We start from the raw sequence: 72,089 nt of genomic DNA on the forward strand, positions 1-72,089 counted from the left end.
TACCTTTTGGAACAATTCCAATTTAAATAACCTAGTGTTTTTTATGTAAAGGTCCATCTAACTCTAAGTGTGAATTTTATAGCTATTTAGCTTTTGAAAATGCAATCTCAAGTGTTTCATACATTTTTTAGTTTTCACAGGACTCTGATTGTATGTAACTGGCTAACAGCTTAAATAGAGAGCTACGGAAAAGCAGAATGGAATAAAAGTTTAGTGAAAAAAAAAAAAAGGAGTGGCTGAGAGCAAGTTACCTGGAGAGCCTGCACACCCAGGGGCAAAGGTTTTCTTCCTTGTGCTATCATTCCAACAAGCTGACACGTAGTTTACACAGAAGGATCATCCTTTGTGTCCTTTTCTTATATTAAGCAAGAACCATCCAAAGGAATATATTGTGCAGATGCTTATGTAAAATTTGAATCCAAATAAAGGTGTGGCAATCGTTTGTCCAGGCTGGACCCCCCAGCACATCTGTTGACCATTCAGCATCTTTGAAATACAAGATTGACACAGTCATCTCTGTTTTCTTCAATACTTAATTGTGGATGAGTTAGGAAAAGTAATTGGATTGAAGTGTTTTCAGCACTCCGTGTGGATGATGTAACTGTAGATTCTAATTAGAGGGACAGGAGATGGATTTGCTTACACCATGGTACAATGTTAATGATTTCAACCGAAGCAGCCCACAAGGCAGAGACGTTTCCAAGGAATCAGAAGAGCTGTTCACTCCCATTTACAAAATGAACTTGAAAATGCATCGCTTGACCTCTCTGCACGAGTTGATAAATTCTGTTGTATTTGGAAAGAGCCTGAGGGAAATGAGGCATTACCAGAGTACTGGCAATGTTTACAAGGTCTGAAACAGCAGGGCAAATGCTTTCATTGTGTGCAGGGTCTGGATTGTGTCAGGGTATAATTAGGCGTGGTGTGTTTCACTTTCAGTTAAGGTGGTCAACTTAATTCACGTCTCTTCCAGCTACTATCGAGGCAAATTTCATAATTCAGGCCTAATAGGAGTGCATATTGTCTCTTGTAACTCTTTAGGATGTAATGTTTTCTCTCCTGGTTTACTAAATGAGAAGTTGCTTTTTTCTTACTGTAGATAAACAACCATGTTGTAACGCCCAGCCTTTATTAGAGCTTATTATTATTATTGGTCAGGAAAAGAGAAAATGCAAGCGGAAATATATGAGCTAATATGTTGGTTTTGTAATACGAAGTTCATAGTGGCAACATGATCACTTAATAGATGCAGAAGATGAGAAGTTTAGGACACTTGGAGACAGATTACCGGCAACCCATTGATCTGGGAGACTGTAGCTTCATTTTTTCTTTTAGGTATTAGCTAGAACCTGGTTTATAATCTAATGAGAAACAAGGGCTTTATAAAGTCATTCTTAGCCTCTTTGTGCTGTTCCACAATACATGTGCCTGGGTGATTTCTGAGAAGTAGAAGGTTATTTTGCTTAGGGTTCTGGAACTGCAGCTGCATCTGAGTGGGACATTGTTGTCACACCATCAGCTCACAAGGGTGTTCTCAAAATGATGACAGAAAGCAAGAGAGGGTCAAGTCCACTTTGTAAAAAAAAATCACTCTTATAACCTATTCCCAGAAAAACATTAATTCATTTCTTAGGGATCACTGTTTCACTGCTCCCAACTTCCCACGTTGTTGTCTCGGAGTCAAGTTACCGGCACATCACCATTGGAGGGCAGTAGATACAAAGTACAACATTCCAGCACGTGGCCATTGAGCTCAGATCCTTCTTACATTGCATTCTTTTCAGCATACTATTTCCGCATAACTTCACTCCTTCTAGAATCAACTCAAAGTCCCAAGGTCTAAGTTCTTGCCTAAGTGAGATATGGATGAGCCTCAAGCTGCTGTTTGACTTGAAGCATTTTCCCCTCCAGCTTGTGCCTTTGTAATCACCACATGAGGTGCTTCCAGATACAGTGATGGACAGACACATCCACAAAGAGAGCAACAGGCGAGAAGAGAGGGGTAACTGTTGACAAGCCAGTCTAAGACTCAACAGAGGAAGCAACACAAGCTCTTAGAGCTGGAGAATAATCTCCTTGGAGTCCGTGATCTGCGCCCCAGAATGCTGGGGCAGAATGCTGTCCCAGTGGATCCAGCAGCTCTGCATAGGCTTCTTTCAGTCAGTAGCTCTTGCTGGTTGTGCATGGTTGGCTATATCACGCTGGTTGGGGCTGCATGCTGGAGAATCTGTAGTCTGAGAGCTGGGGTTGCAGCACCAATGCAACAGCTCCATTAGGCGTGGCTCTAGTGTGTACCCCCTGTATTCCAGGGCCACAGCAATGTAATAATTCAGAGCCTGAGATCCTCCTTGAAGCTGAGACATCCTTTGAAGGCCAAACAGAGCCTTCTCTGCTCTCATAGTTCTCATATCTAGCCTCCAAATTAGAATCCTGTGCATGCTGTCAGGATTCATAGCTTGTACTTTTGCAGTAGAAGTCAAGGTGCACCCAAGTCAGCTCAGTTCATAGCCAGGGTAGCCAGGTGCATACCACTGGAACTTGGGGAACAGGGTTTCAAATCATCACAGGGAAGCAAGTGCCAAGATCTTGCAGGTAACTCGACAGTTTGCACTCTGCCTCCTTCTTCGGGCCTATGATACGAAGCACAGCTGCAAAGATCTTGAAGTTGCTTGGGGAGCTTCCTGTTATGGTCTTGACCAGTAGTGCCCATGGTTACTCCTTCTCAAAGGGCTTCCTTGTCTATGCCTGTAGCTTGCGCCTATAAAAACATTTGTCTCCATTGTTTCCACACTAATATCATTATTTTTCCCCAATGCTCTTACCTACTTTCCTGTAGCCCTTGACCCTTTGTAACCTAATCAACTATGTGACATTATCAAAATAAATAAATAAATAAAGATAACCCAAATGAAGCTAAAACAAACAAGCAAACAAACAAACAAAAAACATTTGTTTCATGGTTTACATGTACAGGCTGCAAGCTTTTTCACTCAGCCTCTCTTTTAATATCAATTCCACATGTGAATCATTTCTGGCTTTTTGCATGTGATGCTGGATGGTCAAATACGGTCTTGCACTCCTTTGACATCTTGCTTACAAATTTCCTCCACCCTAGCTCCTAACTCCTGAACACTGCCTTCCACGAAGCACTTGGGCATAGAAACAATCCAGTCATTTCTGCTCCGTGACCATATCAGAATGACCTTGGGATTCAGAGTTCAGTCCACATTCCGATAGTGTCACTGCTGACCCCTGAGAAGATCAGATACTTCTTGAAGAAGACTCAGAATTGTGTTGCTTTTTTTCTGAGCCATTCACAGAATTCTCCTTGGCATGACCAGCTTCGTCAGGAGGCATCACATTGTGCCAGCCTGCTAGGGAGTGTGTGAAAAGGCAATAGAAGGCCAAATTTATTTTTCTGACAAACCAGCTCTTATGATGATTAATCTGCTTTGATGATAATAAAATTAATGCACAAATACAGACAGAGATCTCAAGACCTCATCATTTATTGCCAGGGCCCATTTTCCATCAGGATTCCACTGAAATTAAGTTTCTAGCACTCGAACTTTCTTTTTTCAAGATTTATTTATTTTTATTGCAAAGTCAGATATACAGAGAGAGGAGGAGAGACAGAGAGGAAGATCTTCTGTCCCAATGATTCACTCCCCAAGCGGCCACCATGGTCGGTGCTATGCCGATCCAGCTCTTCCAGGTCTCCCACACAGATGCAGGGTCCCAGTGCTTTGGGCCGTCCTTGACTGCTTTCCCAGGCCACAAGCAGGGAGCTGGGTGGGAAGTGGGGCTGCTGGGATTGGTTGGTAAGAAATTACCATCTGTCCCTGATAAAGAATACTTGATGAGTATATTTATAAGTACTATACATGTGATATTTATACCACCAAGAAGAATAATTAATCCAAGTTTCATTGGAATATTTGCATAGCAGGCCTGGTTCAAGAGCCTAGTGGCTAAATCCTAGCTTTGCATCCACCAGGACTCCATGTGGGTGCTGCTTGTCCCAGCTGCAACAGTTCCCATCTGGCTCCTTGTTTGTGGCCTGGGAAAGCCGTAGAGAATGGCCCAAATCCTGGGGACTCTACACCCACGTGGGAGACCCGGAAGAGGTTCCTGGCTCTAGGCTTTGGATCCAGTTAGCTGTGAATGTTGCGGCCCTTTGGGGAGTGAACCAGGAGAGAGAAGATTTTTTTTCTATCTTCCTTCTCTCTCTAAATCTGCCTATCTAATAAAAAAATTAAATCTTTTTTTTTAATCTTGAACAAAAGAACAGAAAACAACCCAGGGGACACACAAGGTCTCTTGAATAAATGCTGTCGGGATCATTGTGTAGCAGCCTGCAGAACTAACAAGCAAGATCCCCACTTCTCACCATACACAAAGATAAAATCTAAATGGATAAAGGATCTCAACCTACATCAGGGAACCATCAGACTTTTAGAAGAAGATGCAGGAAATACTCTACAAGATATAGGCATAGGCAAAGACTTCCTAGAAAAATCACCAAAAGCAAAGGAAGTTAAGACTGAAATAAACAAACAGGACTACATCAAATTAAGAAGCTTCTGTACAGCAAAGGAAACAATCAACAAAGGGGAAAAAAAAACAAAAGAATGAATGGGAGAAAATCTTTGCACACTATATAGGAGACAAGGGGCTAATATCCAGAATATACAAAGAACTCCCCATAACCATAATAGCAAAAGAAACAAACCTGTTAAGAAATGGGCAATGGGAATGAGCAGACACTTTGCAAAAGAACAAATCCAAATGGCTAACAGACATATGAAAAAATGCTCAAACCCCCTAGCAGTAAGGGAAATTCAAATAAAATCAACCCGCATGTTGCACTTACCTCCAGTATGACTGGACCACATAGAGAAAACTACACACAATGCCTGCTGGCAAAGATGTGGGGAAAAGGGAACCCTACTCCACTGCTGGTGGGAAGGCAGGCTGGTGCAGCTACTGTGGAAGTCAGTATGGAGAATACTCAGGTAACTGAAAATTCATCTACCATATGCCAGCAATTACATTCTTTGAAATATATCCAAAGGAACTAACACATGAGAAAGCAATGTGTATCCCTGTATTCATTGCATCACAATCAGTATTTGCAAAAACTTGGAAACAACCTAAACACCCATTGACAGAGGACTGGATAAAGAAACTGTGGTTCATCTATTCCATGATGTACTAGTCAGTTATTGAAAAGAATGAAATACAATCGTTTGCAGCCAAATGGGCTGAATTGGAGAACATTATGCTAAGGGAAATGAGCCAATTCCAAGATATAATATAAGATAACTTCTAATGTAAGATAACTTCCATCAAAAATCTCAATGCTGATATAGCTAGGGGTTGCCTTGCTTATCTTCTTATGGAATGTTTTTTCAATTTGCAGTTTTGTAGTGTCAAATCTAGTAATTTTTGCTGTAAATCTTTTATTTTTTCACTTCCTAGTTGTTTGCATCTTTCCCAATAAGTTTTTGTGATTGATTGATTGATCATCCATAAGAGCTGGATTGCTCATAAACACTTGAGATTGTAAATGTCCATTTCACACTGTTTTGCTGCCTGTCATGAGTAATGAAGTTCTAGTTTTTAATTGTAATTATTTAATTGTAATCACCGCAATTACAGAGTTGAAACTATCCAGACAGTAAGATGATGGAATCTCTGACGTTGTCCATACCTACATTGTCAGGAGACCCTTCGAAATAACAGCATGATGGACTTGTGACTGTTCATGCAAGACAACCATTGTATAATTATAGGGGAAATCAACAGGGGAAGGGATCTTAGGGAGGGGCACGGGTAACCCCAGAGCCTACAGAACGGTATCATAAAACAAAATACACTTAAAAAAGAATATCTGCATAGTGTGGGCATAAACGAAGCTGCACATAAATTTGAAAAGTGTTGACATCACTCAGGACAGTTGTTAAGTAGTGATGAAGCAAAGCACAGAAATACGCATTTATCAACCTTCCTAGGATTACAGCTGCCTTAAATGATTATGTTTGTGTAGGGAACTGAAAAATACTTACTCAGACATTCTATAAAATGAAAATATATATGCACCAAAGAAACTTGGCTATCACAGAAGTTATATATAGAGCTAAGCACATAGACATAAGTACATTAATCATTGAAAGATGAAAGGAAAATATATGGGCTAAACATTTAATCTTAGAAATTATGAAACCGATGTATTTGTGCATGCACATAGAGCAAAAGAAGGAAAGAATGATCACCAAAGCCGTGTTTTATGATATCCAGCCTACTAGACAAACAATCAAATGCAGAATAAAGAAACAAACAAGGAATAACAATTATTGGTATATCATACATAAAAATCAATGAACTGTTTTTCCTGAACTGGGGTGAGAATACTTGAAGTTGAACGATTTAAATTCAATTGTTCCAAGCTTTGTTGCAGAGAGAGTGCAATGTGATATCCCGTCTGTTGGTCAGTTCCTGATCCTGAACAGTCACATGTAGACAGAAGTTATTCTTTCAGATTCAGGGCTCACTTCAATTCAAAACAGTAACTTATTCTAATGCGATTAAGTCAAACAGCCCTACCCCAGTCATCAGTTTCCTTGTGCCACTTAGGGGTACTTCTGCTATCTTCCTAGAGCTGCAGGAGAGTATGTGTTTTATAGTTATCCCTGTGAGCTAGCGTGTGAAATGCTTTTCCTTCTAAAAATTGACCATCGGCTCACTTCTTTTACTAGAAGTTTCTCATGTCTTCTCTGTCTTTATTCTATCAACAATAACTTCTTTCTTTGCATCTTCAGCTTTGTCCTTTTCCCTGCTTTCTTCTCCATGCAGCATCAGATTTCCTCTGTTCTTCAAAAACATTTTTTAACTCTGTCACCCACTTTCTTTCTTCCAAGGGAAGAGTGTGCCCAATGTCTCCCATTGCTTATTCTCTGTCATCTTGAACCCCTTTGTAATTCGGATCCACACAGAGACGACAGACAAAGGTACAAGTATTGTTCTTTACCAAAAACATATACATATTTCCTTATCTTTTAATTTTAGAGATACAGAGAGCTCTATTATTAGGAAGAATCAAGTAGTTCTAATTAGATGTCTAACACAGTTAAGTCTAGAGAAATTAATATTCTTATTGTTCGACTCTGGTAATAAGATATCTATTTTATCTACTTAATATATTTGAAAATTCTGTACAACGGCAGTATCATTTCTTTAAATGCTGAGTTTCAGGTACGTTTCAAAACTCTCTTTAATTTCCTTTGGAATCATTCAAGAAATGGCAGGTCTGTGATGTTGTATTACTGTGTCTCTATCAAAGTACAATAGATAGATCAGTTTTCTGTAGTTATGGAAGTCCCCTTATGGCTCAATTTTTTTTTTACTTTAAATTATATGAATTATTGAGTATGGATGGCTCTCTATTCTGATATCCTAAATACAAAATGTGGACTTACCTGAGGTCTTTTTAGTTTTATCAGGGTTATTTGTTATTTTAACATTTATTTATTGTGGCTTCTAAATTATTCGTTTATTTAAGAGGCAGAGAGACAAATACACACAAAGACAAAGAGCACCTGTCATTGGGGAGTACTCCAAAGCACACCAGGGGGCCCGGTGCAATAGCATAGGGGATAAAGTCCTTACCTTGAACGTGCCAGGATCCCATATGGATGCTGCTTCTAATCCTGACAGCCTCGATTCCCATCTAGCTCCTTGCTTGTGGCCTGGGAAAGCAGTCAAGGATGACCCAAAGCTTTGGGACCCTGCGTCTGCGTGGGAGACCCAAAAGATGCTTCTGGCCCCTGGTTTCGAACTGGCTCAGCTCCAGCTCTGTGACCACTTGGGGAGTGAACCGTCGGATGGAAGATCTTCCTCTCTGTCTTTTCTGTCTCTCCTCTTCTCTGTATACCTGAGTTTCTAATAAAAACAAAACAAAACAAAAACCCAACAAAACAAACACACAAAAAGAGCCCATCACGTACCACGACCAGTTTTCTGCCAAGTGAGACTCAGGGTCTGGAAGTCAAGTCATATCAACCCCTTGGGTGGTGGGATCACAATCCCTCAGCAATCACCAAGGCCTCCTGTGTTCTGTGCCATCAGAGAACTGCAGTGAGCCGTTCCAACTGATGTGGGCTGTAGGCACCCCTGACCCGCCACTCTGCTGTTCTGTCACTTGTCTGACCCCTGGTTTGCTAGTTTGATTGATAACGTCTATGGCTTGGCAGTTTGCAGGGCGTGTCTGTAGTTTTTGCTCATCAGCACCAGGGAGAGCCAACTGTGGACGTTTGGAGTTGTCCTTTTTGAATAGATGCATATGGTAAAACTTCAAGAGTTAAAGACCTGGTGTGTAGGCTGCAATGAGGATTTCTGTTGTGTGTGACAGTTATTTCATTGTATGAATATAGACAGGAGTCTTCTCAGCTTTTCCTCTATTATGAGCTCCTCTGGTATGAAAGTGTGGAAGGATTGTTGGATCAAATCCCAGTTCGTCTGTCTAGAATGTTTATTTTTAAAATAAGACTGGGAATTGGTATTGGACAGAGGAGATCGGCGGTGTTGGCCCTGATAACTTGTTGCATTTGACAAGACTGCACCTGCATGAAAAATAAATGAACTTAGATCAATAATGAGCTGAGCATCTAGTGCTACAAAATGCCAGTTTAGACACACATGTTAATATGAATTGGGATGCATGTAACATGTATCAATTGTAACCCAGACAAGCATGTGAAATTCCTGTAGGATTGCTGTAACAGGGAGGTTCTGGGGATTTTCACAGGTCTAGAGAAAAGACAAAGGAACAATCTTGGCTGAGACGAGTAACTTTAAAGATGAGAATGTTTCCCTACAATGCAAGCAGTGTCTGTTGCTGGAAATTCCTTTGCATGCCTGCTTTATGCTGCCTTCTTCTCGTGGTCACAATTCGCCTGCACACATCACATTCTCCCAACAGGTGCAAAGACAGAAGCAGAAGAGGTGATGTGAACTAGGCTTTCCTTGTGCATCTGGCATTTTCATAGAGGAACCAGGGTTTGAGTCATCTCTTGCTATGAATCACACTCAACAGTTCCTACCTGGAAGAGGGTGCAGGATATCAACAAGAATGTTTTTCCTTGGTAGATTCCCTATAATGTCTCAAACAAAGTTAACAAGAATCAGTGAGAAACGACAAAAATCTACAATTGTCTCTGACAAACGTATAACCTGAAAAAAATGAGCTATTGTGTATAGTTTCCAAATATTGAAAGCATATATCTTGACTCCAAAAAGCACATTGTCAGGAAAAAAAAGTGTGCCGCCCTGGAAAAAAGTATTTGAATCATATTGAATGCAGTTTAGAACACCCTAAAAATGTACATGATGGTTGCTTTGCAACTAAGCATCTCTTCATTTTCAGAAGGAAAAAAATGGTGTTTTCTTTCTGTTGGTATCGACATTTGCAAAGAAGCAAAGGGAAGCATGTTTGCTGTCCCTTGGATGGACCCCAGCATGTTTTACACGCTGAGGGTCCCTTGAGGATGCAGGCTCAGAGCTGCGCTTGGCAAGCATATAGACTGAGCGTCAGCAGTCAGCATGGAGACTATCAGAAATGCTTTTTCAATTTGCTGGAGACAGATGTCTAATTCAAGATGTCAAGTGATTTTTTTTAATGAGATGTTTCCATTTGGTGGTGACAAGGCAGGTCTCTGATTCCTCTTATTGACATGCGTATTCCTGGATATCTAAATTTAATAATTACAGCATGGTTTGATAAAAATGGAATTAAGAAGGCAAATAGACTGGAGTGATTGTACGACTGTTTCCAGGCCAGCAGAGTTTGGTCAGGCTTATTGTTGTCTGCTGGAATGCTCATCTTAAAGGTTCTGAGTGGTGGGGAGCACAGATGACCTACAGGAGTCTTCAGACTCACTGTTCCCACAATCTGTTCCAGTTGTGACCACCCCCCTCTCCGCTGCCACGTGTTGTTTCCTTGGCTGGGTTAGCATCATTCCCAAGATAAATGAACACGTTTCCTGTTGCGAGCACACACCACGCTCCTTCTCCTTTGTCTGTCTCAATTGCTTTAAATTTCTGATTTTCATCATGTGCTTGTAGAAAACCTTATTTTACTCCTCTCGTAGGTCTATGTGAGAAAAATCGGCTAGTGTTTGTTCTTACGGAAACAAGGTGAGATTGGTCACGAGTGCATAAAACGGAATGATGACTGTGAACCAGAACCAGCACAAGTAACTTTGATTTGAAGACAGGTAATGTAAACAACAGATAGGTCCTCAAAAATGCAACTGTTTCCTTCTATTTCAAATGCAGAACTGGGAGGGTTAAGTAAGCAGTTAGTGCATTTTTCTGTTGTCAGAGAAGACAGATCAGGGCATGTGGATAGAAGGCATGAGCAGCAGGCCATAGAATTTAACCTCAATTTCTCATTAAGTTACCACCAAAGTTACCATATTGATTTTAATTTTTGGTGATTCATTTAATGAACTAGCCAATGGGTATAACAAGATTGTTCCCAGAATTTAGTCTCTTGAAGTTGTGAGTTGGTGAAGGCAAAAAAAAAAAAAAAAAATCCTAAATCATTATGCAAATTACACTTCACTATTCCTAAAAGAAAGAAAAAAAAATATGAATCATATGGCTTTTAACAAAGGGCGTGGCAACAGAAGAGGCTGTGTTTGTTCTGTTAGTGCAGCTTTTATCATCTCCATGCGCTCAAGGAGCAAACATTTGTGTGGTGGCAACTGGGGCCGGCCTCTACAAGATGGGATCACCCAGGAGAAGAGACTTCTCAGCCTCTTGGGCTTGTGTGGTTGACAACCTGGTCACCATCACCTCCAGTGGTCCTAGTGGACCACACTGCCCCATCTCACACCATTTCCTGCACTTGAGTAGGAGGACCAGAGAGGGAGGCTCCAGTGACACAAAAGCACCACCACCGATCCATCTATTGCCATCTTTTCCAGTCCTAAGCACTTCTTTGCCATTTCCTGGACAATACTGAATCTAAGAGACGGGAATGTATATAGGAGACAGTAAAAAGAACTGAAGTTGGGCAAGTATGGTGGAGATACATATTTCAAACTTCGCTAGTTTTCAGTACTGGAAGTCAGTGTTGGGAAAGAGACTTAGAAATGGACAACCAGATAGACTTGACTTTGTCCTTGGCTCCGTGTACTTCATCAGGACTGCAGTGCTGGCGTTGAAGTGACCAGCTTCCTTTCTTGTTCTTTTAGATGCTTTTTGTTTAATGATCCAGATAATTTTGCTGCTGATATAAATAGGAGTGTGGTTTCTACTATGGTATGTTGCATTTTCTGTTAGTATATTTACAGCCTGGGTAAATGTAACAGACTGTCTGAAGGGAACGTGTCTACGTATTGATTTTCTCTCACGAATTCTGTCTCAAGCCATCTTGCCCACAATGTGACCAGCTCTCACAAAGTTCTCATATTAAAGATAAGAAAATAGAGGGCATATGGTTGCCTGGGGTCAGTACTTGATGAGAACCATGGATGTGACTAGAATCAGACATCGTCACCGTAAAATCTTCTATCTTCCTTTTCTTCCCGTTTTTTAATTTAAGAAATTTATTAACACATTGGAGTCTCAGGGTTGCAGCAAGTGCATAATTACAACAAAATTCACATCAATTCTCATGTTAATGTGTTAATATTAAGAGAACAGATTCAAAGAAGTTCATAAATACAGGTCCAACAACACGATGAACCTCCCATCCTCTCTCCTTTTCCCTTTCTCCCTCCCTTCGTTTCTCCTTCAATCAACTCACTCCACTGAACAGTTCAACAAGTAAAAACTACACCTGCTGTAGTCGTAACACCATCGCATCATTCCACTCACCTTAGAGTGTGAGTGGCGGGGTCAAGCTTACTGATACATTGCTGGTAGAGTCTCCTCACAGGATGGTGCTACAAACACCAAGGGATGTTGATTACAGCCAGTTTTTATCGCTGTAGGAAACCCGGGGCGTACAGATTCTCCCGACTTTGCTAGCAGAGGGCTGAAGCATCTCCAGCAGGTGTGCTGGGATGCTGTCACTCATGAAGAGCTCTCCTGGTAACAGGCCAACTGTGTGTCAGTGCGCTCTGCTTTCAACTCCATCCTGAGAACATGTGTCTCTTCAATTGAAAAATAATAGAGAGGCATCTGTATTGTGTCTGTATTTCCTACCAGGGAAAGCTTAGGAGTTACTTTCCACATAGAACACTGTTTTCACTTTACACAGGATAAAAATCAGAGGAGGAAGCAAGGCAAACTGAACAGGGCGGGTGAGGAAACAAGAGGCATAAAGCATCTGTTAGTCTATCAAATCAGGAGAAGCATGCAACCCAAAACAAAAAGGCTTATGAGATGTGTGTGAGATCCTGGAACATAAAAGAGCACATTGCTACCTATTGCATTGTGTAACTCTTCCTAAAATGTATGTGCATTATTTATCCGAAAGACATACATAAACATGCTCTCTCTCTCTCTCTCTCTCTCTCTCTCTCTCTCTCTCTCTCTCAGAGGCACAGATTGATATAATACACACAGGCGCTCAGAGACACACAGATACATACGCAGGTTCATACACATAGACACACACACATACATAGACACGCACAGAGATGCTTGCAGGCACAGACACAAAGACATACACACTGACACAAATACACGTACACACAGACACACCCATAGACATGCAGACAGACACAGGTGCACACACAGGCTCACACACAGAGATACACACGAGCACACACACACACACAGAAGCAATCTTTTGCTGTCTTGTTATTAAAATTCCCACTGTCAGGACCAGGCTGGCAGAAATTGAGACCCTGGGGCTCAGTCTGGTTCTTTCACATGGGTGGCAGGGTCGCATTCATTGAGACCTGCTGCCCCCTGGGGTGTACAATAGCAAGCAGTTTTAAGTGGGATGGGAGCCAGGACTGCAAAGCAGTAATTTGATTGAGAATGGAGGTATGTCAAGTCACATCTTCTCCTTCTGAGTCAGATGCCTAACCTCACTGCACAGTGTTTGCAAATCTTTGCTAACCCTGAATTATCAGTTGAGTGAAAGTCACGCATAGATTTTTTGCAACAGTTTTTAGATTGGCTGTTGTAAAAATCATGTGGAGCCATCTTAGATTCTCAAGAATAAAGAATGTAATAAAATATTTTGGACTTGATTCTGTTGTCATATTTATAATGATTGCTACTATTGTGAATGGAAGGAAAGTCTGAATGGATGCTGAGTAGTAGCAACTTAGTCCGTTGGATTATTGTAGTAGTAGTTCATTATTTCAATATATCAAACACATCAATATGTCAAAAGTGAAAATGTAAAATTAGTGAGTTTATTTTTAGAATAACATCGTGGTCCTTAAAATTACCTCTTTTTTTTAAAGAAAAATAATTACCATTGTCTCCATTTGAAGAAGTTTGTGGATCTAGAAATGTGGGCGTCCGTCTACAATCAGCTATGGACTATTTGTTTCCATCATCAGACATCCTGTTGTCATTCCACTATTGACCACCATTCTCTTATTGGCACGTAAGGCCTTATCCAGGAAATTTAACAATAAATTTGTCATTTATGAATTAGAATTAGTGCTTACACAAAATGGTATCAGAATGCATTTTTTAAATCCATGGGAGATGGTTTAGTTCTATGTTGTGTTTCTCAAGAATGCTGCTTCATCAGGCTAGAAAAGCCCAGGAGGAAATCATAACCACCAACTGGAAATGAATGTTCTGTGGCGACTCTCCTGCTTACTAATGCAAACCACCGCGACCTCCACCTCTGCTTAGGCGTCTACAAGAACCACCTCAAGAGCGTTTATTAGGAAGAATCCAGAATTCAGGAGAATTCCCCTGGTATTCACTTCCCAGAAGTTACCCAAAGCTGACTTATTTTGGTGATCAGGCAGCTTCTATTGCCTAACCTTAAGATGAGAGAGAATTTCTTTGAAAATTGTGAATTAATATTCCAAATTGTATAGTTAATTCCAGAATCATGTATTATACATCACACTACATCTTTAAGTGTAAACATTTCTTTTAAAGCTTAAGTTTTTAAAGCAAACAGATATGATTCAATACATGGTTTACGCTCTTTTTCATTCTCTATTTTCTGTATATCGCTTACATCAGAGATATGAGCCATATTGATTTTTCAAGTGGACACAGAGGATGTGTATGGGATGCAGTGTGATATTTCAATAGTATGCACACTGTGTAATGATTACTAAAGGGACATTGGCATATTTATTACCTCAGACATAGAAAATGTATTTGCATTTGGGAACGTGCAAAATATTTTCTGCTGTTAATTCTGTAATAGTCAATTACACCTTTTTTTTCTTTTAAGATTTATTTTATTTTTGTTGGAAAGGTGGATATACAGAGAGGAGAGACAGAGAGGAAGATCTTCCGTCCGATGATTCACTCCCCAAGTGAGCGCAACAGCCGATGCTATGTCGATCCGAAGCCAGGAGCCTCTTCCGGGTCTCCCACGCGGGTGCAGGTTCCCAAAGCTTTGGGCCGTCCTCGACTGCCTTCCCAGGCCACAGGCAGGGAGCTGGATGGGAAGCGGGGCAGCTGGGATTAGAACCGGCGCCCATATGGGATCCCAGGCTTGCAAGGTGAGGACCTTAACCACTGTGCCACCACGCTGGGCCCAGATTCCTTTCTTTTTAATCAAAAAATGTCAGGAGGAGCGATCCAAGATGACTGCATTGGTAACAAACAAACGAAACAAGGTAATTTTAACCATGGCAAGATACAAAAGAAGGTGCAATGCCAAGAGACATGAAGAGAAGCTTTCATGGAAAGTTTGCAGAGTGAAGAAGAGACTGCCTGAAGCTGTGAAGGCTGCACGATCACACATTTGAGACCCCTTTGGTCCCTGGGTCTGATGTTTTCTCAAACTGAGGTGAGAAGAATTTGCAGCAGCCAATGGCTCAATGTTAACCTTCTAGGAGAGAGAGTCTTGTAGTCTCAACTCGTTGAGTCTGGCCTGAGGAGCTGCTGGGGGCAACATGCCCACTTAACCTTCGAAAGGAAGCCGTGCTGCTCCCTCTCCTCACCTGATCGACCTTTGCCAGGGGTGAAGCTGGCTTTAGGAAGTGCATGGATCTCTGCACGTGTGGGGCGGCTCACAATGCAGGGAAGGATTTTCTACACCCTGTGACTGCGGGAACCACGTGACTGCACAATAGGCCAGGGAAGTGAGAGGAGTAGAGGATGTGCCTGGGTTTGGAATCTCAGAGCTTGCCACCTGCGTGCTGAAGAAGGTCATTGCAGAGAACTCTGCTCACACTATGGTGCACTTACGTCTTTAGAGTAGTTTGTGCGCCGGAGTGAGTGGGCGGTCCAGGTACTGAGGGCTCACTTTGTCAGAGAGGGGTTGGTGTTGTAAGCATGACCCCAGCTGATGACAGAGATCCTCCACACCCATGTCAGGTGCTCTGTGCTCCACACTCTCACGTTCCAGCCTGGGCTTCTTGAACCTACGCACTCATTTCCGGATATCACACTGCGCTACAGGGACACATCCCAAAGAACAAAACCTTCATGGGAATATCAACAACAACAACACTAAACATGCTGGAAATACAAGAGCCATGATCAAGGAAAACAATATGTGGTCTCCAAAGCAAGACATCGATATTCAACATGAAACTGTGAAGATGATTATATTCATGAAGAGGAATGCAAAACAAGCTCAAAGAATTTCAAAAAATCAGTGAGAAGCAAATACCTGACTTAAAAAATTTTGACGTGATCTTAAATGATCTATTTCTTCGAAAAATAAAGGAAAAGTCAAACTGAAGTATTGGAAGTAAAGAACTTGATGTGGCAAATAAAAACATAGTAGAAAGCCCTGACTAGGATATGATCCTGAGATGCATTTTCAGATTCTGGGAAATTTCCATTCTGTCTTCCATAATTGTTTCAGTAGCCTACATTCCCTCCAACAGTGTATTAAGATATCTTTTCTCCATTTCCTTACATGCATTTTGTTCTTTTTTATTTTTTCCATGATAACAACACTTACTGGGGTGAAATAAAACCTGACTGTGGCTTTTATTTTAATTTTCCCGAATTCTAGTGACTGAGCAGGTGCCTCTTCATATCCTTACTGCATTTCCTAACTGAATTGCATTTGATTTTCTTGAGCTTTTTATGTACTCTGGATATTAATTCTTTATGTGATGGATAGTTTTCAAATGCTATCTCTCATTCTATTATCTTCCCCCTTTGTTTAGTGTGTCCTTTGCTGTGCAAAAGATACTTAGCTTGATGTATTTTCATTATTTTATTTTGCTTTCATTATCCATGTTTCTGAAAACTTATCAAAAAAAAGATATTTTTTTTTGCCAAAAAAATGTCTTGCAGTGTTTATCCTATGTTTTGCTGATTTAAGGTCTTAGGTTTATATTCCTGATGCATTATGAATTGTTTTTTGTACAGGGCTTCTTATTTCGTACTTCTGCTTGTGTAGACCCAATTTTTCCAACACTACTTGTTGATGGTCCGTTCTCCAGAGTGATTTCCAACTCATCTATCAGAATCAGTTGACTGTTAAAAAAAAAAAAAAAGAGCAGCAAAATGCATTCTTTCTTTTAAGGAGATTCCCTGCTGGGTCAGTTGGGTATGTTTCACTGACTTTTTTTCTGGGGGACCCCCATGAGTCTATGCTGACAATGATTATGGCTGTCTGAATGGTCTATACTGCTGGTTCAGGTTCCGAACCATCACATGAGCATGTAGCATCCTAAAGTGCTCACGCTGGTGTTGGATAGAGTGTCTGCTGGTGGCAGTGGGGTTAAGAGTAGGAGCCAGGCCACACTGCTGGGGCCAGAAGGTGGTTTGATCAGAGTCTTGAAGTTTCATAAGTGTCTTTGTATAACCTCTAGGGGCCAGTGTTCTCAGGAAGTTCATTTCAGCTGCTTCTTCAAGTTAAAGCTGCCTGAGTGGGCTGAGCAGGGCGTCTCCAGGCCTCAGCAGGCTGGGTGTCAGAACAGGCCCCTCAGTTGCTTTGTACATCCCTAGGAGTATGACAGGGGCAGCTCAGTTGCTTCTTGCGAGCCTCTGTGGACCAAGCCACTCAACAATATCAGTTTGACTCTTCATAGAGGAGTGCCCAAGGCCACTTCTCTGCTCTCATGAACCCCTGTGAGATACAGTACTCAAGTCAGCTGCCAGCTACTTTGGGAGGTTAAGTGTATCTGAGTAGCACCATCTGAGTCTTTCCTGGGGCAGTAAAATAGGACCACTTGGCTGCTTCTTAGGACCCTTGATGGGTAGAGCCACTTTGGGATGATTGCCTAGTTGCTTCACATGCCACTGGATCATATGCAGGGATACCTGCTTGGCACATCCGGCTGGGGCAGCAGAGCAGTAGAGCAGATGCCAGGTGGCTTCACAAGCTATCCTGCGTTATAGCACATCAGGCTGCACGCTGCTTCAGTTAATACTTACACACCTATGAGAGTACCAGTACTATTCTGATTTAATAAATGAAAAGAAGCTCCAAAAGGTTAATTAATCTGACCAAAAATCACACAGCAAAGAAGTGGTTTGCCCAATACTGATTGTGTGACTGTTGGCTGCATGATTCCAATCCCAAAGGACTTCCTATAACAACACCACATTCCCTGGAAAATATACATTTTGTTTATTCTTTTTTAAAAAATACTTTTTGATTTATCTTTAACAATTTATTTGGAAGGTTGAGGGGAACAGAGAGATGAACAGAGTGGCTGCAAATGGATGTCTTGGTGGTTTGGACTGCAGGTCTGGGCTCCATGCAATGATGGAGTAGGCCAGGGCGGTGCTGAGAGCTAAAAACAAGACATAGGTTTTACAAAGTAGTAGGACCCAGCCTGGAGCCGTCGACTCTGCCTCTCAGGGTACAAATGGCAGAAAGCGGCAGTTTGTAGCAGAGCTGGGATTTACCGCTGTTTCCTCCCAAGCGATGTGTTCACTAGAGGGCAAGTGCCTTGTCCCTCTTTAGTATTTTGAAGGTATACACGAGGAACATATCAATTATGCCGGAATGTGTTGTCTTCTATGCCTCGTAAGTGTGATGACAAGCTATAAATATTTAAAAGCATATCTGTCTGATAGCTTTTTCTTGTTAATTAATTAATAATTTATTTATTTATTTTGTTTTATGACACCATTTAATAGGCACTGGGGTCCCACTTACCTATCCCCAGTATCCCTCCCCGCCCCCCCTTCTCCCTGCAGTCTTACGATGGCTGTCTTTCGTGAACTTTCACAGTCCGTCATGCTGTCACTGCGGTGTCTCCCGACAGTGTGGGAGACCATCAGCCGCATCGCTGGGAGTCCGTTCTTGTACTGTGTGCGTGAGGACACACTTCTCTCTGTCCCACCTACGTGTGAGTCCGTTCTTGTACTGTGTGCGTGAGGACACACTTCTCTCTGTCCCACCTACGTGTGAGTCCGTTCTTGTACTGTATGCGTGTATACTCTGTTCCCACCTATGTGCATATTGATTTCTGCTACACTTTCATTATTCATCCCTTTGAGTACAGCCCACCACAGGGAGAAAAAAATATAAAAGAAAATAAAAAATGTAGTGCTCCTCCATATGAGGTTGACAAGCATATAACAAAAGTATTATTGTGACATTAGGGTGGTAAGCAAGAGTGTCCAGTATCTGCACTTAGAAATAAATGCCAGTGTGTGTCCCTAAAAAACAAAAAAGGTTTATTTGTTTCTATTGGAAGGGCAGATTTTAAACAGATAAGAATAGATGGAAAGAAAGATCTTCCATCCACTGATTGACTCCCCAAGTGGCCTCAAATGCCAGAGCAGAGCTGATTCAAAGCCATCACCCAGGAATTTCCTCGGGGTCGCCCATGTGGGTGCAGGGTCCCAAGGCTTTGGACCTTTCTCCATTGTTTCCTCAGGCCACAAACAGGGAGCCTGGAGGGAAGTGGAGCAGTGGGGACATGAACCAGAGCCTAAAGAAATTTTCTATTCTCTGATTCTCTCCCCAAATGGTTGAAAGAAAGTGGAGCATGCTGAATTTAACTGTGCTCATCAGAGGTTCCTGCTGCCCCACTACACCAACCCCAGTTCAGCAGTTTAACTGTACATGGTCTTTTCAATAGGGATTCTAAGAATCAGCTAAATAAAGCACCATTGTTGTGTGTCTGTGTTCTTTATTACAAAATGAATGAGAGATGGTTAGGCTAAGCTTCAATATTTGTCTGTGTGAACAAACACTTTTCCATTGTGTTACCCATGCACTCTTCCCTTTGTGGTGTTTATCTCTCAGGTTGCAACTCTTCCAAACAGGAAGTTTGCAATGTCAGGTTGGTTTACAAACACATCTTTTCCATTTTAAAAGCATATGTAGAACACCGCAAGTAATCAACCCAGACAACTAAAATGTTTTCAGATTTGAGCCTTCTGTGCTGCTCCAATTAAGGTGGATCTTTCTCAGCACCATGGGAATTGTATAACTGATTACCAAGCACATCATGTAAACGGCCCTTAGAAACTGCAAACAGCCCATTATGGAGAATGCACCTTATTAGCAAAGGTCATATTAGAATCTTGCCCTGGTAACTAATCGCATCAAATGTACAGTGCATCAATAGGCTCTGAGTCTAGGAAGTGGCATTTTCCAATTAAATGAATCAGTTTGACCTTCTGAACTATAAATAAACTGTAGCAGCAGCTCCTGATTAGGCTTAAGGAGCCTGACTTCCATTGCAAACAAATTCCTCAGAACTCAAGCATACTTAGAAAGTTAATCCGTGAAGAGTCAATGAACAGATTTAAAGTTTCAGCATTAATGCCCAGGCCCTACGTTACCTCCAACTTCTGCAGTGCTGGCAGAATGGGAATGCATCCCGCTGAATAGATAAACATGCTCTGAATTAGTGTTTGCCCTCCCTCAGGATACCTAATTTAACAGGAGCAAACCCATTTTCAGAATAGAGTAAAATATTTGCTTCCCTGAGAAATCACAGGGCCTTCTTGTACTATTGCAGCTACATGAACAGGTGCAATTAACTATTCTCAGTGGAAACCTAACGTACTTGTTAAAAACAAATTCTAACCCCTATTTATATTTATTTGACGTCTACTCTAGAACTGGTTCAAAACCCATTCATTCGATTTCGATCTGAGGCTGAAATCTCACCCCGTTCATTTATTCAATAATGATATACGTTGTACAAACATGTGATGCTGTGTGCCCATCTTCAAAGGAGAATACGTGGACTCCTCTTTGTGTTAGCAACGGTGTTTACACCTTTATAGGTCTCATTGAGTGACAGATGCAACAAGGCAGAATCTATGATTCTCTAAAAGCTCCTGTGTCTTGCAGGTACAGAAAGTGGGGTGTAGTGTTGCTATCCTAAACAGAAATTAGTAATTTTCAGTAGCATTCACTGCCACATTTTTGGCCATAATTTATGGGATAGAAGTAATTACAGTTTGAATTCTTACCCGTCCAAAAAATCAATGGCTGATATGTTTTTTTCTTTCCTGGTAGCAAGACAAAGATTTAAAATTAGAGATATATGCTCACTTTTCACAAATGTTTCAACATTCACGTATGAGACAGCCCATTCTTGAAAACATCTTAGAAAAACTATGTCGATTATTTCACTTTGTATAAAAATTGCAACCGAAGCTGGGAGCTGACAGAGACTACGTTTAACCACTGCCAGCATCTATACTTTCTGCTATCAATTGTGTAGCATCACTGGAACCACACGGTGCCTTTGAACTCTGCAGAGCCAAATTAAGCCTTTAAAAGGATGCTTTAATCCCTAACTGGATTTAACATCTATAACTACTGCAAGGCAGGACAAAGGGGAAGAAAAAAATATTTACGTGTTCCAAGATAACAAGAATATTGTACTAGTTTTCAGAAAAAAAGGAATGTGAAGTTAACAGACCTTAACATATGTGGGTTTTTGTGCGACCAACGTAAGGGCACATAAGCCACTGCCGATGACACTGGCATCCCATATAAGTGCAGGTGTTTTAGTCCAGGATGTTCCACTTTCAATCCAGCTTCCTAGTAATGTCCCAGGACAGCAGCAGAAGGTAATGCAAACTCTTGGGCCCTTCCATTCCTGTAGGATGCCTGGATGGGATCCATGGCTTCTGGTTGGGCCCTTCCATTTCTGTAGGGTGTCTGGAGGGGATCCATGGCTTCTGGTTTCAGCCAGGTCCAGCCCAGTGGTTACAGCCATTTGTGAAGAAACCAGAGGATGCCCTTTCTAGCTCTAGAACTTCACCTTTGAATGTACTATTTTTTTTTAAAAAAAGTTATGTCAGTTTTTGGGTAATCAACATTAGTCTCCATCATAGGCAATTACAAATTCAAGATTTTATTTGACTAGTGTGATGTTTTGACAATGAGTTTATGGTCTCATTTTCTAGTGTGAAATCTTGGCTTTCAATATTTTCAATATTTTCTTGGGATTTTTGTATAACGGTACAGAAGCCTTGACATGATTCGTACGTGTCTTAAGTGAAGTGGAGAAGCAAAAATTATCACTTTGCTTTGCCCTTCTTTATGAAGTCTTCTGAATTGATGCAGGCTCCAATAGACTCTTCACCTCATTTACAGGCATCTGAGAAGCAGGTGCAAGCAGAGTCTTTTGTTACTTTATCATTCATTCCAGAAGAGTTAATATATTGCAAAGTGAATTAAGGAGCAAGTCAAATGATTGAGTCTGTTTTAATATTGTGCTGTCTGAATGGAGAAGCTGTTTCTAATGAAAAGGATCTGTTTTCTTCTGTAAACCAACAGGCATTGTTTTTCCTCACAGTGCGGGGCGAAGATGTGAAGGAAGTGTCAGCTAAGAAGGATGGGTCGTCTGTCTACTCTCCTTTATTATTTCCCAGCACCTAGATCAGTGCCCAACATAGAGTAGGCTTTCAATTAATATACACTGCATAAAAATCTTCTTTTTCTCTTATTGTCAAATTGCACACATGTCAACTCAGACAGGTCCTGATGACACCTATTCTAGTTGCAGCTCAGTATGCATCAGGGACTGGTTCCAGGAATCAGTGGATACTAAAATCTGCATCTGTTTATATCCCTTATATAAAATGCATAGCAGGTTAAGATGTCCATCTGGATACTCCCATGCTGTTTTGGCATAACTAGCTTGAGTCTCAGCAAGCCAGCTTTCAGTTTGGCTTCCTGCTAAGGTGCCTGGAAGGCTACATGATGCCCGAAATAGTTAGATCCTTACCACTCAAGAAGGACACCTGAATGGAGGTCCTGGTTCCTGTGGCTGTGGGAATTTGAGGAATGAATCAATGATGAAAGATATTCTTCCCTCTGTGTGTGTCACACTCTGTCACTTTACTTTCCAAGTAGATTTAAATAAGCAAACTGAAAAAAATACAATGACATAATATTTGCATATTATCTGTGAAACATATTCTAGAAGCTTTAGATCAAATCCAGGACATCCAATAAAATGAAGTGATATATAAATACTTGTTATACTGACAAGTTAAAAGTGTACATGCTCAGCACAGATGCAAGTTTTTCTAAATTATTTTAATCCTCATTTGATTACATGCATAGATGTCGGCCCTGCATTCCCACCTTTGAGGGAATGCAGACTGCAAAGAAAGGAAAAGAGGTTAGAGTTGGGAAGAGACTTCCAGGAGTTTATTGAAATGATTTTTCTTGTGTTTGAGTAGACAGCAAGAGCCCATTCCTCACCTCCTCTACATTATGTGTGGCCCTGGGATTGGATTTCAGTCACTTGAACTAGACTGTGACTTTGGCTAGTACCGTGCTAGCTCGTCTACACCTCATGTGTGATGCCTTGAGTTTCCACTTGCCCTATCAGCCAGCTGGAAGGAGACCTTCAAAAACACAGCAAGTCCCAAAAGAAGCTGGTACCTGAATGCTGAACCTGTCATGCGAAAGTCATGTCATGCTGAACATGAACATGAGTTGAGTTTTGTTTGAGGAGACAGAGAGAGAGAGAGAAAGAGAGAGAGAGAGAGAATCTTCCATCCATTGGTTCACTTCCATAAATGCCTTCAGTAGCCATTATTAGTCAAGCTGAAAATGTGAGCTGAAAATTTAATACAGATATCTCCTGTGAGTGAGAGGATCCCATTTACTTGAAGTGTTGCTTGCTGCCTTCTGGGCTCTACAGTGATGAGAAGTGGAGTCAGGAGCTGCAGTGGAGTATCAAACCAAAGGAGACCATTGTTGTACACAGGTTTCTTAACTGTTAGACTAGATATGTGCTCAGATTATCACTTCAAACTACAAAAGGAAGTGGGGAGGGCCATTCAGGTGATATAGAAATGGTTGAGCCAGATGAGGTAACAGGAGCTCTGGCAGAAGGACTTTTATTAAAAGGTGTTTGGAAACACTGGCTCATGGTGTTTGTGCAAAGCAGCTGAATAAATGGTTAGAAATCAGAGTTTGGTGTTAGGAAGCAAGTGGGTCAGCCAACAAGAGACAAGCAATTGGAGTCCCCAGCTGAAAACTCTGCTGCTATTTGGCCATCTGCGTAACCAGGCTGGAGTCCTCATTTGCTGTTAATAGGTACTGTATAGGCACAGTGCTATTACGGTTATTTGTCATTCTATGAAATGAAATTCAAGATTACATGGCTCAAGTGCTCGAAAGGTTGTCTTCCAGTAGATCAAAGCTGCTTTAGACTCCTCCTTCCAGGTAACACCGAACAGTGTTCCTCCCATCTATCATAATTTTAATTAACACTTACTTCGCCCTTAAACCTTTCATAGCCAAGGAAAATATATTTTCAATAAGCTGCTAATTTCTTCAAGTCTGCACCTGGTGCATATAATTTATCTGGTTGATGTGTTCCTGGAACAATAAAAAAAAATACTAGTGCTTTAGTTCTTCTGCCAAATTTCCTCAATGCTGCTATTCGATCCCTTGCAGCCTCTGTTGAAATAATTACCCGATTGTTTTCATTTTTTTTAAATTTGAATGACATATACATAAACACACACTAACAGAAAAGAGGGAGACAAAGGCAGAAGGATATACTCAGAAATGGATATCTTCTGTCTTTTAATTCACTCCCCAAATAACCACAATAGTGAGTGCTGGGCCAGGTCAAAGCCTGAACCAGCAGCTCCACCCAGGGCTTACAGGTGCATGGCTTCCCAGACTGTGTAGATGTAGGAAGCTGGATGGACAATGGAGTAGCTAGCGTCTGATTCGGGCCTCTGGTACGAGATGTGGGCATCCCAAGCAGTGACTCTTGAAACAAACATACCTAAATTTATCTCTCTTTGTAGCAATAAGACATATCTTTGAATTTATGTCTTATTTCTACATTGTCTCCAAAGTATACATCCCTAAAAATATTGCTGAAAAAAGGATCAGCTGGCTAGATAAATCTTGCTAGTGCATGGTATTATTGGAATTCATAAGGCTTGTCTTGTGTAATTTCAGGAACGTAAAATATGGGTTGTTGTGATAGTGATAAATGGACAGAGGTGCATTAAAGTTGGTAATGTATGATTTGTACGTGGCAGTGCATTCAGTGCGCTAATGTTAACGGTATGACTAAGTAAGGTTTGGCATATATTCAGTCATTAGCCTCTCTGCATAACCTGTACTCCCAGGAGTTCCTTCCCATAGTCTTCTAGTCAGTATCAATTCTCATATCTTTCCAAAACAACCACTATTCACAAATCTGCCCCACACATATATATGTATATATGTGTATATATGTATATATGCATATGTATATGTAGACATATATATATATATATATAAACTATACTGCACTCACAACCAAATATTTTGTTGTTGAAATAAAATATTGTGACATAGTCAGTTTTTGAAGAACTGACCTACAAAACCAGTTGCAACTCATGCCCCCAAACATCTTCTGGGGGTAATTTAGTAAAAGGTAGACTCAAAAAACAGGATACGATATGTGACAAGCAAACTACTGAAAAACAGATATAATGTCATTTGGGATAAAAAAAATGTCCCTCTACTCACACACACGTGTCATTTAACACTGTGGCAGCAATCACAGAAGGCTGTCAACAGCTGGTGCCCCTAAAGCCCTAACAGCACGCTTTTCAGCAGTGTTATTGTAAAGCAGTAGGACAGATGTCTGATGGGAAAGGCTAATGGTGACCTGACACAGGTCTCGGAAAAATCAGAATTTGATCCTTATACCCCAAGTTCTTCTTCTCCCTGTGAAAAAGCATGAAAGATAGGACGCAATGTGTGCGATGAGCTGTCAAGTCCAGTTAGAAATGGACCATTTCCAACTTGTTTTTTTCTTTTTAAAATTGGAAATGTAGAAGTGAGAATTGTAGCAGAGTGAATTAAGCTGCTGTCTCCAACCACTATAAGAGTACTGGGACTGAGCCGTGTCTTAGGCTCCAATTCAATTTCCTCTGCATGCAGCTGAAAGGCAGCAGATCTGGTTCACATACTTGGATTTCTGCCACACACGTGGGAGACTGGGTGGAGATCCCGACTCCTGGCTTTCACCTGGCTCAGGCTAGGGAGATAGATGCTTCCAGTGTACCGAAAGATTCTCTCCTTTGCTCTCTTTCTCTTGCTCTCAGTCTCCATCTTGGTGTCGCTCTCTCTCCTACTTATGTTCTGCCTTACAAATAAACAAAAATAAAATAAATTTAAAAAGTGAGATTTAATGGGCCCAGTGTAATGGCTCAGCGGCCAAATTCTTTCCTTGCGTGCTCTGGGATCCTATATGGGCATCTGTTCAGCTGCTCCACTTTCCACACAGCTCCCTGCTTTGTGCTTGGGAAAGCAGTAGAAGATGACCCCAAACCTTGGGAACCTGTACACACGTGGGAGACCTGGAAGAGGTTCCTGGCTCCTGGCACTTGACTTCAGATCAGATCAGCTCTGGCCGCTGCAGCGACTTGGAGAGTGAACCAATGGATAGATCTTCTTTCTGTCTCTCCTTCTCTCTGTAAATCTGCGTTTAAATAAAAATGATATATATATCTCATTTATATATATATATATATATATATATATATATATATGTATTTAAATACTGAAGCCTTCACCACTTTTTGATTAACAAGACCACTGGTGATGTAGAGAACACTTGAATTTCTCAGTATTCTTGGGAAATACTTCTGAAGAAGCAATTATAGCAGAATTCTTTATTTGTTATTCGGATTTGTTATCTGGGGACAGAATCCAGGAGTACATGGCCACACTACAAGATGCCTGAAGAACTTGAGCAGTGCACACAGGTGCACACATCTCTGCTCCTGAGGTCAAGTCTCACATGGGTGCCCATGGAGGGACTCCGTCACTGCCAAGGGCGTTTCTTTCCTGAGGATTTTGGAGTCTGTGGCATGTTCAGGTACAAGGTGGAACGTTTCTCAGAATAGAAGAGGAAATTGCTCTAACTCCCTCTGCCTTTGAGGCAAATGTTTCCTGAAGAACAGCCATTAGTTAACCTGGGGACAATAAAACCCTTTTGTTGTCTTTTCTCTGGTTAATAATGCATGACCAAATGCAATCCTACACTGTAAATCAGGGCAAACAAAATATACTGAAAATTTATTTCCTTCTCAAGTCCCATAGTTTCATATATGTGTTGTTTTAATATTCCCACTTGGGGCTGCACATCTAATGTTATCTTTGAAAATGTGCTAACAAGCTGGAAAGTATTGGAGCTTTTTTTTATTGGAGCTTTTTAATACATTGTTATTACAACTGAGAATTTTGGAAAATGAAAGCAGATGTTTCTTACTCAGAACCTAATATGAAACCAAAATCAGAAATAAGAAGGTGGCAAAAATTTTATACTATATGGTAGGATTGTCTTAATTAATTCCTTATCTGGGTTTGAATGCATTTTTCCTTTACTTACGACATAACTGTTTTTATGTTTTTAGTACATTTTTACATTTGTTTTCCAGAGATCTTGTATACTCAAGAGGATCTCTAGAAAGGGAAGAGGGGAGCTTGGGTGGTTCTTTAATAATGTGTGAGCTCTATTATTTCCTTACAGAATGTATCAGGCCATTAGCAATAAAATGGAAATATGCTCAAAAATTCTAAAGGTATTTTGGACCTCTATGGAGAATTACTGGTTCAAACAAAATTGACTCCATAACACATCAGCATTCTATTAACTCATAAGTTATAAATTCAGTAATTTACCATGGCATTGAATATTCAACTTCAGAATTGTCTAACTAAGGCAGAGAGAAGTAGCAGTGGACAGAGAGACAGAGTGGGCCTGCAGGAGACCAACATGCAAATCCAAGTTGTGCTGAATCAAACAGGTACTTCCTGTAACAAAAATGGTTGGGCTCTCTACAGCAAACTGAGACGGAGAAGAACAGGAAGCAGCACTGGGTTCTGTAGGGGGAGTGAGTGGCATGTCTCACATGGCAGAAGCATTGGCAGTGCTGCTTTGGAAAGCAACGGGTGATATTGGGGAGTGTGGCTTTGCTGGTGGATGTTCCAAGGCTGGGGCAGCTCTTAACTTGGTTTGGAAGTGGTGACATCTGCAACAATGGAATCTTAGCTGGTGGGACTACCTCTACACCAATTAAGGGATAGGAAAAATAGAAAAAGGCAACGATTCTCTACCTGCTTCCACTGAAATGCAATAAGCCCTGAAGTATTGTGGCATTCCACTGGACTTAAGACAGTGAGGCTGAATACCTCATCACAGCACTTAGCCACAATCAAAAAGCTAACTACAATGCAGTGCTGGTGGAGTGTCACCAAACTCTCTGAGTGCCTGATGCTATTCTGAAATCTTTAAGACAACACAGTTTAATCAAACTTTACAGGCTACACCTGAAACTTAGTTGCACATTAAAAATGATCTCGTTTGCAGTGGTTTTATTTGTCTTCCTCCGGAAATACAGCCCACGACAAAGGTTTGTAAAAAGTTACCATGTAGATTCCTAGCCACACTAGCTTGTGACTCACAGTATTAAAATGAAAGGGGCTGGAGTTCTATTTCTAATTATGGTGAATGAACTAACATCTGAACAGCATTCATACCATAAAAAATCCCAAACCTGACACTGTGTAGAGAGGAATGGATTTCAGCCCTTGAATGGATGGCTAATCTGTGAAAGAAGAGATCTTGCAAAGGAAGTCTCAAGGCTTTGTGCTCCCAGAAAACAGTTTCCCAAGTTGGAATCCAGAGAGCTTCTCAGACTGGCTGGAGTGCAGGGGCAAAGGTCAAAGTTCAGGGATGATGTTGTGACTAGAACGTTACACTGGTCATTCCGTAGCATGCTATTTAAGTTCATGTTGCTGTAAATTATTGGTTTTTCTTTCTGTTGTTGATTCTGTTTTAACAAAGTGTAAAGTAATTGTGTAATAGGGACTGTCATATCCAGATGTGAAGATATAATGCAATACGCATATCTATTTCCAAATCCAAGATGGACTCCCAGTGAAACTATTACATATATGTGCAATGTTATATATATATATATATATATATATCACATATATTCTATGATAACAACAAAATATATAATATATGTTACATAATACACAATACATACTATATAATATATAATACACAAATTATATATATATATATATAATAGAATGATTGTCCATACCTACAATGCCAGAATACACCTAAAGAGTACAATGACAGATTTAGGACTTTTTATGAAAGATTATACTACTGTAAGAATATAGGGTGATCAGTTGGAGGGGATGGAACTTAGGGAGGGGAGAAGGGAAGTCACGGAGTCTATGGAACTATATCATAAAATAACATACAATACCTCCAAAAGAATAAAGCAACAAAAAGGAAGCACTTTGGGGAAGAGGGGACTCTGCAGGCAGAGGTGAGGTGAAACGCCACTGTGTTGGGCATAGCACGGTAGCCTAGAAGCTGAAATCCGTGCTTTGAATGCGCTGGGATCCCATGTGGGCAGCAGTTCATGTCCTTGCTGCTCCACTTCCATTCCAGCTCCCTGCTTGTGACCTGGAAAAGCAGTAAAGGTTGGACCAAAATCTTGGGATCCTGCACCTGCATGGGAGACCTGGAAGGGGCTCCTGGTTTCAGATTGGCACAACTCCGGCCATTGTGGCTGCTTGGACAGTGAATCAGCCAGTGGAGGGTCTTTGTCTTTGTCTCTCCCTCTCTGTGTAAATCTGCTTTTTCAATAATAATAATAAGTCTTTAAAAAACCACTATGTGCCATTTTGTAACCTGTTTTGTGTGTATGGACCTGATAATGCAAAAAGCAAGAGCATCCAATGTTTGAAAGAGAGTGCTGTGAGTGAGGAAAAAAACAACAGCTCACACTGAACAGTGCACACGATGTCAAAGACTGGCTCGGCCTAAAGGACAAAGAACATGAACACCATGGGTTTCCTTATGTAGACAAGCCGCATATGCAGTTAAGTCTTCCTGGTGCAAATGAATCTAATTCAGCAGAAGAAATAAGCCCGGTAATGATGAATGCGGGTTTATTATCACCACCATAAAGGTTTAGGTTTTAAAATTAGTTTAAACGATAGCTCAGAAAAATTCAATATGTTCAGAGGGGCCAAAAGGAAATGAATCTACCCTAGACTCGGAGAATGTTTATTATAGAAAGGTATTTGTGAAGGCCTTGGCTAAAAATGGAAATAATTAAATATGAACATAATATTGGCACAGAGCTCTAAGTATAAGTTGGGAGGAATAATCCATCAGTGAAATCTAAACAAAGAAAAGAGAAATAATAAAACGGTGAGGCACAACCGGAAATCTGAGCACCTGCTTGGGTACAATGTCGCTTCCATTCAGTCAAACACATCCGTTTCATGGAGCATATGAGTCTTAGGGAAGGAGAAACACAAAGGCATGATTCATATTTGGGTTTTCAAAGTAGGAGTCTGATTCCCATGCTATGTCAGTGTTGAAACTTAGAATTCACAGAAAGTGCCGAAGTTATTTTGAAAGTTCCTGTTCTATTAGTCCAGTTAGCTTGAACTTGACACAAAGTTATCTTTCATGGTTCTGAAACCATTTTAAAAGTTGCTTCACCTACTTGAAAGGTAGAATGACAGAGAATGGGAGGGAAAAAGAGAAGAGATTTTTTGATCTATCGATTCATTCTATAAATCTGTGATGTGAGTGCTGGGTCAGGCCCAAACCAGGAGTTTGAGCTCCATTCACATTTTCCACCTAGTTGCAGGGCCAAACTTTTGGGCCACCTGCTGCTCTCCCAGGCACTTCAGCAGGAACCTGTTTTGAGGTGGAGCAGCTGGGCATCAACGTGGCACTGCAGAGCATGCAGGCTTGCCGGCAGCAGCTTAACCGGAGGGGACACCATGCTGCCCCCTCTGTCGTCTATCTCGGAAAAGCTTCTCTTTTCACTCAAATCAACAAAATTGTCGATATTTGATGCTTTTAAGCTAAAAAGTCGTACAGTTGATGGCATCGAAACTAACACTGCCTTTTGTCCTTTGAACTCTGTACTTGGGCAATTTGTAAGTGGGAAAATATCCTGTGCATGATGTAAGATATCATTTTAAATCACTAAATGGCAAGAAGTTTCCCAAATATGGATGTAAATTCAGAACAGCAGAATTCCTATAGTAATATCTCATCTTACATTGACTTACACAGAAATTGGGTTGATAGTTGTGGCTTTTGATCTAACAACAATTAAAATAAGATGCTTTTCAACACAAGAATATTGAGTTTTAATTCCTGGAAATGAAAAGGAAGAAATCACCTATTATAAATGGGCCAGTTAGGCTGACATATACTATTTCTCTTTGTGTCACCTGTTATTTATGCATTTATTTATTTAAAAAGATTGATACGTTTTGATTTGGAAGGTGATTTTGCAGAGAGAGGAGGAGAAAAAGCAAACAAGTCCTCCATGTGCAGGTTTACTCCCCCAGTGGCTGCAACGCCTGGAGCTGAGCTGGTCCAGAGCTGGGAGGCGCCAGTTCAGTCTAGATCTCCCGTGTGGGTGCTGGGGCTCAAGGACTTGCCCATTCTCTGCTGGTTTCCCAGGCCACCAACAGAGAGCTGGATCTGAGGCGGAGCTCCTGGCATACAAACCCATGTCTGCATGGCATACTGGCACCACACCAAAGAACAACAGAATGGCCTGCTGGGACATTGCTTTGAACCCAGTCATTTATTTTTGGAACTACAATTATATTGTGAAGATCACAATATAAATGAACAAGGATTTTATTACATGAATCATATGTATAATGAGCAATCACTTATCATCAGTGATCATAAACATTGAAGATATAAATGATCATAATTGTGAATTTTAGCTAATTGTTTTGCTTAATTATTTTGGAACAATCACTCATTTGTTATGGAAATTTTGTCAGAGCAAGTATTACCTATTAAAATCTTGTAAGTTTACAAGGCATCGTTTTAAATTCCTATATGTTGCAATTTTCTTTTCCTTATTTTATGTTTTATCATTTTTTTGTTGTTGTTTGGCTATGTTTGTAAGATGAAGAAGTGGGTGGCAGCGACCGAAATACAGGAGCCATTATGCCTGCTTCCCCGTGTGCCCATTAGCGGAGAGTTCAAAGCAAAGCCATCGCTGGACTCAGGCGTGCAGGCGGGATACAGGCAGCCGTCATAGTGCCTCAACGCTGCAACCCATGCCTGCCCTTCTAAAACGGTTTCTTAGCTATTATATATTTTGTTCCCCACATGCCAGGATTAGAAGTTAAGTTTTAGAAAGCAAAATGAAAAGCCTTCAGAAAAGTAAATAAAAAAATATTTTTCAAGCACCTTGTTTTGGAAAAAGTAGATGGAATGGTATAAAAGCAGGAATCTCAGAGCTGTTATTTTCAGTATGATGCATCACCAGTGACCTCCTTCCAGACCAACTATGAATAATAACTTTTGGGAAAAATATTTTTAAAAAGTGAAAAATCCATTTACCAAACATTTTGTGAGATTCAGATGCTTGACAGTGTAACTTAAATATTAGGCACTTGAAAGAAACAACAGTGAATTACCAAATGACCAGGCAGATCTCAAAAGCATTAATGAGCTATTCCAAATTTTTAAAAATACAGCAGCTCTGTGTCACTTTATTATGAATCGAAGTATTGTATGCTTCTCAGATATTATAGATTAGGGGAGGATGGAAAATATTTACCTAAATGAGAAGGGACAATGCATAGATTCTATCAGCCAAATGATCGTGGCAAGCACAAAGAGAGTAGAGACCTTGCTCCTGGTCTGGCCTGACCAGTCCCAGCCAAGGGGGCAATACCCTTCCTTTTAGTTTCTCCAATAAGAAATAAATTAACACACAACAAAAACTAAAATCAACCTAAATCTAAAATAAGAAATGAGCTATCAGAAACAGAATGCCACCACACATGACTGACAGAGTACGATCTTGAAGATAGAGTAAATTCTTTGACATTGCTTATTGCATGCATTCTCTTAATTTGGTGGAAAACAATGAGGTAATATTTCTTGATTTTTGACACACTGAAATAACTTGAGCATACACAAATGTTGAAGCTTACTAAATGTACATTTAAATACCTAAATATAATTTGAAATTTTTGTCAGTGTCTCAGGCTGAGGAACACTCATGAAGAGTGTGTTCTTGAGACTGACAAGGTGGACGCCCAGGCTAATCCTCCACCTGCTGTGCTGGGATACCATATGGATGCCAGTTCTAGCTGCAACCGCTCCACTGCAGATCCAGCTCTCTGAAAGCATAGGACTGGCTCCAGCTCTTGGGCTCCTGCACACCCCTGGGAGATCGCCAAGAGGCTCCTGGCTCTGGGCTTCGAATTCGCTCAGTACCTGCCAGTGAGGCCAGCTGGCGAGTGAACCTGTGGGGAAAAGATCTCGCTCTCCTTCTCACTAGAAATCTGTTTTTCAAATAAAAATAAATAAATCTTGGAAAGGCTAGACTGTAAAGATACTTAAGAAATTGCTGATGTGTTGGTAAAAACATAGAATCTGATATAAAAACGTGTGTTGAAATATGCACTTTTCACATTAATTTGATCTATACCAGTAATATAAGCAAAATTAATGCATGAAAAAGTCCGCAAAAGTTCCTCAAATCAATGACTATATTGAGAAATTCTTTAAAGAAAACAATATGCTGATATTTATGAATGTGTATCGATGTTAAAGAAATAACAAATTATTGTTATTGGCACCAATGTCTTCACTTATTGACGCTAGAAAAGAATAAAGTGTTAACGACACTAGGAAAAAATACAGGCTTAGCTAACTGTGAGCTTACAATGCGCACACCCTTCACGAAAATGTTTCCAAATCCATTGCCTTCATGTCAGTTGCAGTATTTTCCTTTAAAGAAAGGATTTCTTGGTCAAAAGAATTTGATGTTGCATATTTTAAATTTTATCGATGTACACAAATAAGATTGATTAATAACTAAAATGCAACAAATACCTTAATTTCTGGAGAAAACTGAAATGTTTATATTAAAAATTTCAGTCTTTGGGCCCAGCGCAGTGGCCTAGTGGCTGAAGTCCTCAACTTGAATGTGCCAGGATCCCATATGGGTACCCGTTCTAATCCAAGCAGCTCCACTTCCCATCCAGCTCCCTGCTTGTGGCCTGGGAAAGCAATCAAGGACAACCCAAAGTCTTAGGATCCTGCACCCATGTGGGAGACCTGTAGGAAGTTCCTAGATTTTGGATTTGGATCGGTGCAGCACTGGCCATTGTGGTCACCTGGGGAGTAAATTATCAGATGGAAGGTCTTCCTTTTGGTATCTCCTCCTCTCTGTATATCTGCTTTTGTAATAAAATAAACAAATCCAAATATATTAAGGTGTATCAAACATTAGTATAAATGGAATACAAAATTAATTTTACTGTGCAAATATTTTGGAATTCACATAGAGCTTCTTCATAAAATACATCTTTAGAAAAAAATGTATTTAGACAAAATTTTTGGATACTTTAATAGGATTACAACAATTTTTAATGAAAAAAATATTTACTCATTAGAGACATTAAGACAGGGCCTGGCATGGCCGCCTACTGACTAAGTCCTTGCCTTGCATGTGCCAGAATCCCACATGGCTACTGATTCGTGTCTCAGCTGCTCCACTTCCCTTCCATCTGCCTGCTTGTGGTCTGGAAAAGCAGTGGAGGATGGGCCAAAGCCTAGGAACCCTGCACCCATGTGGGAGACCCAGAAGAAACTCCTGGATTCTGGCTTCTGATCAGTTCAACTCTGGCAATTGAGGCCGTTCAGGGAGTGAACCAAAAGATGGAAGAACTTTCTATTTCTCCCTCTCTCTGTAAATCTGCCTTTCCAATTAAATTAAATATATATTTTTAAAAAGGGGGAGAGATCAAATAACCTAATGCCCACTTTTTCACAAAGCTCATGGTTAGCGTCAGATTTTAGTGGGAGTATATCGGAGCTGATTCCTGGAACATTTATTAAGCACTTTCATTTTCATGAGCACAAGAAGTGTGACCTTTTGCAGTGAATTTGCATATTTAACTGATCTTAAAAGATATTCTTTCACTGCTTTTATTTTATCCTGTTGAAGATGTGACTTTTTAAACCATTCTGTTCCAGTGACTCCCTTTGAATCCAAGTGTGTCTGGGGGAGTCTGATTGCAATATGCTGTAAGTCACAGGATGAAGACACAAAGGAAGTTCATCGTGCAAAGCTGTGCAGGGGCAGGGCTAACCTCTGTAGCAATGGTCAGAGGAGTGGGACTTCGTGGAAAATGTGCTCTCTCTCTTTTTAAAGATTTATTTATCTTTATTTCAAAGTCAGATATATATAGAGAGCGAGAGAGAGAGGAGGAGAGACAGAGAGGAAGATCTTCCATCCTTTGATTTACTTCGCAAGTGACCACAATGGCTGGAGCTAAGCCAATCTGAAGCCAGGAGGCAGGAGCCTCTTCCAGGTCTCCCACATGAGTGCAGGGTCCCAAGGTCTGGGCCATCTTTCACCGCCTTCCCAGGCCACAAAGCTGGAGCTGAGCTTACACAAAGCCAAGAGCCAGGAAACTCTTCTGGATCTCCCACATGGGTGCAGGAGCCCAAGGCTTTGGGCTGTCCTGGACTGCTTTCCCAGGCCACAAGCAGGGAGCTGGATGGGAAGTGGAGCTGCTTGGATTACAGCCGGCACCCACATGGGATCCGGCACATTCAAGTTGAGGACTTTTGCACACCAGGCCTGGGAAATGCTCTTTGACTTATGGAGAAGGATGGGAATTTCCTTGGAGAAGCAAAGCAAAAAAAAAAAAAAAAGGCGTGAGTTTAAAAAATTCCCCTGCATTTCCCAAACTACAATAGCAACAGCAATGCTTCATATTGCGTTAGCACAAATGCTATTTTAAAACTCATATAACCTGAGGTTCTTTTAGTGCCACCCGGAGGGTCCAATGCCAATTCCTGTCTTTCCACGACTGAATGGAAGTGGGAATGTGCGTGGATGAGATAAATTTCTGATCAAAGCACAAATTGTTTGTTTTATTCTTTTGAACCAAGGAGTGGGAAAAGTTGCTTTACCACCCCACTCCCCAAAAGGAAAGCTTTTCTCTTAGGCTCTGATACCTTTGCATCCATCCAATGTGCATGCAGTTATAGGAGACAGGCTAGAGTGATTAAAGACATAACGAAAACCTGGAGGCTTACTCGTCTGGTCAGAAGTCCATACTCATGGCACTTTATAATACCGACTAACATACTCAAGTCTAGCTAAATCTGAAGCAAGTGACCGAGAAGCAGAGGGTGGCTGTGCAAGGCAGAGGGAGAGAAGGAGGGCAGAAGAGATAGACGAGGCAGGAAGGAGAGAGCTTATGGAGGATTATATGATTTGTAGTTAGAGGGTGAATGTTAGGAAGACTGGAGCAGATCAGAATTCTTTGAGTTCACTTTGTGTGTCTTTTTCTGCCAGGAAAGAACAGAGAGAAAACAAGCAAGGGTGATTGGATTCTAGAAGTGAGATTTAATCTTTCTTTTTCGCTATGACTGCATTGTATTCCATGAAACAACTTGTGATATAGATTGTAGAGTAGCTTCTAAAAATTGTAAGGACAAAAATAAACGCCAGAAAGGAGGCAGGAAATTCTAATTTCAGGTTTTACTATGATAATGCAAGCCTAAGGAGAAGGCCTGCTAGATTTATAAGCGATCGGTACTGTCCAAAGTGTGGTTGATAGATGGTTTGCTTTCAAAGTGGAGAAAGAATTTAGTGTGAAAACAATGAACTTGTCTCTCAACATTTTATAGCGAATGGTTTGCATTTCATAGGAGTGGCTTACAAAGACAGAAGGGACACATTTGAATTTGCAAGTTAAGTAAAACTGAAAGGGGTGGTGAAATTTCGCATGGTAAAAACCAAGATGCGAATTGATGTCAACAGGCTGCTGTTATACATTAATATAAAATGACCAAATATAAACACAGCTATTCTCTCTCTCCCCATGTGTGTATCAAAAGGTGCATTATAAAATGAGATGGATATTCAGGTGACCTGCAGCTTGGCATTAATTGATTGACATGTGATGACTTCGAATCCACACTTTGTTAAGAACAGGAACTTTACTTCAAAAGAGAAGCCTGACTCTGTCCTCTCCAGCATGAGACAAATAGAAGCAGGTTAGATTTGGAGAAAGTGAGCCAGGCCAGCGAGCACTGCAGCACTTTGAAAGCCAAGCTGCCCTCCCACTGCCTTGTTATATTTAAAATGTTGTGAGATGAGAAGCACACACACCCTGCACAGCAGGAGCTCTGGTTCTGCAGAAATAGCAGAGAAGCTGATATTTTTAAATGAATGTACGACCCTGTTTCTCACAATCACTGCTGTAAATTTCGTCTTTCCCATCACTGAAGATCTTCAATAGAAGTCTGGTGTGCCATTGGGGAAGGCACTGAGTAAACTGCTTTGTCGCTTGGCACATAGTGTCCATCAAAAAGTATTAACTAAATGATTAAATGTATAGAAAGGAGTTTACCACTGTCAACAGTTGGGAAGCACTCATTACTGATCAGGCACAATAGGTGTCCAAGGCTTTATGGAAGTGATAGTCATTTTCATGTTGTGGCTCAGAGAAATGAAGCTGGTGAGGACACAGACAGGTGCTCAACACGCTCAGAAAATGAACCAAGAAGCAGGTTTCTGATTCCAATAGATCTGTGTTCTGCGCCTGTGCCAACCCGCTGAAGGTGATGACAGCGAGGATTTATAGCCCCCCTCAGGATTCTCTCATTGCACTTGCAGGAAGAAAGGGCTTTTCCAGACTTTGAATCAACCTGTTTACTATATTTGAGAATATTAACACACAGGGGAAAACTTTGGTCTCTGACGCCATTATATATAGGTTATGTACAATTTAAAAAATTAACCTTTTAGGAAAGTAGCCAGGAAGATAATTTCCTTGCCACTTTGAGGAGTGGGAAGCCAGTGTGGTCGTAGGGCAAGATTTTATTCTGGCTTGGTTTCCTACCGGAAGTGTGTTGAGGTCCTAAAAGTCTCAGCCAAGGAATGAGAATACTGCCTTGTGATGTTGCGTGATTTACGCTGCCAGTAATACCATGTGAGCTGCGTGAGGCAAGATTCCACACCTTACTAACACATTCATGAGCCACGGGATGAAGTTTTAGTCTGTGATGGTCCTTACATATGACCATGTTCCCATAGGGTGAGAGTGGAGCTGGGAGGTTCTCCTTACATAGTGACACTGCAGACATAATGATGTCATGCAAAGCAATACTTGAATGCAGTGATGCTGGTGTAAATGGAATGATTGCATTGCTAGCTATACAAGAGCAGTTTTTGCTTATTCTACACCTTTATGTCTAGTTTATTTTTGTCATTTAAATGTTTATTTGTTTTTATTTGGAAGTGAGAAACAGAACAAGACAGAGAAAACAGTGAGATATGTATCTTGCATTCAATCATTTACTCTTTAAACACACACAAAAAACAAGACTGGGGTATGCTAAATCTTGAGACCAGAAACTCAGTCTGGGACTGCCATGCTGGAGTCAGGCAGGGACCCAACACTTGAGTCATCCCTTACTGACCCTAAGATGCACACTTGTTAAGATTCTGGGTGACCAGAACTGAAGTCCGTGCACAACAATATTGTAGGCATCTCAAGTAGTGCCCTGTCCATTGTGGCCAGTATACCGTGTTGCATTGATGCAGCCTCATGCATCTTGTCCCTCCTGCATCTCTTGGTTGCATCAAGAGGTTGCGTGCAATAACTGACACACCTTGTGTAAATGCACTTTGCGATTTTTTCTACAATGACTAAATTGCTTTCTGACTGTGAATATCTCAGAAGATATGCCTGTTGTGAAGCAATATGTGACTGTATTTGCATTTTCTGCCCCTTGCACTATTGTGAAAAATTCGTACATTGATATGGTTGAGCCAAAAATCATATATGCTATATATCAATATCCTGGATCAGCTAGAATTATGCTGATTTGAATGGGTAACTCTTCATTATAATTAACCTTTGTGATAACACTGAAAGTTGTCAATACCTTATCTTTTAGATTCAACATATTTTTTCTAGGAACTGTTGGCACATGCATAAGTGTTTTTTATGGTTGTTCATAAGATTATCACCTTCAACTTCCCCATTTTAACACCATTATGATACAGACTGTAATAATCTATATATCTATGGTCTACTCCAAACACACCCACACTACAGCTTGAACTACTGGAGTATGGGAACCATGCTGCATATCTAAGTATTCCCACATTTCCTATCAATGGGCCAAGAAATAGCTAGTGCTGTTATACACTGCACCTGGTGAAACTAAAGAGCTGCAATAGACTTTATTGAAGGATATTGTAATAGACGACAGGCAAGAACTCAGTCGAAGCACAAATCTAGAAACATGGAGATGGAGGATTTGTTTTAACTTTTACTTGTTGACTTGGAAAGCAAAGTGATACAAAGAGAAGGAATATCAAAAATCTTCCTTCAGCTGATTATCTTCCCGAATGCCCTCAGCAGCCAGGGTTAGGTCAAGCTGAAGCCAGGGCTCTGAAACTCCATTTGTACATTCCATGATGGTGAAAGGCACCCAAGTGCTTAAAGCATCATCTGCTGCCTCCTGGGTGCATTGGGAGCTTGGTCCAAGTGGTGGAGTGGGCCGGATCCAAGCGAGGGCAGGTGTCCCAAGCTGTGACTTCACCTACTGGAGAGATGAAAAGAGGTGAGGTGGGTGGGATGCTTACAGGTGATGTGTGCTTGCTAAATGGGTTTATCTAAAGGAAAATGTCATTTTTCCCTTTTCTTTATGAAAATTCGAGGCAGGTGATTGCTTAAATTGGGGATTTACCTTCCCTGTAGAAACTGTAAGACAGACATGCTATCATCTTTGACTCCATTTCCAGAGGGCTAGGTACCCAGATTCATGAGTCCAAGAGAAGGAGATTCCTAAGTTGTAATTGGCAAAAGTCTGCACCAAATGGGAAGAGGAAAAATTTGCAATGATGTCTTTCCTAAGTCAGTGCTGAGAAGAAATGAAAGATGTTGGGCTCAAAGATCAAGGAGTCTTAACTGACCTTTATTTGAGCCGAGGGGAACCTTACAGCCGTCTCGACTAGCTCTAGTAACTGTTAGCTCTATTAATGAGCATGCATATAAAGTTAATAAATATACATATATAACTTATAAGTCTAAGTTAATTAAAAAACAAAGGAAATTTCAAAAAATATTTAATAATCTTTTATGTATGCTATTGTTTGATATTTCATCAGGCAGGGAATAGCATAACTTCTAAAATAAAATACAAATAGGATGTGCATAACCTTTAAAAATATTTAAAAAATATTCTTTTCAACTTTTCCACAAGAAGCATAATTTATAAACTATTTGCTGCATAGAACAGGAGAAGATAACTTAAACATCATCTAAAAAAATCAGCTTTCAGACACTATTGTGTTTTCAACATGTTTGTTTATTCTCAAGTCAAAATCATTACACCAACCCCTGGAACATTATGCATAAACTTTCTCTGTGGTAGCTGGCAATAGAATAGAAATAATAATGCTTTCTTTCTTTTTTTACCTTGATGGGTTGTTTAGGAGGAGCAAATGGGACTGTGGAAGCACTTCTGAATTGTAAAAATAGCTGCAGAAACTCAGGGAATTATTAAAGTGAATAATGAACAGCTAAAGTCGATTATGAAGGTATTTTCATTTGCTGCAATAATCAAATGTGAAAATCTAATGGGACATGGTGACTCAGACTATCTCTTAAGGCATGGGAAACAATCTTTGGTAACGATTGCCTTGAAATAAATGGTAAATCCTAGACAGTGAATGTTTACATGTTGGATTTTTAACAATAAATACAGATGGAAAGTTTTGAACATATATGAATTTTTGGTCTCCAAAAATATGGTAATATCTAGAAAGACCATTAATACCAGGATAGTACCAAATGCTTGCTAAGAATACAGACTTTGTTTGAATTCAGATATTCGGTACCCTAATCTCATGCTTACCACATACTAGGTCCTTAATTATGAACAAGTTACTTTCTTAATCTCTCATTAGTGAAATAGGAACACAAGAAGACCATCTCCCAGGCTCCTGCAAGGCCACGTAGGATGAAGCATGCAACATGCCCAGCACAGTGTTGCACCCGTAGGAAGCTTCCCAACTGCAGGCAGCACGGGTGCGTTTTCATTGTGCTCTGGAGAATGCTTATACAGTTGAGCTGCACAGCTACAGAGGTACAGACTCTGTTTTTCTTTTGCTATTGTTGTTTGTTTGTTTTGATAATTGACTCGGATGGAGTGGCTTTTCGGTCTATGTGGAGGTCCTGGAACCTGAGGTATCAGGCCATCGTGGGCTGCTGTCTGAGGCATATTACCATGGAATTGGGTTGGAAGTGAAATGGCCAAGACTTGGTGGCCATGTAGGATACTGGCAGAGCAGCCAAAGCTTCAATCTATTATTATCCACTAAGGTGCTGGGCCCAAGATTAACTCTTAATGTCGTTAGAACATATCATACTCTTCAAGTAGTTTGTTTTTATTCAAGGGACAATATTTTACTTGTAGTCTTTGTTGCATATTCTTCGATATTTTTTTCTGCTTTCTCCTATTGGTGCAGAAATATTAGCAAGCCTCATATGTGTTATTCTACCAAACTGTATTTAGAAAATGCTTTAGAGGAACTGTAGGAATGAAGCAATGATCATGAACTGGAATTGGGGTCCCAGGTTTGTCATTTATCATTTGATTTTGGGAAAGTCACTCACTTTCCAAAACCCCATTATATTCATTTATGGTCATTACAACAATTAAAATATCTGAAGACTATGGTAAAGATCAAGGATAAGAGACTTTTGTTGTGAAAGTCAAGTGCTTGGTTAGTCATTCTGTAGAAAGCATAATTCCCACTCTAAATTTGGTTTCGATGTTGAGGTTCAACCCACTACAGGGGCATCGTAGGCGTGTGCCTCGCATAATGAGGATCATTGGACAGAAGCTTCTCCCGTGGCATGAGTGGTTAAGGAAAGGGAATGGCTTGGGGTGCTAAATGGTAAAGGGGAGGGAGAAAGGAAGGTTGCTATGTCAATTTGAATTTCCCTGTGGAACCCAAAGCAGCGCCTGGGATATTTTAGCAGCTGTTTGGATGTGTCGGAGAAGAGACTAGGGACAAGCAGCATTGAGAAGTCTGTAGCCAAACACTGGAACTAGGTGAGGATCTGATGAACTGCCAGTAAAAGGCTTTGTCACATTGTCTTCAGAAGTGTCTTGGTGTTGGTTAGCACTTAACACTAACTTCCTCTCCTGTTCCTGCTGGACTGAATGGGTCTGCATTTGCGCAGGCTACTGCGAATGACCTAGTTCTTTCATTGAAAAGAGATTTATGGAAGTTAAGTGTTCACTTCTGTATTAACAGAATAGATTTTTGCCTTTCAAGTTCATACTCTAATAAGCTAAAAAATTATAAGGTTGTTCAGGAACGTTTTAGCATGAATTAAAAAAAATCCCATGTGTTTCAAATTGTTGCCACGTAACTTAAGATGCAGAAAAATAAATGAAAGCAAATAATAGGTTTCTTTATGACAGCAGATTTAAAAAATACTGGTTAACACCTGATTATCAAAAAGTCTAATGTTCAGTAAAGAGCACTTTGGTAAACACTACACTTAAAAATGCAATATGCCAAATAAACAGAACCGTGTGACAAATCTGCGACACGATGCCACACGGTCTCTTGCCTTTCATGGAAAGTCAATAAGTTATCGCTTTTGAATTTATTTTTATAAGGCCAGTTTTTAATTTTAAAATTTAACAATTTTAATGTGTTTACTCTCTTTTACATGCAGCAAGTACATACATGTCTACACACTTTTCTTGAAAACAGTATTATCAGAAGGTGGGGGATTCGTGACAATCAACATAAGCTGCGGGAAAAGTGTAGACGGTAACTTGCATGGCATGATCCCAGGAAACAACGCGTGGAACTGTGTCTGCGCCGGGTGATTTAACATCCACACAAGTTCTGTATTCTCCATCAGTCAGAGCAAATGTTCAGTATTTGTCTCTCTGGGTCTGGCAGACTCAATTTGACATGATTATCTCCATTTCTATTCCTTTTATACCAAAATGTCAGGATTTCTTCTTTTTCTAGCCAAATACTTGTCCATCATGTCCATATACCACATTTTCCTCATCCAGGCATCAGTTGAAGGTTATCAAACTTGATTCTACATTTCTGCTACCGTGAATTGAGCTGTTACAATCATGGGGATTCAGGCGATCACCACTCATTCCACTTTCTTTGAGTATTTCCCCAAGAGCGAGACAGCTGTGTCACACAGTACATTGATTTGAAGTTTGCTGAAGAATGTCTCTATATTTTCAGTGATTATTTACACTAATTTACACCCCCTCCACACACACACACTGTTTATCAGGTTGCCCTTTTCTTCACATCCTTACCAACATTTTTTTGGGGGGGAGAGCAGGTGGTAGCCATTATACCTATAACATTTTAAGCTGGCATTGTAGCAGCTGGAATTAAATGTCTCCCAAATTGTCGAGGAGAAGGTGCAGAGCCTATGACTACATTACACGGCAAAAAGGAAGTTGCATTTAGTGACACCAGCTGGTGGGACAAGGACGGTTTGAAGTGGAATGTCCAATTCTTCAAAGATTGTCATTGATTTGTCTGTCTAGCCTTCCCATGCATCATCTTAACTGAAGACGTGGGCAGATATGATTGTAGCTATGTATACTCTATTTAATCATCTTTTCCCATCAGGCTTATTGAAGTATCATCGTGAAGATAGACCATTTGAATAGCTGACAATTTTCCAACCCAATGTCATTCAGTCTCAAGGACTTACTGCAGCAATTTCATTTTATTAATGATGGGACATCATATTTACCTAGCTTTGCATAAGCTCAAACTTTGTCAATGTAAATGCTGCAATATGCACTCCTGTGGAATCATTTTAAAGTGGTGAACAACAACAACAAAAAGACATCATTTTCATTTCCTGTAACACTGTAGGAAAACAAATGTAGGCAAAGGATAAGACGTCTAACGTTTCTTTCCCAAAGAATTGTAAGAATTGGGCTTTGGGGTTTATTTTTCCTTGTATGTTCTCAGAGACTCATTTAGCTTCCATTCTTCTCTGAAGAATCTGTTAGACAAGAAACACCTGACAATGTTTAGAAGAACATGGAAATTTGCATGGTTGGCAAAATTCCTTTTATTCTCAATGACATTTCACATCCTTTCATATAACTAACCTTGAATTTAAAGCATTGAGTGGGCTGAATAAAGCACTTTGAACTCACATTCGTGGCCTACAGTGTTCTTTTGGCTGAACCTGTTCGATTCTTTTGCTTCCATGTCTATCTCTCCTCATACAACACACTCCTTGTCAGCAGTGTGACTTTTAAAGCTCCCCAAGAATATCTTTATTTGTCTATTCTATTTTGTTTACACTTCCATTCCTCAGGGCTTGCACTTGGCTTTCTGTCTTGGGTTTCTTACCCTACTCTCTCACTCCATTCTGCTCTGTGAGCATTTTCTTCTTAAATCTCAAGTTGATCAACAGTTACCTTTCCTTTTCTCAAAAATCAAATTTTATATTGACTGCAGAATAAATTCAAACTGTTTAGCAAATCTTTCTATATGTTTGGCTTCATAGAAATGCAAATCTCCGTGAATTCAGCGAATTCCTGGTGTCTGGGATTGGGCATTTAGTGTCTCTGTGTCTTCTGGAGTACTTATTTCAAATACTTTCCTATTCATATGCTAGCATTTCCTTAAACTTTCAAGGCTTACTTGAAATAGCTCTTTATTCCATGTATTAACGAAACATTCTAGAGAGCCCCTAGGAAAAAAGGGTTAAACATTTATTTTACTTTGTTTTTGTCATGATTACAATGTAGTTTGATCAGAACATAAGTTACCAGTGCACATATGCACACTCACAATTTCAACAGAGCTTTTGAGTTCAGCTCTTCTTGCCATTCTCTTCAAAGAAAGCCAGGGTTAATAGATGCAGGTTTGCAGTTGCTGCAGTTCTCAAATCCCCAAACTGATGATAGGAGCGTGTGGCGAAGCACGGCTGGAGCTAAGATGTTCAACTTCTGGGTACTTTTTGCACTCTTCCGAGTGTTAAGGCAAACATAAAGAAACACTGCTTTATTGAACATTTTCTCTGTGGCCTTGATGGTGTGTGAAAGCAGAAAGGGCTTAAGTTCACTTATATGCAGAATTTTGCTAAGGATCTTTGCAATTTTTACATATGAATCAAATCTATATGCTTTTGGATTTTAAACTTTGAGGTTTAGGATAATGAATTTCCTCAGGGAACACATATGTCACTTGTTTTATTTGACCGTGTATCCTAGTGCTCTTCTCAGCAGTAGATGCCTGGTCATTTACCTGACTGCTTTGTCCCTTTGTCTAATCAGCATGAATCTCATCAAGAGAATGATAGATTCGGGCAATGTCAGGGTTTTCTGTCTGAGGATGGGTATTTTATCTGTCTTCTCTTTTAACATTTCCTGGTCGGCTGAAATGCTTAGCCAGGTAGTTAAGCATGGTCTCTTCTTTTCCAGCTGTGGATAAGCACCAGACCGGTCTGATTCAATTTGTATTAAATGCAGGAAGAAAGTTCATCCCAGTCTTTTGAACAAATCAAGAGAACACTGCCAAGGGACTCAAACATGTAGTGAATCGGATTCAAATTCCAAAATTATATTGGTATCTTGCAGAAAATTTCATTTTTAAGAACTTAGTGCAAAGGACAAGTGGTATAATGAAGTTCTGTGAATACATATTGGAGTGTGTGTGTGTGTGTGTGTGTAATAAAATACAGGCACCACTCAGTAACAATAAACCCTTCTTCTTCATAATGTTGTGACATTCTGTGCTTTTCTTTTGCAGGAAAAGATATCCCACGGCCATCAGCAAGCTGTACTGGCTCCGTGGTATACGTTGGAGAATGTGTCTTCTGATGGGATCTCTTTATAACCTGGCTAATGTGAAGTGGTATTGTCTCTAATCAGCACCTTTGATCATCATTTCCTCAGAGCTAATGTCAGCCTCTTCATTAAATTCTGCGAGATTCCTGCTGTTCTGTTAGATAATCACCATCTTGTACATTTTATGAAAAACACGAGGAAATCTATACTTCTGTTGCCTTATTTCTTACATTGAGTGTCTAGTTTAAAGACAAAAGGAAGAGTTCAAAAGCAGTCTTAGCCAAAATTTTTCAGTGACTTTTTCTCCCAGAAGCATTGCCCCAAGTTGTGTATGATCTTCCTGTGTTGGTCTTAGTCTAGAAATGAGGCCTGTAGTTTGGGAACCAGGTTAGGTAGCTATCTAAGTTGTCGTATTTTGACTAGATTTTTAACCCTCATTACGAACAGAGCCAAGCTCTGTATCTACAGAAACTTAGCCTGAAGCTGGAAACTTATGGTTGTCATATCATTTCCTGCCACAAGTCTCCTTGCAATTACGCTATGGAGAACACATTGTGGTCTTCCTGATACTACCTTTCTGGGCTTCTTTTTTATGATTGGAATGTGATAAATATTATATGAAATTGTTGCGTGAACACAAACCCTGTCTCTTATTCTTGTATCAATGTCAAAGGAGTCTTATTAGTACCTAGGCAGCGCCAGAATGGCAGTGAAGTGTGAATAATTCATTGGCTGCTTGAAGGTCAACTTGATGGCTTCCACAAACACTTAGGAAGGCTCCTTAAATTTCAGTCATAAAGTACTTAACCACGGCCCTGCTTATTTATTTCTCACCACCATCATGTGAGGTCACTGCGAATTGCTTTTGTTATGTGCATCTGTGATTAGAGGAATTGAAGGATAAGGAAATAGATGGAAGCTGTGGTTAAGCCAGTCACCCAAGGTTGCAACCAAGGTCACAGGTAGGACAGAAGTCTGCAATTAATGTCAAGCTCGCGTGTGCTTTCCTCTTGCTTAATCGAAGGAGGCAGGATATTTCTTAGTTGTGAGATGTTTCCAGTTTTTCATCTTTAAACCTAGAGCACCACACATTTGTATAGCACATTTAAAGTTACTTTCATGCAGCCAGTCAGTAAATATTTCTTAGTGTCTACCAAGAAAACTGCACTAAGGACTGTGCATGTGACAATGTCACATTTTTTGTTCTCAAGACACTTTGTAAACGCAACTAATCTTAACAGCAGATGTAGAAGACATAGACGCATATTAACTGTTTTAAGGAACTAGAAGGCCAAAGATCAAAATTCAAAATTGATTTCCCTTCTGAGTGTCTACTAAATCTTGTTCTGCCTGTGTGAGTTTGGAGGTTAAACCCATAACAAGTGAGAAGCCACCTGGATAGCCAAATGATTTGATGGATTTTCAAACTGATAATCTTTAAATATTTGTTCAGCATTAATATAGTTAGGTATATAAAAAGGCAGTGGCATTTTGTTTGTGCTTATAGACTTTGAAGAGAGCAACTTATCATGCACCAGGATGAATAAATGTTGATTTACGGTGTCAGATTTGAATTTTATTTTTGAAAGTATTCATCTATTTATCTGAAAGTTAGAGTCTCAAAAAGAGACAGAGAGATGGAGTAGGGTATTCCATTTGCTGCCTCGTTTACCTGATGGCCACAATGAACAGGGTGGAGCCAGGACAAATAAAAGAACCTGAAGCCTCATCTGGACCTCACATGTGGGTTTAGATGCCCGAATAGCTGAGTCGTTTTCTAGTACATTCCATAGGACATTAGAGGGAACTGGATTGGAAATGGAACAGTTAGGACATTGATCAGTTCCCATATGGGGTGCTGACATCACACACGGAGGCTTCCGCCGTTATACCATGCCTTTGATAAATTGTTTTGAATTTTCAAACGTTTATCTTAACTTTCTGCCTTCCACAATTTTGCTGACCCGATGAAGAACACAGGCTCTTCCGGGAGTTCCTGTTTATCTTTGGGTTGTATCCTGGTGACAAGAGAGAAAAGCAACATGTTAGGTTCACTGATAGCAGCACCAAATTAGAAAGAGAAACAAGAGTAAAAATCTGCCAATCAGTATCTCAGCTATTTAACCACCAAAACTGTCAGGGCTCTTAGGATCCCCCATGCATTGAGAGAGAAACAATATAGATATGAGGAGATGGCGGCTGCCTAGTGAATGTTGCCATTCCATTCTAGAGAGGTAGCCATTCTTTGTAAAACTGTCTCCTGATCATGTGTGTAGGTGCCACTTGCTCATTGTGCCTCACTGGGAACCTGTTGACTGAGGCAGTGTCCCCATGCCCAGAATCTGTTATCGATTCAGAATGCACAGACATCTTGTGCTGTAATTTAAATTGGCTCTAGTTTTGACTCAAGGTTTTAGGGCTGTTGTTTTGTCCTACTGTTGCATCCTTCAGTTAGAACATCTAAATGAAATAAAGCAATTGAATAAGAATTTGGCATCAGTTAACACTGCACTGCACAGAGCAAAATTATTTGATCATCCTGTATTTTGCCACTTGTTCATTATGTTATCAAATGTGCCCTGTGCTGTAATTGTTGGGAATCCCTCACTTGACAATTACAACATGTCTGTTGTATGGTGTGTATGTCTATTATGTCTACATATGAAGTGAATGTAACAAACATTATATTGTTCAATTTGAAACAAAAAATTACAAGAGGAAAAAAATTTGTTAGAAATTCAATTTGACCAGGATCTCATTTCAGTTTGGTTGTGTAAATATTTGAGCACCTTTTATGTGGGTCCTTCAGATGTCTGATGCCTGGTCAGCCTTGCCAGCTGACAGGAGCGCCTCCCCAGATCCCGCTAGAATGACTGCAGCAGCCATCTCATTAGTCTCCTGCCTCTGGTCTTGTCTTCTTCCAGGCGCTCAGCCACAGGGCAGCCAGAGGTGTGTGTGTCTAAAATGCAAATCACAGCATGTTGCCCACTTGCTTAAAACCCTTCAGAGGGTTTGTTTTTTTTTTTTTTTTGAATCTGTGACATTGAACCGCAGGAAGCTACCTGCTTGGATTTTCTTGGGATGCATCTTAAAGTGCAGAACTCTGGGCCTTACTTCACAAGAGCTGATTCTGGTGGGAATGAGAGATCTTTGGCAAGATTTGGAAATCTGCATTTGCATTTGAGGGGAAAAAAAGAAAAAAAACAACCTTGGGAGATTCTTGGACCTGATAAAAAGATTCAGAAGCACTAGCAAAGGGTAAGAAATAAATGTCACTAAAGTGATTGCCTGGCTTATGCTTCTATTATTAGGGAGTCCAATCTCAGCATGCTTGATTACTTGTATTTTCCTATTTCTTTCTTTGCTTTCTTGCTTTTTCACATGCTCTTCCTTCTATCTTGAATGCTCATTATTATCCTTTAAGTTGGCTAATTCCTACCTGTTCTAAAAGAGACCCTAGGAACAATTCCTCATTGATGAAGTCTCCCCGAACTTCCACCTCCCACAGAGAACCCTTCTGGGTACTATCACACTGAACAAATACCCATCCCTGTGAGAAAGGGTTCCAAATAAAACTGGTGGGCAGCTCTGAGCACTGTGGCCCAAGACAGTGCTGGAGCTGGTGCGTGGAGTGCTTATTGTGGAGGTGGTAATTACACTTTCTCAGTTTTCTATCTCAACATTCTCCATAATGGCTATTCTTTATTACCGATTCAGTAATTTTTTAATATCAAGTATTTTTTTTTAAAAACTATGCAGGAGTTAATACAATAAGATTTTTTCTGTTGCCCAGACCTTAACAACTCAATTCAGGCCAGAGGCCAGAACTGAAGAAAATGTCGCTGAGTGCAATCTGTCCTAAAGACTAAAAATTGGTGTCATATTTCTCCTATTGGGACTTACAAAGTTGAAATTAGCCTTTTGCTCAATGTCTTCCAGAAAGCTAAGCAGACAAGAAATGAAGGGAGTGTTATACATAACATTAGATTCACAGGCGCAGAATTTTAGTTGGGCAGTGACGAGCCATCTCTTGGTGAGAGCGAAATGCTGACATTCTGGGCTGTAACAAGAGTCAGGGTCCCTTTAGGAGACCTACTCACCTGCTCAGCTGGGGGAAATCACAGAGGTGGGGCATTAAAGAGGAAGAAGGGGGAACCCCTGTGCCTATGGAACTGCATCGTAAAATAAATAAATGAAAACATATGCATAGGTGAAAGAAAGGAGTGATTGGTAGATCTCTGAATATCCTCTTTATCGATAAAGACTGTTGGAGAGAAGGGACAGCTACAATGAACCGAGTATGACCAAGTCACCTACTCATTGGGGTGGAGAGTGGAGGTGTCATCAAGGTGGTAGCTGAGCGCATCTTTATAATGATGAACCTTTACAGTATGATAGAAGTGCTGTACAGGGGGTTCTGTAAAACAGAATTACCTTGCTTACACATTCAGTGGAGGTCAATGCTAAAGTGAATGTGGGCTGGGGCCGAATTCAGTCCACATCTCTCGTGTGAGTAGAAGATATCCCATCACTCGAGACATTGATGTTATATTCCAAGGTCTCCATGAACAGGAAACTGAGATCCAAAGATGTAGGTGGTGGTCGGATGCAGGCACCCCAGCGTGGGTGGCTGCCTACCCTATGCCTGGACTGCCCCATGTCCTCCTGGAGAATTCATCTTGACTTCACATGTGTTCCTTGGAAGCGAGGATGACTGCATGACCAATAAGTGTTATAGCACAGACCGAGTGCAATCATACGTGCAGGTTATGAGACAACTGTATTGTTCAGCTCTCAGTTCTTGGGAGATCCTGAAACCCCTGGCCATTTTGGTGGTTAAAAACAGCAGTATTTACATCACGTCACATTTTTTAACTAGCATAGAATGAAAGAACTGTATTCATGGAACACTTGAATTGATAGGATGAAATTAGTACACAGTAGATAAGGATGCTTCCATAAGACATGCCAGATTTGTCCATGGCCTTCCAAGGCAATGGATCATGCATTTGTGTTGCAAAGAAGACAGACAAACATGTGCCCTCAGCACCAGCCAAGGGGCTCCATAGAGTGGTGTTAAAGGGAGGGAACTGCCTGAGCTGAGTGTATGAATATTCTGAGGCAGAATGAAACAAGTGCAAGGAGCAGTTTGATTTGCCTGTAGAGTAGAATACTACATAATGCCAGACACCTGGGTTCACAACTAATGGTGTGGAGCTGTGGTCTGCAGGAATGCCTCAGGACAGTGGGTTTAGATTGGTCAATTACGGCTCTTTCCTTGTATCTGGTAGCAGTTAACTCTAGGTAATCCTGTTTGCCTAAGATGAGCCCCACACTGAGGGTAATGGGATGCTTTATCCAGGAAGGATGGAGGCTGCGTGGGAGAACGAGGCTGGATTACCCGATGAGGACCCTAGCCAACATTGAGCTCGTTGAGCTTCTCAAGCATGAAAATTATTGTCAAGGGGAAAGAGTCATGTCTGCGTCCTTGCAGTTCTGTGTACTTCCTTGCAATAGAAATAGACACTTATTACAATTAAGAATATTTCAATTATTCTCTTATTTTTATAATAGGTGGAGTCTCCTGGGAAAGCCTCTACATCTTTAAACTTTAATTCCACTCCAATCAAATGTATTCTAACACACTTAATTTTTCTGAGACCTTGGTTCCGACCGGGTGTGGTTTGGATGGAGCCACTGGCAGTGTAAGCTTAAGGAATGCACAGCTCCACTCAACATGAACGAATCATTGATGTCTTGTGCTTAGTTACTCACATCCCAACTTGATTGTCTAATTATTTCATGGAAATAAGGTTTCTGAAGCAGCCAAAGAGAGGGCCTGTCTTTGAGCAGGTTACATAGGAACTGTGGATTCCTGATCTCAGGATAGCTTCATCTTTGCAAGGCATGGTACTTCTCTCTCTGTCTCTCTTGATTTATTCCATAGAACCACATTAGGACTTGGAGAATAGGCATTTTTATAGACAAAGCGATTCTTGAATATGATCTCTAAGTTTTGATGTAAACATACACAAAATGCAAGCTCACCATGCAAGAAAGTGCGTCGATTACACAGCAGGTTTGATATGAAGCCACCCACAGACATTAAGAGAAGTAATTCATAGTGTCAAAAATGGTTAGCTTCCTGCCAACGCAACACAACAGTAGGTGTAAATGTTAAAAATCCACACAGAGAAAACGACCTTTTGAAGATTTCATGGAGTTAAAACTTTCCTTTCCCTTTGAAAATATCAGGGAAAAACAAAATATCCTGGATTGTGTGGCTCGTTTTAAGTGTTTGATTTGAAAGAAAGTGAAAATTGTATTTCTTAAATTGAACATAATGTTAACAAATATAAAATAAACCTATGGACATAAATGCCTTACATCTTAAAACATTCTAGGAAAGGTGTGAATTATTTGGCCATCTCTGTTGAGCAAGATGCCTTTTTACACAAAGCCAATGAATGCTGCTGACGCATCCCCATGGTGTGCTGAAGGTGTGATGTTTTGGGGGTGTCACCTGAGCCAAGTTTTCAGCATGTGTTACATGTATAATGTGATCATGTGTAGTGTTCTTTTCTGAATTGGATTGACATTCAGGTCAGCAGTTATCGTAATATTTGGGACATAGATACTAATATTAATGTATGACAAATATTCAATTATTTTCATTCAATCCATGAGTTAGGTTTCAGGGCATTCCTTTTGGACAATAAAACCTTTATGAGCTGAAAAAAAAATTGCTGATATAATGGATGTTTTGTGTTAATAAAGATGGTAGCATCTTCTGTTTCAATTTTAAAAATCAAGAAACTGAGCAATAAAAAATGGAATGATTTATGTGACATTTCTGGGTAATTATTGTATAAAATATTTTGTTTTCAACATATAACTGGTAAAACTTTATTTGTCAAGTCAAAATCTGCATACCATATGACCCAGCAATAGCACTCCTAGGAATATATCCAAAACACCTGTTTTACGACAAACCAACATGCATCCCTATGTTCATAGCAGCACAATCAGTAATTGCAAAAACATGGAAGCAACCGAAATGCCCATCAGCAGAAGATTGGATAAGAAAGCTTTGGTTCATCTACTCCATAGAATACTACTCAGCTATTAAAAAAAACAAAATGCAGTTCTTTGTGGCTAAATGGGCCCAACTGGAAACTATAATGCTAAGGGAAATGAGCAAATCCCAAAAGGTTAGATACCACATGTTTGCCTTGATTTAACTTGTAATTTTTGTTTGGTTGTTGGTTATTTTTTGAACCTGTCATTGACACTGTCTCAACCCAGATGTTTCGAAGAATGGAACTTGCATTATTTTTAACATATTGTTTACCCAATACTATGTCAATTAATTCCATAATGTTGTATATTGATACTGAGGCCTTGTTGGGGCTTTTAACTGACCGGATCTTTACTCTGTTAGCCCTATCTTCAGACTAGAGAAGGTCTCCCCAAGAGGCCACTGAACTTATCTGGACAATAAGACGCTGGACTTTATGCTAGATATGTGTTTGCAAGGAACGAATCTCAACTGAACTTGAACTGTGGTTATGCAACAAGGTGGAGGAATCCACCATGGGGGGAGGGGTATGGGAGGGGTGGGGGAAATCCCCAGTGCCTATAAAACTGTATCACATAATACAATGTTAACAACAATAAAAAAAAACTTTATTTGTCATTAATAATAATTCAACTTCTATGAAAATCTAATAGTACTTGAATTCTTGCATATTCAATTTATCTATGGATGGTTAAAAAATATCTGGGATTCTGCTAGTAATTTATACTATCTTCAGAGTTCAGCCATTGAAGTGTTATTGCCAAAGATATTCTTGGCATTTCCACCAAAATAACAAAATAATTTATCACTATACTCCCAGACTAACAGGCAGGATATTCACCTCAGTATCACTGTGCCTCCCTGTACTCCCAAACTCCATTGCCGTTAGGTGAATCAAATGACCAAGATGGGGTTAAAGATTATGAGAAGATGTACCTGCTATATCTGTCAAGACGATGTGGCTAAACCTGAGTGTTTTCCCCTGAAATATAGCTCTGCTACCTTCCTTTCTATTTTGGTGGAACAAAGAGTCAAGCAGAACAAACAAAACCAAACCAAAATACTGTGACAGCCAAAGTCATTGAGATTTGAGAACTTGCTGGGTGACTGGTGCTGTTGAGGTTCAGCAATGCAAGTATTTTTCAGAAGTAAATCTGGCATAATTTGATTATTTTGTCTTTTATATAATTGTGTATATTTCCATTTACAAGGATGTCTGTCTAGCTAGACTCATGACTCAGTCTCTTCTAGGAGTAGGGAGGATCTAGTGAGCTGCCACACTGGGGAGTGAGACCTTGACCTTCAGCCAGGGCAGCACCTTTGTAATGGTGTGTGCAGTCTACACATCTGGAGGGAAGGCAAGGTCAGTTCCTGAGAGTGGATGGCCTGAGCTGCACAAAAATCACAGACCTTGCAGTCCAGTAGCCTTTCTGTAACACCCCGGAGGTAGCAGTTGAAAACCTTTGCTTTTATGATTCTAGATGTTCACAGCTCACAATAGAAAATGATTCTCAGAAAGACTGATAGGTAAGTAATGGTTGCTTTGAAAATCATCTTCAGGTGGAGTGTCGTCTTGCTTATATTCAGATTCAAAGGAAATGACATGAGATTTCGCTCTTTTCAGACATGTTCACTGGATTTGTGTAAGACGGAGGAAATTGACGGGGTTTGTAGCTTATGTCACAGAACGACGCTGCTGGTACGTCATTGATGGCATCCACCTGAATGAGATTTAAATTTAGATTAAGACACTTGGGCACTGTGTGATTTGGGGGGTGTTGCTGAATGACTTCAAACCTTGATTTCCTCATTCATGAAAATGGAAATTAAAAAGAAACATGTGTTTCATGGGCTCATTTTGTAGGTAAATCTCTGAAGCACTACATGCACTATTGTGGGGAGCAGGGTGCTGGAGCTGCTCCCAGGAAGGGCCGTTGCAGGATGGTGGCTGGCCCAGAGGTGGGGTTGGTCTCGCCAGCAGGTAAATAGGAAGTCACAGGGATAGGCTGATGCCCTCGCTGCAATTATGTTATTGTTACTGGTCTATCAGGTAGCACTGAGTGCACCCTCGGGGAGAAGTCATTGGGGGAGAGTGGCAATAAGAACTATGGGGGAGATAAGCAGCTGAGAGAGGGAAAAGCAGTGGAGAGAGTTACAGAAGGGGAGAAGTGTGGGGAGAAAAGCAGCGGAGAAAGGGTATAAAAGCAGCCGCTTTTGGCTATAAGAGGTCCAGTTGTGGTTCCTCTTTTTTCTAGACCCTCAAACTGTGCCTCGTAGGTAGTGTCTGTACGGGTCGGCGACACACTATGGTTCATAGTCCCTCCTTCTCTCGCACTCTCCTTTCCTCTAGCAAATTGTTGATCACACTTTCCCTACTTAACACACAGAGTGGATGCATGAGAAAAACATTACACAATTCAAATGGAAGCAAATTGTAATCTGTATGATATTATATAAAAATAAGCTTTAAACATATAAATTGTGGCTGGTATTGTGGCATAGCTGATGCCCACACCCCATATGGTGCCAGTTCATGTCCCAGCTGCTCCATATCCAACCTACCTCCCCTGCTAAAGGCCTGGAAAAAGTGCCGGGAGATGGCCCAAGGGTTTGGACAACTACCTGGTTGATGTAGGAGAAATTCATGGCTCTTGGTTTTAGCCCAGCCCAGGCTTGGCTACTGTGGCCATCTGGGGAATGAACCAGTGGACGTAGGATCTCTTCTCCGACTTACCCTCCATTTGATTATGATTTTCAAATAAAAACATCTTAAAAATATAGTGACAGTTTTTGGTTTTAGGGTTAGGAGCATAGAGCAGCCTGAATTTGTACTATAAAGCCTATCTAAAATGCTGTTAGGTTCCAACAATTCTAGCTTTTGATACTCCTGTACCACAAGTAGAATATACAAAGCTCAGATCCAAGGCAGGCCTCTTGGTTTTTAAGAGAAGTTTAATCAGGGTGTTGCTATACCTACGTATTTCCGCCTTACTTTGTCTGCTTGTGACCTAATATGGAAAGGCTGAGTATTTGAAAACCATCCCTAATTCTACCCAATGCTTAAGATATCCACATTCTGACTTTCTGAGCCTTGTTCTCTGAGTTTGCTTTGAGAAATACACCTCTGAGTCCTTATGATTTCTTTCATTTCCACAGGCAATTAAAGTCTGCTTAGAGTGAGTCTTTTCTTCATCTCCAACACACTTTTGATCCTTGAAACCAGGTCAGAATTGGAAAGAAGGTCTCAACAATCAAGCGACAAGTATCTCAATAATCCCTTAACAACCATCTGTGAGACTTAGTTACCTTCTTAAGAAAGAAAAAACACTATGCAGTGTGTTCCAGTAGACTGAATGACTCCTAGTCCTGGAACTGTGCCAGGCTCTGGGCAGCTGAGTACTTACATTTCTACTTTATGCAGTTTGTACTCTACTTGACTATGTATTTAATAAATAATCCCATAAACAAATTATTTGGTTTGGTAGGAATCCTTGTTTTGAAGATGACAAAGCAAACTATAAGCCTAGAGAGTGGTTGGGAAGCATGGAGCATCTTATAAGAAAATGTTACCAGCATTTATCACTTGACTACCTACCAGAAAATATTTGACGTTGCTCATAGCCAAGACTTCAATGGATGTGCTGACAACCATGTGGGCAAACACAAGTAAGCCCATTTTTCACATGAATAAAATGAGACAAAGCAAAGTCAGTCATTGTCTCAAGTGACCCATTTAACTTGTGGTAAAAGTCAAGGTTTGGATTTAGAATGTCCAGTCTCACAGAGTTTTAGTTATTCTCCATCCACTATTCTAGAAGTTGTGTGTAAGCTTTGGTATAGTATACACTATGCTAAGCCATAGCTCGTACAGGAGACAGATCTGTGTTGAGGGCTGTCAAGTCACACAGTTCTGGGACTGAAATGCACTCGCGCTAGGTGACAACCAAAATGACAATGTGACTATATATCCAGAGGCAGGAGGAAGGGAATAGCAGGAAATGATGGAAGACTACGTTTTGGCACTTGTGATATGGAAAACAATTTGAATTTTAAGTGTGATGGATTTAAAATTAGGAGTAGTTTGAATTGACTTTTGGGTAAGATTTTATTTATTTGACAACCAGAGTTACAGAGAGAGGTGAGAAAAAGAGACACTCACACTGATTCACTTCCCAAACATCTGTAATGACTGAAGCTGAGCTAGACCAAGCCAGGAGCCTGGACGTTCACCCAGATATTCCATATGGCTTCATGGGTCCAAGAACTTGAGCCATCGCTTAGTGTATGCAGAGGGCCATTAGCATGGAGAGGGATCAGGAGTGGAACAGCCCAGATGTGAAGCAGTGCACATATGGCAGCCGATGATGCAAATGGCAGCTTAACCCATTGTACCATAGTTCCTGCCACAATTTGATTTTTCTAAAATTATGTAACTTTAAAGAGACAACATGCAATGTATTTCACAGAAACAACTCTAAGAAGTTAACTGTTCTACCCTCCCTCCTTTCATCGTCCTTTCTTCTTCCTTTCTGTGTTTCTTTCCTTTAATTTTTGTAATAATATAAATTTTAATTCAATTTAAAATCATAGACTAAATGTACTACTAGCCATAATGTTTATTGAATAATAAATAAAAAGGCCATTGTTTCACAGGAATACAGGCAAGGACTATAAATCATAATGAAATAATAAGGTGTTAAATTCATCTTTCTATGTTTTTTATATTCTGTATTAGCTTTAAGGGATAAGAGAAAACATGAGCTTTTTGTCTTTTGAGAATGGCTTATTTCACTAAACATAATGGTTCTAATTGCTCTATGCAATATATAACATATGTAATCCCTGTTACTGCCTAATGGGCTATAGGAAGCTGTAATAGAAGCAACATGTAGAAGAAAAGCCAAGGACCTGGTGCGGTAGCCTAGTTGCTACAGTCCTTGCTTTGCACGTGCTGGGATCCCATAAGGATGTTGGTTCACGTCCTGGCGGCTCTGCTCCCCATCCAGTTCTCTGTCTGTGGCCTAGGAAAGCAGTCAATGATGGCCCAAAGCCTTGAGATCTGCACCCGCTTGGAAGACTCAGAATAATCTCCTGTCCCTTGGATCAGCACAGCTCTGGCCATTGCGACCACTTGGCAAGTGAATCATCGGACCTAAGATCTTCTTCTCTGTCTCTCCTCCTTTTTGTATATCTGACTATCCAACACAAACAAATAAATCTTAAAAAACAAATGTCAAATGTGTACAAAACACCCATTCCACTTTTCTGCTTTTTTGCTCCCATCAGAACTGATTTATTGCGTATGCTGTGCACACACACATTGTGGGGGCATCGTGTGGGGTTTACCAAGAGCTTATTTGAATCTCAGGGTGGGATTCTGAAAAAAAAAAATCTTTCCTTATCCCTCCTTTATCCCTCCTCTTCCTTCTCAGACCTGGGGTTAAAGGTGAAGATGAAAACAATTCAGAACAAAACACATGGAAACTGCAAAGCTGTTCACAGGGTGGACGGTGAGATGTGAGCGCGTCCAAGTGGGGTGTCCGCAGACTATGGATGGCAGAACATCTGGGCCACTGAGCTCTAACTTCCCGAAAGGGAAATGACATCCAAATTTATTTAAGTCAATCTTATTTGAATTGTTTTTCAGTATTTAACTAAGCTCATCCCATACACTGAGAACAGCTGAAAGACAGAGGGTCCACAAAGTGGCCCGAGCACAGAGCAGTGGCAGTTACGACACCTGCACGGGGGTCGCCAACACAGCACTAGCTTGGAGAACACAGCTGACACATGTTTGCTAACAGCTGCAGTGAATGAATAAGTAAATGTATGAGATGAATAGTAAAATCACAACCAACTGTTCAAAGACATGAAAATTGAATTTGCTATGATTGCACTCAAGATCAGAAAAACTACGTCGCTAATACTCAAAAGGGAAATCAGTTGTGTCAACCATGTGTGAATGTTTTCCAGTTAAGCTTTTTGCAATGAATAAAAAAATTAAATTTCACTTAAGTCATAGGATCATTTGACAGGGAAAATAAACTTAATGAGAAAAAAAAGTTCTAAGTTTGGTAGTTTTCAGACACAGTTCAATAGTTATATTCTCTCAGAGGGTTGAAATTTCCTTTCCCTGAACTTGAAGGAGACGCAGTTCTTATGCCTTTCCCTTTCAATCCTTACAGCTTTACATATGCCAAGTTTGCTAGATTGAAACTTTTGTTGGGCACATTAAAAACTTTTTAGTCCCTGTTTTTAAAATCAATGTAATCACCTCCAATATCTGTTTTATGCATCCAGGGATTCTATGAGCCCAGCAAAATTCAACACTACTAGTGGCTTACGCACTGGATAACTTACAGATGCAGCCACCTGACAGCTGATTTTCCAGCGATTCCACTATTACTGACAGAGGTAAAAGAAAATGCTGAAGTTGTCAGTCTGCTTCTATTTTTTATGAGCAAATTTTGTCCTTTTTGGAGCTATGGGTTGGAGGTGCATCGTGGGAATGAACTTCATGTGCCAATCTGCAAAGCCACTTTTATTTTCTCTTGTGATAGGAATAATGTGTATAGAGGATTTTTCACCTGAGGGTGGCAGAGTGCCTCATTAAAATGGATTTACTAAGGCTCTAGGGCTCCCTGTTAAAGAAAGAAGGTCAGCAGCTATTTCATCAAGATGGGAAAACTGGACCAAAAGGGTCCAGTGATGGTATTCTAGGATCCCAAATTGACAGATTTCATAAGCTGTCTTCCCTGATTTTGCAGCTGAGACCAACTCAGCCAAGAGGCATCATGGTATAACAACCACTAGTAGGAAGAACATCACGGAAAATGTTAACTGCAGGATTCATCAGCCCCAGCCCTAGTGATGTTCTGGCCCAGATGTTCTCTATCTGGAGGTAATGAAGGGTGTTGCCCAGCGCCTTACAGTGTGTCTAACGGCACAAAATCCTTGGCCTCCACCTGCAGATGCCGGTAGGATTCCATGACTGTGGCCACCAAAGAAATGCTTCTAGACCCACTGTCAAGTGCTCTGTGGGGACAGCATGCTCACCCTGCCCCCACTGAGGATCCTATTTATGGAACCTGAAAAGGGGTCTATCATGACGTCAGAACTAAAGAAATGACATTTTATATGAATATCGTGCCTCATCTAGAGACTGTCCCACATTCAGACGAAGCTATAAACTTGATCTAAACAAATATTGTAATTATACAGTGGGAGGTTTCAGAGCTCCAAGAAGATTGCAGTTTGCAAGAGTCACTAAAGCAATCAGAATCGGCGAGCAAGAATCATGGCTTTGATTGACGTATTTATTTAGTCCAAGTGGAGGAAAGCCTGCCACAGATGATGAGGTCTGAAGGATTGTGTGCCTGAGCAGGCTGGAATCTGGAGAAATGTGTCAGGTACAAAATGGAAACCAGACGTATGGCACACGATGAACTAAGTGTGACGGGAGGAAGCTGGTGCTTTGACTTTCCTATGGTCAGGAGGAGCCTTCTGAGGGTGGACGGACTGCACTCACAGGTCGGGGAAGCAAGAGGGCCGGAGAATGTTAGGCAAGGCTCCAGTGATTATCACAGGGCCAAGGAGAGCAGAGGTGACCCATATCAGTGGCTTCACCACTTTCACGTTTAACTGACTCATTGCCAAATGCTAATTTATCCCCAAGACTATATTAAATCAATACCTAAAACACAATTACTGAGAGAGGTAGTAGTTTCATATGGTTAAATATCATTTACTAACTTTTAAAATAACAACATTAAGAAGCTTCATTGTCATTGGTCTTATCACTCGGTATCTGAAAGAAAGGCTTCCCTCTTGGTGACTGGCAATTTTTGTTACTCCTTGGGAGTTCTTTTCAACTGTGCCAAGATTATATTTCCCATGGTATAATAGTCTCAAATCACCTAGAAATAAGATAATTCTTATGCTGACCTCTCTAATTCTTTCAACCATCCACCCATCCACCCATCCATTCTATTTAAATTGCAAACATCCTGTGAGCATTTATTTTTGTTAAATGCATCAAAATATCAACAAAAGATAAAAATACAGGTTACACTTCTTGCTGAAGAAATGCAATTCACTTGAAACTGAGTTACTGTCTTTTCACCATAGAAAATGTGGATTTTGACCTTCATACTGAGAGGTGGGTATTGTGAGAATGGAAGTCAGCCACAAAACAGGGCACAGTTGAGCAGGAGTTTGTGAGCATCTTCTGTAGGACCAATGGGGAAAATTAGGTTGTGTCTTCCAAGGGAGACTGTCAGAGGGGTGAAGAGACGTGGGCAGGCTTGTATTGCAGAGAGATCATTCTGATGGCAGGATGCAAGGTACATGAGAGATCAGTAGCAATGAGACCAACAGAGACCCATCAGCAGTCTATTGCAGGGTCTGTGTGACAAATGATTATTGTCTGAACCAAGGCAATGGCAATGGGATCAAGTGTGGAGAGCTCTCTTATGGTTAATTGAAGGTAATCAATGCATTAGGTGGCTTAGTTGACTATATATAAAGATGCTGAGTACTGCAAAGTCAAACATGGCTAGCCACTGTGCATGTAGACTATCATATCCAGATGGGAGGATGCAATGCAGTGTGCATCTCTACTTCCAGATCCAAGATGGACTCCTAATGAAACTATGAATATATCTTGGCAACAGGATGCTGAACTCTCTGCCATTGTCTATGCCCACAATGATGGACTTATGACTGTGAGGAACTATATTATTGTGATTATGTGGGGGAAATCAGTGTGAGGAGGAGGGAATTGTGGGAGGGGGTAAAGAAAACTCCAGAGTCTATGGAACTGTATCATAAGTAATAATAATAAAGAAATACAAAAGAGAGAGAGAGAGAGAGAATGAGGCCCCCAAGAGGAGTGCCATAACTGGCATCAACCTCAGTTCTTGGGGCCTCTTTTACACTGTAATTGACTACCGGGACTTCTCTGAGCGTTTTCCTTCCTGATCTGCTAAGATCCGCTAATTCGTTTCTGGCCAATTTTTTTTTTTTTCACTTCACCTGAATATCAGTGCTGTTTGTGTACTTTGACTTGTACAGGTAAGACCCAGGGTGTGTTTTCTATTTTCTCTAAACTCAACAGCCTTTGCGTCTCTATAGTCTAGAAATTGAGCCACAGATCGCTCCATACCCTGTAGCACAACCTGCTTACCTACTCTGAAAGATTCATGACAGTTGCTGAGAGCTGGATTAATTGAAATAACTTAATCATAGGAACACCCAGTTACAGCGTTTGCTGCCCTGCCTCTGAGAGCTCTAAAATAAATTGAAAGCAAAATGCAAACATCAGTGCTCTGTTGTTTTACATTTAGCCATTGACCTCTTGAGCATGAATGTAATCACTTGTGAGAGGAATGGATCCAATGAGAGATGATAAAGACACATGTTACAAACAGGGCGTTAGTAAAAAATGAGAGGTGATACGAAACAGAAGTGAGACATTTTAATAGAATAAGGAAGAGAATTGCTCAAAAGAAATGAGAACAATCTCTAAAAGACATCAGGGGACTATGGTTTTAATGACTTGTGGTTATCTTAAATTTACTATATGTAAGCAGAAGTTCTTCATTTAGTTATCACTTATAGCACTTGGCTATATTCCCACCAAACTATGGCCTTTTTAGTTTTTTACTTGCTGAACTCTTTAGTGGTACACTAAACTTTTGACTGTAGTGTGTTATCTCAAAAATTGAAGAATGAATACAGAGTGAGAAAGAGGAAGGAAAAAGGGAAAGAATGATAGAAAAAGAAACAAAGAAAGAAGGGCAAGAAGGCAGGGAAAGAGAGAGAGAAAAAGGAAGGAAGAGGAAAGAAAAGAAGAAAGAAAGAAAATGAAAGAAAAGGGGATGGAGTAAAGAGAGAGAAAAGTATCATCGTATTCTCAGAATTCTATGAATGTTCCAGAAACCGCTAATTTATCAATATCATGTTAACATGAGAGTTGAGGAAAACTGTTGTAATAATTCTGCATTTGCTGTGGTTCTGAAAACTTCATGCACTAATAAATTCCATAAGGCGTAAACAAGATAAGATAAGAGAAGATAAAATAAACTAGGGGTTGCAGTTGTGGCCTCCTGGGTAGTTATTATTCATAGTACTAACATCGTCCCATTTGGGTGCTGGCTTGAATCTTGGTTCCTCACTTCCAATACAGCTTCCTACTGATACCTGGGACACACAGTGGAGGATGTTTAAGCACTTGGGCCGCTCCTACTCACATAGGACACCCCAAACAATCTATTGGTTTGGCTTGATCCACTCCCTGTGCAATGGGTGGGCATGTGGAAATGAGGCAGCAAATGGGACCTCTTTCTCTGGTAGTGTCTCTTACTCTTCTTTCTCTCTGTAACCTTGACTTCTAAATAAGTAAAAAAAAATAATATGCATTTTTTAACAAGTAAGAATAAATAAATAAACAGGAAACAATGGCAGGCATCTTTGAAAGAAACAACAAGAAAATGATTTAAAAATAAAAGTGTCCATCAGATTGTGAAACTAGGAATTGACTATAATTTCAGTATTATTTTAGTAAGTGATGCAGGGAGAAGTTCTAACTATGGATTAAATAGTAAATAGCAAGTGAAGAAATGAAGAAAATAGAATGTGTTCTCATGCATTTGAGAAACACAATGAATTGTAGAGCACGAGTGAGGCTCCATGAGGGACATACAGTCATAGAAAAACCTTTTGATGGAAAAGAATACGTGTGATCAATACGTTTAGAAGAAAAGTACATAGCTGAAGAGAAAGAAGCATCTTCAATCAAGCAGGGTCTGGGACAGAGCAGGCGAAGAGTCATATCATTGTATCAGATGGAGCTGTTTGTCTTGAAGGTGAAGTGGGTCATCCCTCCCTGGAGACATACAAGAAGGAAGAAAGAAGAATTGCAGGAGAAAATAGATACATTGACAAAGCAGGGGATAGAGGAGTCAGGATGGGAGGGAAGTTACATTTCAGGCTTTAGGTTCTCAGAGGAATATGAAGCAAGGTAATTTGCTAAAAATTGAAGGGTTCAAACTTAGGTAAAATTGTAATAGGGTATTGTAAAAATATTACCAGGGCTTAAAAATGCCTTAAAAAAAGAATATTGCCTCCATTGATCATCAAAAATCCAGAAAGGTAGACATTTCCTTTTCTTAGAAAATAAACTGAAGTTGAGAAATGACAATGCATTTATTAAAATCACAGTTTTAAATGACTGCAACAATATTTTAACTTGTGACGTTTTGTGTTAAATCCAATACTGTTTACACTGTATAAAGCTAATTAGAAATTAGGACAGATTTGAAATCAGAGAGTGGGGGTCCAGATGAAATAAAAAAAAGACTGAAATATAGATGGGGCTAGAAAATAAGAATTCAGGAAAAAGCAGTTGAATTTCATTGATTATATAAGACATTTTAAAAATCATGAAAACTGGAGCTAAAAGATACATGTTATTTTTGGTTGCTATGTACAGCATCAGAATAAATATTACCTTGAATATTCAGGTGGCACAAAAATTTCAAGGAGTTAATAGTAGATTATATAACATATATACACAAGGGCGCTAGGAAGGGATGGTACATCTTTAGAAAGATAAATTTACTTTGATGCAAAATGTCTTTGATGTCCTGGACAAGTTCATAGGGAATATATATTATGAAAAAGCTAAGCATGGATTTCAACTTATTTGGCAACCAAATAAATCTTGCTTTCTTCCCATTTTCTGTGGCTTTTGTTTTCCTTCTATGGTTGTTGTATGTGGAGTACGGTCATTGGAGGATATAAGGCATCAGAAGGCAGTGACTAGAGTGGGACTGAGTGATGCAGCTTTTAAAGAAGAGCGTCTAAGCAGTAACATGAATCTTGAGAACTCTTTCTCATGATGGAAGCAAATTACTTTGTTCCTCCAAGAATCAAGCAGCATTGACGAGGTGGATCAGTGCATTCATTCTGTTGACCATGCAGTGTTCGATCAGTGCTCGTGATTTCAGGGGTCAAGGCTGTGAAGCTGCAGGTCCATCTGAGTAACAGGGGCCCAGGGCTCGGTCACTTGTAGGCCTGTGCGGAGTTCATCTTCTGCTCTCAGTGTTGAACAATGAGAACATCAGGGACAGCAGAGAAAAAAGCTTAAGATTTTATGGCTTAAAAAAAAAAAAACTAACCTCCACCTTTAAATTGTTACAGGATTAAATTTTTTGCCACTTTAAAAAAATTCTGTGTACTTTTCCTGTATTAATAAGTGGTTTGCAACCCTGCTCATTTCACCCTGGGTAACAATGATCCAGATGGCTTACCTCACTGTGAGTTCTTCTCTTCCATCTCTCATTTATTTTGAAGCATTGAATAATAAAATAGATGAATCCTGCTCCATTCACAGTGCAGCACTGTTAACTACGGCTGCTTTTTACATCCGTTATAATCACATCTCAATATACCTTAGACGAATGGTTTCCTTCTCAGAAATTGATCAGAGTCCAAATACTACAACCTTCTTTCTCCTCCCCTTCCTCCTTGACCTCCTTCATCATCATCTTCATCGTCAGCATCATCTGTCAGTTTTTTCTGGAATGGAAAGGTAAGATACTAAATATCCATTTGGCAAATAGCACTTACAGTAGGAGCAATGCTTTATTTTCCACAAGTGGAGACAACATTAATTCTCTCACCTGAGTAGAGTTGATATCTCTTTACTCGATTGCTACACCTGATGTTGCTCTTTGGGTTCATTTTGACTTTGGATTTGATTATTTCCCATTGCTGCTGTTTAATTTTAAAGTTTAGCCTTATTTAATAGACCTTAAACGTTGTGAAAATTCTCTTTTGAAAAAAAATCTCAAAAATGCAGTTATTCAGAGCTTTTTTAAGATTGTGTGCTATGATTAACTGGATGTATATAAATGAAGCCAGTGCATGAATTAATGAAAATAAGGCTAGTTTACACACATGTATCTTTCTTTTCTTGTATTAGTTCAAAAGGTACTGATAATGAAAACCAATGCTTATTGGTTGATAAATATATTTTTAAATTTCAAATCCACATAACTATTATGAGGCCCTTTTGACTACTGAAGGGAGAAAGTGGCAATACCTATACCACCAAACAGGATTCAATCAGGACTTTCTTAGTCACTTTGAATATATGTAAACCAGATTTTATGATTTTCACCTCATTGCATGTTATTTGGCTATTGTTTTTGAGAGTGCTTTACGTGTTTTTTGGGGGTGGCGAACTGTAAATAACTTGGAAGTACTATTATTTTTTTCTATTTTCTATTTCATATAGTGATTTTCATGACACATGATAAAATAATATTTTCCCGAGATGTGACGGGTGATTGAAACAGGTATTCACATGCACTACCATGGTGTGACCAACGTGGTGTACAACCGTCTTCAGATTCACAGGAGCAGGGGAGACTCTCCTGCCAGCTGTGCCCGTTTCGGCACATGATGATCCTTCCAGAACTCCAGTGATCCTCTGCGCTCTGCCCTGCTTTTTTGTTTTTCTTTTTATCTAAGATTTATTTATTTATATTGGAAAGTCAGATTTACAGAGAAGGAGAATGAGAGAAAAATCTTCCATCTTCTGGTTTATTCCCCAAGTGGTCCCAGCAGCCAGAACTGAGCCATCTGAAGCCAGGAGCCAGGAACCAGGAGCTTCTTCTGCTTCTCCCATGTGGGGGCAGGATCCCAAGGCTTTAACCCCCACCCCCTACATACACACACACACACACACACACACACACACACACTGCTTTCCCAGGGCACAAGCAGTGAGCTGATAGGTAATTGGAGCAACCAGGATATTAATTGTCACCCATACAGGATCTTTGCATATACAAAGCAAGGAGTTTAGCCACTAGGCTACTGTGCAGGGCCCTGCGGTTTTTTTTTTTTTTTTAATCTCAAGCTCATTAAAATAGTATTTCTGTTTTGTGGTCTATTATTAGATATTTATGGAATCTGAGGCAAAAGGGTCCAGTGAGTCTCTCTGGGGATCTGCTATGACAGACAACTGAAGTGAGCAGTTAGGGCCAGGACTCAGCACTGCTATTATGATGTGAGACTTGGCATACCTTACCTGCTGAGATAAATACCCACTCTGCCTTCCGTTTTCTGTACGCTTTCAAAACTGCTCTCAAGGTATCAGTGCCTCTCTGCCTGTTCTGGAACTTAGAATGCATTTTCATACTTTTCTTGGATACTTTTAGAAATAAAATGCTCCTAAGAATATATTAAGAGATTCCTTAGAGTTGAACCTCCTGACTGTTTTGGTTAAAGTATGTCTTCCAAGTTCAGCCATCAGTGGGTGCCAAGTCCTGATTGTTTAAGGAAACTAGGAAGCAGTATTAACGGGCCAGCATTGTGGCATAGTTGGTTAAGCTGCCATCTCCATGCCAATAATCCCTGTAGCCGAGGGTCTGTTTGAGTCCCAGATCTGATGCTTCTGATCCAGTTCCCTCTGGAAGATAGCACAACTACTTGGGTCTCTCACACCCATAGGGGCCCAGATGCAGGTCCACGATTTGGAGTTTGACATGGACCACCCTTGATTGCTGATTTTTGTGACATTTGGAGAATTGGCCAGTATACAGAAGATTTCTCTCTCTCGCTTTGCTTTTCAAATAATAAGTAAATAGCCCTCGTGGAGAGGAACATGGTAAAACTGAAGAGACAAGAGCAGCTAGGGCCTGGCAAATTCTCCCACAGTATTTTCTTCTCTGTTTCATGAGAGCTGTGATCATCACCCCAGCAAAACATTTTTAATTAGGGCCCTGCAAATCTTCAGTATCTGACAATCTGCAAACCCTTCCAGCTTGCATTGAACTAAAAATAAACCAAACCTTCTAGGCTGTGACTTTTCACAACCAACTCAAACTTGATGGAGATTACCCTTTAGCTGTTGCAGCTAGAGTTTAAGACAGGAGATAGAACTTTCCCTGCATGGCAAATCTGAATTAATTTCTAAATTTGACTTTTCAAATATTGTTGAAGAGCTATGACTGTCTCCTGATGAAGAGGGCCTTGATAGATTGTGTAATTAGTCCCACAAAAGGCACAAGAAATCAGGACGTAAACTGTTCCACGCTGAGCCTTTGGAGCAATGTGCATCATATTTGAGGCTGATTCTGCTAGCTACTGGAAGTGAAGCTCTGAGTGGATTCCTCTGCTTTTGACATTTCAGAAACCATGAAACCGGTGAAGGCTGGTGTGTCATTAACCAGTGAGATTTGTTAGGGTTACCCCAGCCTCCTAATGTACCCAGCTTAATTGGCATGTCCAAATATGGATCCTTCTGTGATAAAAAGCCCAAAGACTGCTGATTCTCCTAAGCTGCTGGGAGAGTTTTAAGACTTTGGATTTGCTGCATGACAATGAGATCATTCGGTAAACCTTGCTATTGAAGTTGGTGGAAAAAAGGCAAAGTGTAGGGAACAGTATTTCTACATGAATTGTTCTAATTGTCCTGTGGGCCTGTTGAATGAGGTGTAGATCAACTGTGTTATGTAATGTCATTCCTCTCCCCTCTCTTCTCCTCCCCTCCCCATCCTTTCCCATCCCAACTTATCTCTTCCCTTCTCTTCTCTTGCCATCACCTTCCTTGCCCTCCCTTTTTCCCACTCCACTTTACCACGTCTTCATCTTCTTTTCTCAGAGAAAATAAATGTAATAATAAATTATAAATGTTCTTGAATAAGGAGAGATCTAAATTTATGACCTAGAAAGAACATTTTCAAAGAAGGAAAACATAGTTCCATAGTTCTAAACTACAGCGGAACCTCACCAATCAGATTTTCTTCTGCGCATGAGCTTCTCTTTGGACACGATAGTACTCTCTACGCCCTGATGTTCAGCCTCAGCTTCCCCAGCTGCTTGGCTTCTGTAGCAACTGCTGTAGAATTTGATAAGGACTGATAAGCTATCTGGACACAGAATGTCTGCCTCAAGATGTTCAAGTCTGCGAAAAAGAACTACAGCAAGCTTCCAAGTGAGATGGTAAGCAGATCATTTATCATGTTCAAGACAGTAAGGGCTGCCGGAAGCTGGTGTGGTTAGCCCCCTGTTCTGCAGAACTTATCTTCCTGCAGAAGTCGCTGGGGATGGTTGTTCTGTTGTGATACTTTTGAGAAGCAGTTAATTAGTGTTGATCCAGAGAAGCTTATATCTGCTGTCTTTCAAACCTTTTCTCAAGACTTTCACCTCCAGTAAAACCAAATTCTGGTTCTCAATCTGATGACGTTTTGCTTCAGCATCTTTTGTCTTGTGGTTTCGTCATCTAAACACTCCCATCCTCCAAGCCCTGGCTGCCCATTGTCTCTTTATGATGTTCCCAGTTGATGACATGTCCTTCTCCCTTGGGTTCCTCTTCTGTCTCAATCTCTCTCCTGCTATTCATATTTAGCCTCGTATCATGGGTGTCAGTGTCTATTTTATATCACTGTATTCTAGAAAATCTCCTTAAGTACTCTATTTTATTATGAAATTATCAATGTGGCTATAACAATATTTATCTTATCAAAAAATTATATGAGAAGAGTGAGGAAGGCAATTTTTCAAGATGTTATCTTATTCCATCATTTTATACTACATTATTCTGAGGGCCAGCACAGTGGCATGGCAAGCTATTCTGCTTGCATAGATGGCACCACAAATGGGTGCTGGTTCAAGTCCCAGCCGCTCCACTTCCAATCTAGCTTTCTTTTAATGGTCTGGAAAAGTAGCAGAAGATGGCCCAAGATTATAAACCTCTGCAGGCCCCTGCAGACCCAGAAGAAGCTCCTACTTTCCAACTTTTGATCATCTGAGCTCTGGCCAATATTGCCTTTTGGGGAGTGAATCAGGGCATGGAAGACATCTCTCTGCTTCTGTTTCTTTCTCTGTAAACTCAGTCTTTCAAATAAAAACAAATAAATCTTTTAAAAGCTATGTAACGCCATTCTGAAAGAGTTCCTTTAATACTAATCATGAAATAAGGAAACATTTTAATGGAGTATACAGTAGACCACGTTCTGGGGGCCTGGCACAGAATTCTATCCAGGAAGTATAGTTCTATCCAGAAGAACTTCAAGAACACTGTATCAAGTCTGCAAGATATGCATTAATGAGTTAAGTGGAGTGAGAAAATATGTTAATTCATAGACAATTATACAGAACTTATAATACCTATGACGATAAATCAGGTCCTTCCAATGACGCTAAGAAAGATGCTGTTACCCAAGTTTACATACAATAACATAAAAGTTCCTGAAGAGCTAAGGACGTAATCAAAGGCATAGCTATAAAGCATAGCCAAACATTCAGAGCCCGGTTTTAAAAATTCCAATCTAAAACTGAGAAAAATAAATGTCAGGAAGATAGAGAAGGTTACACAACTACCAAAGAATCAAATTTTCGTCTTTCATCAACATATTGACTAATTCAGTTCTTATTTGACAGATACATTGAGCATCATTGGTAAGTACCACTCTAGAGATTGGGTTGTATGTATGAACACATATGTTTGAGCCAAAAAAAGGAGAAAAATCTAGCAAGAGATATATCCTAGTTTCTCCCTTTTAAAGAAATTTCTGTGGTTTGAAATCAGTGTATGTCTTTCCAGTCAATATGTTGGAAATTTGGTTCCCAGGGTGTTGGTACTGGGAGGTGCTGGTTCTGGGAGGTGCTGGCACTGGGAGGTACTGGTACTGGGAGGAGCTGGTACTGGGAGGTGCTGGTACTGGGAGGTACTGGTACTGGGAGACACTGGTTCTGGGAGGTACTGGTGCTGGGAAGCACTGGTACTGGGAGGTGCTGGTGCTGGGAGGTGCTGGTCCTGGGAGGTACTGGTACTGGTCCTGGTCCTGGAGCTGCTGGTACTGGGAGTTGCTGGTGCTGGGAGGTGCTGATACTGGTCCTGCGAGGTGCTGGTGCTGGGAGGTGCTGGTGCTGGAGGTGCTGGTTCTGAGAAGCGCTGGTCCTGGAGGTGCTGGTGCTGGGAGGTGCTGGTGCTGGGAGGTGCTGGTCCTGAGAGGTGCTGGTACTGGGAGATGCTGGTGCTGGGAGATGCTGGTGCTGGGAGGTGCTGCTTCTGAGAGGCGCTGGTACTGGGAAGTGCTGGTACTGGGAGATGCTGGTGCTGGGAGATGCTGGTGCTGGGAGGTGCTGCTTCTGAGAGGCGCTGGTACTGGGAAGTGCTGGTCCTGGGAGGTACTGGTACTGGGAGGCACTGGTTCAGAGAGGCGCTGGTACTGAGAGGTGCTGGTGCTGGGAGAGGCGTCACCTTTAGGAGGTATTGTCCCATGACAGATCTTGGGTCATGAGACTTGTGCTCCATGAGAGTGGTTCTCGAGCGGAGCCTTTGAATCTCTGCAGTAGAATTTTTGCCTTTTCATTTCAGAATAATTTAAAATTTATAAGACAAAAAATGTGATGAAGAAATACAAAAAGTATCTCAGAATCCCTCCCATCATTTATGCTGTCTACATATCACACTAAGATATTTGAAACAACTAAGGAAACACTTTCAGCTTCCCCACTTGTTAAACACAAACTCTTTATGGAGCAAATCCAGCCACTAGACCTGCTCTGTCTCTGGTGGGACCTGTGGCTGCTGGCTCCAACATGAGTTCCAAAGCTGCAGTCTGCCATGGAATGACACAGAGGACAGATGGCTCTCACAATGATTGAACCCATGGCAGCACTGTGCCCTTGGACCTCCAAGGCTTTAACTTACATCTTTCTCTTCTTCTTCATAAATACCCTTTTAGGGTGTTTTGTTACGATGCCAAGGGCTAATACACAGATTTTGCTAAAAGCAGTATCTATACCTTCTCCTTATAACCACTGGACTTTGGATTCATCATGTGCCCCATTCCTGCAGAGTAGGCTGGGAGTATGAGTTATCTGCTATCCACATTAATACAGTAACAAAGTTAGTATTGCATGCATGGAGAAAAATTTCCAGGAGTGGTATAGCTGGGTCATATAGAAAATCGATTTTCATTTGCCTGAGCATTCTCCAAACTGACTTCCACAGTGGCTGCACTAGTCTACACTCCCAACAGCAGTGGAGTGGGGTACCTTTTCTCCACATCCATGCCGTAGGTGTTGTTAGTAGATTTCAGAATGTAGACATTCTCACTGGAGTTAGGTGTCATCTCAATGTCTGTGTGTACTTTTAAAAATTTTCGCTTATTTCTGTTGGAAAGTGAGATTTGCAGAGAGAGAAGGAGAGGCAGAGAGAAAGATATCCTGTAGGCTGATTCACTCTCCAAGTGGGTGCAGTAGTTGGCGTTGATACCAATTGAAGCCAGGATCCAGGAGATTCTTTCATTTCTCCCATGCGGGTGCAGGGTCCCAAAGCCTTGGGACATCCTCCACTACTTTCCCAGACTGGACACAGGGAGCTGAATGGGAAGTGGGGCAGCTGGGGCATCAACCAGTGCTCATAAGGGATTCTGGCACATACAAGAAGACTTTAGCCACTAGAATGCTGTGCTGGGTCCTCAATGTGACCCTTTGCCTGGGCATTTTTT

The sequence above is a fragment of the Ochotona curzoniae genome, unplaced genomic scaffold (assembly GCF_017591425.1).
Source record: "Ochotona curzoniae isolate NIBS_2020 unplaced genomic scaffold, NIBS_Ocur_1.0 scaffold_4506, whole genome shotgun sequence".
NCBI classification, from domain to species: Eukaryota; Metazoa; Chordata; class Mammalia; order Lagomorpha; family Ochotonidae; genus Ochotona; species Ochotona curzoniae.